This window comes from Vicia villosa, linkage group LG1, assembly GCF_029867415.1.
Source record: "Vicia villosa cultivar HV-30 ecotype Madison, WI linkage group LG1, Vvil1.0, whole genome shotgun sequence".
NCBI classification, from domain to species: Eukaryota; Viridiplantae; Streptophyta; class Magnoliopsida; order Fabales; family Fabaceae; genus Vicia; species Vicia villosa.
In genome coordinates this window covers 74679584-74751672 of record NC_081180.1, presented here as the reverse complement: position 1 = coordinate 74751672, position 72089 = coordinate 74679584, and the positions used below count along the sequence as shown (strand labels likewise).

Here is a 72089-nt window from a genome sequence, read left to right as displayed (position 1 = left end):
GTTTATTTTATTATATATATTATTATTTATTTTAATAATTTAAAATATTAAATATGTGGTTTAATGTTTTGATATTTTGATTTGTATTTATTGTTTAAAATATTTGAAATGTATGTATGAACTTTTTTAAAATTGTTTAATTTTAATATTTATAATGTAATGTGATTTTGAAAAAAATAAGCATTTCTATTTAAAAAATTGATTTCACTAAATGGATGGTGGAGGACGGGGCTACTCGAACCCAAATCGAACCCATTTAAGTCGGGTTTGGATTTTAATTTTCCATCCCCGTTTGAGTTTAGGGTGGGGGGACGAAGATTGTTTGAAAATTCGAATTTAAATTTGGGGAGGTAATAATCGTCTCCGACCTACCCTGTTGTCATGTCTATCTACATAGACTATATTCATTGACTAAGACTAATAGTGTACGACGAAAAGGACAAATTAAAGTAATTTTTCTTTCCACTTTGTATTATGGGCGCACCTCTAAAAATCCAAAATGCCTTTGAATAAATTCGAAAGAGATACATCTCAGGACGCATCAAATACTATTTTTTTACCTAAATTAAATTCGAAAATAATTCAAAAATATATACAAATACACCATTTGTTCTAATATTAACTATGCATTTTAATTGTGTTCTATTTAATAAACATTTTAATTACAATTATTTATGAGATATTATTTATGATTAATAGTAAATAAATAAATATTTAATTGTATAACTAAAAAAATACAATTTTAAATAAAATAATACAAAATATATATCAATATAAATTTATGATATAAAATCATACAATTAATACGATAGTCAAGTTTAATAATTGTAATAAAATAACAATAATATTAATAATAATAATAATTATTATTATTATTATTATTATTATTATTATTATTATTATTATTATTATTATTATTATTATTATTGTTATTATTATAATAGTGAAATACAATTTACTTTTAAATTTCTATTATTAAAGAAAAATAAATATTTAAGTGTTCATAATATTTTAATATAAGAAAAATATATTTTTTAAAGTAATGTTTTTTATCATAAATTATATGCTCACGGGACATAGGTTGAAAACATATAATTTAAGAAAAATGCTAAATATCACGAATATAATTATCACGAATATTCGTGAATGACTTATCGTATACTTGTTACTTGCATAAGTAATTTTCTCTAGCTTTTTCATTGTAACCGCATCAATATTTCAATGAGATGGAACTTAGTGCTTTGAAAATCAAACTTTAATCTAAAGAGTTTCTCACGCTTTTAAATTAGAGAGTACAATTGTATGTCTGACAATGGTGATTTAAAAGGTGTTTTTTTATATGAAGTTTTTTTTATTGATTACTGGAATTTGGAATTATGAGGTTTTTTTTTTTGATGTGGAAAATAATAAATGGTCTTTAACTAGCATATAAAGATGATTATTTTAGCTATTTTTAAATATCAGCTTAAGAAGAAAAATAAGTGTTCGTTATAATCGCGAGGCTTTGGTTTCGTGACATATAGCACCTCTCATAATTTAAACATATAATTTGTAATTGTAACATATTTATTGTTTCACTCAAACAAAAATATATTTACTATTTTGATAGTGAATTTTAAAAACATTAAACTTTATATTTTATTTTATTTTATTAAGACTAGATTTTTTTTACAAATTAACAAAAAAATAAAACTATAATTTTTACTTAAAACTTTTTTTAGTTTTTATTGTTAATTTAATAAATATTTGTTAAATTTAATTAAAAATATATTCAATTCAAAAGATATTATAATATTATAATGTAACTAAAGTGAAATATTATTAATAAAAATAACTTCAATTATTGTTGACTTTGGTAAATATTTGTTAAATTTAATTAAAAATATATTCAATTCAAAAGATATTATAATGTAATTAAAGTGAAACATTATTAGTAAAAATAATTTAAATTGTGAAACTAACCATTAATGTAAGTTTCTGATATGAAATTAAATAATAAATAACAAAAGATATTTGTTAAGTTTAATTAGAACAAATCGTATTTTCAAAAATGTACATCCGAATTAATTTTGGATTTATTCAGACATTGTCATTTTTAAAAGTTGAAATTGCTCATGTGTGCAGGCAGACATGAAAACAAGGGAAACCGTAGAAAGCTCCAACCGAAATTTTCTAACGGGAAACTAGCTTGTGCATTCACTTTAAGATCACGAAACATAATGCACCAAACTTCCTAGAGAAGGATTACATCAAAAAAAACAAAATGTAACAAACTTGCTGGATGAAACAAGGTCTCGTCTCCTCCATCACCATTAAAGAAAACTACAAATAACCAGAAACACACCATTCTATACAGAGACAATAGTTCAACTAAGGGTCAATGTGGTTTTATTCCCCATGATTACTTCCCACAACCGACTGACCTTCATGTCATGGCTAGCATGACCGATAAAATTAGCTTTTTGGAGTCCCATCAGATTTCTACAGCCAAAAAAATAGAGGAAAATGTTAAATTGATGATGAAGCTACACACAAATAACCAAAGAGACCAAAATAAAGCTTAATCGTCATTATAACAATAATAATAATAATAATATGTACTAAAAACATACATTATTTAGCAAGAAAAAATCAGAATCATAAATCAACATTTTAAGAGTAAAGACTTTGGATGCAGTCCTTGAAGGGTATATTATTTCATTAAACATGGAATTGAATTGAAAGTAAACTCATGGAGATTAATGTAAGAGCTAAACTCACTCTGGAAATATTTTAGTTGTTTATGGCGTAAAAGAGGTATTAGACTGCCAGCCTCGCATTCTCTAGAGTCCATAGCTTATTGACGCCGAGTCTAACATCCCGTCCTCTTTCCTTTCATTACCGTCCCCTCCCTATTCCCCCACTTTGTCATGTGTTTCCCTCCGAACTCTCAAACAAATTCTTAGGGCACTAATGTAGTCAAGAAAAACACTTTTTGGAAATAACATCTAATGCAATAATAATTTCAAAAGAAGATTACGTAACATTTTTTGGAAGAGTAGGAATTGAACTTTCTACCCAAAGTATACAACACTCACACACTGCACACCAACCACTAGCACTAGATAGACCCCAATGGTTTGTAGAAGATTCCTGAACTAAAAAAACAAAACCCAAGGATAACAACTTGGAGTTTGAAGCCAAAATAAAGGTAGAGGGACAGATATAGCTTATATCATATTACAGCGTGAAAAGGATATTCAGGAACACCCTTAGTGATTTGCCCAATTTTTTGAGGACAAATCAGTAGCCTTGTGAATTGATAACTTTCTAAAAAAAATCTAAAAAAATGTGTTCTATTTTGCATCCCTTTCGAGTTTCAATCTATTATTAAAGGATAATTTAACTCCTTAGAAATTAGGAATTGGGATAGGTTATGAGTTTCACCGGAAGCAAATTGCACCTATAGAAGAGTGTGTTCCTAGCTAGTTAATGTCTAACCAACGAATCCAACTCAGTGAAACACAACTATGGATTCCAGAATCACGAAGACGTGCAAAAAGAAGTATGCCTCATTAAGCGTTAAGCAAAAATATGTTTAAGTTCAATCCTTAGCAAAAGATTAAAAATTTCAGCTAGGAACACACCAAATTAAAAACTAAATTAAAATCTGCACTAAACACAAACTAACATATCAAAAAATACACAAAATCTCTTATAACAATAATCACACAAAATCAAAACTCCATAAACCTAGTTTTAATCCGATATAATATGCAAAAACGAATATCAAACTCAATAACCTAAAAACAAAATTATATACCTTGTTATCAGCAGTCTCTTTGGCTCTCTCTGCCTTAGCCTTCTCAGCCGCTTGCTTCTGTTTCTCCAACCTCTCCCTCTCCCATTTCTGCACAAATAGATAAACGATTCAACCGTTTCAAATCTGAAATCGAAAAAATCACCGATCGATTCAAAAAATACGAAGAAAAAGGGAAAAAGAAGTACCTGGATGTAGACGTTTTCTTTGGCCTGTTCTTCCTCGCTGAGAACCTTACCTTTGTTGCTGAAGAAACGAGTGAAAGCTCCACGAGATGTTGAGTCCATTGAACGAGTCACGATTCCTCGACTCAGTGCCGATTTCATTGCCATTGAAGAAAATGATCCACAGACACAGCGAAAACGGTGGTTGTATTAATTAATTCAACTTGGCCCTAGAAGTTTCGCGATTTAATATTTATAGTCGTACAAAACCGGGTCCATTTTTGTCTAAAAATATAACATCGACCGGTTACTCAATCGGGCGGGACCCGATCTAAGATAATAAAGCTCGTCAAATTTGGTATTTTAGGATGATATATATTAAATCATTTTAATAAACTAACAGTATAACTTATTGAATTGGTTTATAAACTTACCAGTAGAACACTCGTGCGTCCGCACGGGTAAATCAAATCTTAAGATGAATAATTTATTACAAACGTAAAATAAGTAAAACTTCGAATGAGGAATGTTAATTAAGATTCACAAAACATAATACAGATGAAATGAATCTATATATAGCATTTAACTTGGTAATGCAATAGTAATTGATATCTTAGGTTAAAAAATATTGTGGTGAGAGTGACTCATAAAAATAGTAAGTTTTAGTGACAAATTTCACAGAAAATATGTACAAATAAACTTTAGAAAGATATGAATAATTGTTTTTCTATAATATATTTAAAAATATCAATTTATTAATGGATTTAAAATTTAAAAAAAAAATCTAAATCTAAAACTATTAATTGTGAATAGATTGAATGGATTAATGAATAGATTGGATGATGATTTTATAGATGTAACATAAAAAAAAGAGTGAAGACCCATTTTGGTCCCTCACAAATATTACATGAGTCAAATTAGTCCTTCACAATAAAATAGACTTGATTTAATCCCTTATAAAATTTAACCGGATCATATAAGTCCTTCTGTTAATATTTTTTTCAAATAGGTTTTTTCCTAGTTTTAAACCGTGACTGGATTGCCACGTTGGATTTTATTTTATTTTCATTTTTAAAAATTTTTATTTTTAATTTCATTTTTAAATAATTATAAATTAATAATATAAAAAAGCCAAAATTGTTTCTTATAAGAAATTGAACTCAGGCCCATGTGGTTAATCATGAAAAAACCATTGTACTTACAGACTTTATCTTTCGTGTAGGACGAACTTCTAGCTGAACCGATGAAAAAAACTTCAATGCACTTCCAGCACTTGTCACTTATGGATTTCCATAGTAGACACCAATCTTCAAAGGTAAATAGAAAAACAAACCATATAAACTAAATCAAGATATTTGTTTAATAGTGATATATATATTATTGAATCTCATTTGCTTCATTCTAATGTCACTCTATGAATTTAAATGAAAATTTTGGTTAGAATGAAATGCAAAGAAAATCAGATCTTTACTTGAACTTCGGCTTGGGGAGTGAGAGCTGAGACGGAGTCAACACGAATGGGATTTATAGCACCAGATCTACAGATAAGATATGTGAAACCAGACAAAAATGTTAACATCCATTGCAATCAGAAGAAGGAAAATGGAAGAAGAGGGTAGTGATGAACTTACGGAGAAATACTGATATACCTACAAACAGGAAGACAAAGAAAGCGCTGGAAGGCTTTTTCGACAGAGACGTTTACCCCGTCGAAATTACCGTTGCTATCACCACTCATTTTCTCAAAAAAACACCTCTCAATTAAATCCATTTTCAATTTCATTCATGCTTTATGATTTGCGTTTGAGAAGCAGTGATAGAGGGAGGAATTGATAAAAAAGGAAAATGAGAAGAAAATGAATGAGGAAGCAGACAGAGATTGAGGGAGACGATAAAAGAGAAAGAAAATGAGGGGGAATGAGAGGTGTTAGGGATTGTGGGGTTTAGAGAGAGATGAGGGAAACCCGGGAGAGATAATGAGATAGTGTTGAAAATGACACAAATGTGGAAAGAGGGTGGATAGAGGAGAATGAGAGGGAAAAGGGAATTTGAAAAAATTGAATGCCACTTGTATAAAAGGACTCTTTTCATTGGTTAGAATTAATTCAATTAGTAAATTACGATAAGGGGCAATTCATAGTGTTAATTAAAATGCAAGGAAGGGTAATTTAGGCGGTTTGGTGGCATCTTCTATTCTTAGTTAGGTAGTTGATTGGTTGAAATTAGATGTAAGAAAAAAGATTAAAAAATGATTAAGAATCACTTCTTTCAGTTTTTTAAAATAATTTTTATAATATTATATATTTTTGTTTAAAAAACATTAAAAAAATTCATGAAATTTTAATATAAATAATTATTCTTAAAATATTATTTTATATATTCCATTATTTTATTGTAAAAAGTTTTAAATATTGAAATTTCAAAAATTCAATTAATTTTGAAGATATTTTAAATCGTTTTTCAAAAAAACTATTTTTAAAATACAGAAAAAATTATGATTTTAATTATATTTTGATATTTAATAATGTATATTTTTGTTAAAGGATGTCAAAACTAATCATTTAAATTTAAAATAATGAGTTTAAAAAAACTTTTAATATTTTGAAAAACATTTTCTTAAAAAATTATTTTTGAAAATAAAATAAAAATTAATTTTTTCAAAAATATTAAATATTTCTGTTTAAAAAACATTAAAAAAAATTCCTGAAAATTTAACATAAATAATTATTCTTAAAATTTTATTTTACATGTCCAATATTTTATTGAAAAAAGTTTTAAATATCGAAATTTCAAAAATTCAATTAATTTTGAAGATATTTCAAATAGTTTTTCAAAAAAAAATATTTTTGAAATACAAGTTTTTGAAAAAATTATGATTTCAATTATATTTTGATATTTAACAATGTATATTTTTGTTATAGGATGTCAAAATTAGTCTTTTAAATTTGAAAAAACGAATTCAAAAAAACTTGGAATATTTTGAAAAACATTTTCAGAAAAATTATTTTTGAAAATAAAAAATATATTTTTTAAAGCTAAAACAAACATACTCTTAATCTTAGGAGTAGACACCTCAATATAATCAGTAGGGGTATAATCAAATTGGTTTGGATCGGTTTTTAGTCAAAAAAAAGTATGAACCGATGATATTTCTATCTGTTTGGTTTGGTTCGCGTTTTAACATTTTTCAGAAATGAAATCGAACCAAATTAACCGGTTTGTTTCGCTTTGGTTTGGTTCGGTTGATCAATTTATAATGTTTTTTTCAAACATTGTATTCATCAGTCTGCATTATCATATTTTTTCGATGTATTTTATGTTATTATTTTTTAAATAATACATTTCATGTAATTGATTTCATGCTCTATTTTTTGAAATAAATTACAAGTTGCTCTTAATACATTCAAAACAGTTAGATGATTTCCATTGCATCATGAAATAAGCTCACTACCAAATATAAAAGTTAATACTTTGAAAAGAGATTTGAAAGTTTAACAAATAGAACATACCAAAACACATCAATTAACATGTTTCACACTTCAAATACAAATCAAAACTATTTTGTAACAAGACTAGAAGAAATTTTGTTGAAGAAGAATAAAAAAAAGGTAAAAAAAAAAAATAACGAAGAGAAATTAAACACGAATAAGGTGATCATAAAATATCAAAATGACGATAGTGAGAGAAACAATGGTGGTGGCAACGAGAGCAACACTTCAGTGAAAGTAAGTTCTTGTGATTTATGGTTTCTACTTTCTATGTTTTGGAGTTTGGTTCTAGATGTGTGTTTTGGTAAAAAGAAGAAAGTGTAATTTAAAATATCAGTGGTTTTTTCGGATATGCATATCCGAAAAAACCCTTCATATACAATTTTTCCACCTTTACTATTTCATTCTTTTTCTTCCACTCGAAAACCAAAACCCTCTCAAAAACCTCAACCATTTTCAATCAATTTTGCGTCTCCAAACCAAGTTTCAAGTGGTCGATCATAGCAAAAAGAGCATAAAAAGCTACAATTTGAGGGAAAGTTTTCTTATTTCATCTCTTATTTGCTTGCATTGGTGCTGATTTAGTGTAGAAGAAATCTTCATAACTTCGGATATGCACTTCCAAAATCCTCCAAATTTATTTCAGATGTGCATATCCGAAAACATGTATTACAACAAAAAACAGTTTTGATAGAATATATGTTTTACGCACATGTTAGGTATGGTGCACCCCGACAACATTGCTAGAGATACTGTAGAAGTTCTAGAGGAGGTCAATCATTTGTTAGGTATTGGTGTTGTGATAGCTAGGTCCGACAATGACACTAGTAGAACTCAATCATTTGTTGTGATGAAATACGAGAGGGGCGAGAAATATGTTCCAAAAATTCGGAACTTAAAACATAATGACACAGGATCGAGAAAATGTTGTGTCCGTATAAGTTGCACGTTTCTTGTAGGATTGATGGTTTGTGGCATTTTAGTGTCGTTGCGAGTATCTCGCACAACACACAATTTGCTGAGCTGATTCCGACACTGAACTCTCTCTTACAATATCCAGAAAATCAAAAGGTGGTCAAACTTCAGTATCGTTCACCTTCACTTGACGCTATAGGAAAAGTAAAGTTCATCCCATTTGAGCTCAACAACGACGACGATTTAGAGGTTATGTGGACAACTTTTCAACAATATTCTTCAAAGAGTCTGATCGAGTTGATGTGAAACTTCAAAGTCAGGGAGAAGATGTTATCAAAATGTTGTGCCATTCTCAACTAACCGTTTATAACAATATGTAATGTTAAATTTCTACTGAACTATTTATGTAATTTCAATTATTTATGATAAATTTATGCTTTGTTGTTTTCAGATATGCACATCCGAATTCACCTTTTTATAAAAATATGTGACTTCGGAGATGCATATGCGAAGACACCTTTTTCCAAAATAAGGGTGATTTCGGATATGCATATACGAACACACCTTTTTTTCTAAAAAAATGTGACTTCGGAGAAGCATATCCGAAATATAGAGGTATTTTGGGATTTTCACAAGGGGTCCGTGAGAAGGCATATGGGTGCACAGAGAATTTCCTTAAACAAATGGGTGAAAATGAAATTCAATATGTGAATCAATAGCGAGATCAAATAGAAAAATTTTCATGGTAGCACATTTATTAAACTTGTACAATATGAATTAGGTTCGATGAAAGGAGAATGTGAAGGTATATTTGGCTTTCAATAAATGACTGAGATTGTGAATAATGGATCTTGAAAGCTTGGCGAAAATCCCACAAATGCATAAACCTTGTACAAGCATTTATTAGGTTGTCTAATGTATCTTACAACTACACGCCTAGATATGATGTACGTAATGTGTCTGATTTCACATTGCATGGCTAATCCAATGGAGGAACACATGTAGGTTGCTAAAAGAGCTTTGAGGTATTCAAGAGATACTCTGGATTTTGGCTTGTTCTATAGAAGAAGTATTGCCTTGAAGCTTTTGGCATATACTGACAGTGATTATGTAAGAGATGTAGATGACAGAAAGAATACTTCAGGGTATATTTATGCATGGTCGCTTTCCAACCAACGACTTATTCATATTGCTAACTGTCTAGGCTTTAGTGTTGGTCTGGCCCCGTTCACCTACTTAGGTGCTCCCATTTTTCGTGGGAAGTCTAACCTCTGCACTTTCAAGGGATTGCGAATAAAATTCGAACAAATTTGTCAGCTTGGAAAGCCATCTTGTTGTTTATTGCTGGAAGATTGGTCCTTGTTAAACTAGTGGTCCATGGTATGATTTTACACACTATGATGATTTATTCTTGGCATGTTTCGCTTTCGAAGAAATCGATAATGGGCAAGAGACTTTATTTAGAGCAGAGAGATTGATAGAAGAAAGCTTGCTACAGTTGCTTGGGGGAAATGTTGTCGTCCTTACAAAGAGGGAGGCACGGAGTTAAGATCTCAGATTACTTTAAATGAGGCTTCGAATTGTAAACAATGTTGGGAATTGTTTAATTCAAATGATCAATAGGCCTGTTTACTCATAGCGAGAGTCTTGCGGGAAAATTAACACATTTCGTATCATATTTTCTCTTCTCTATAGAGTAGTATGAAAGCCTCTTTTGCAGAAGTTAAAAGCAATTCTAGTTGGCTTATCGGTAACAGGGGCAAAATTAATTTTTGGACCGACAATTGGAATGGTTCTGGTGTGATTGACTTTCTTAACACAACAAATAGAAATCTTTCTTTCTTCAAGGATAAAGCTTCAACATATATTCAAAAAATTTAGTGGAACCTCCCTAGGGAAATTCAAGACGTGTTTCCAAATCTTTCTCATCTTCTTTCTACCATTTATCTCTCGGTTGAGGATAAAGTAGACTTATTTGTTTGGAATTCGATCGATGATGGTATTCTAACCTTGAAGACGACGTACGATTTCAAACATCAAAACTCTCACATTCTTCGATGGGGTAAACTTATTTGGAATGCATGTATTCCATCCTCTAATTCCTTGTTGTTCTAGAGGCTCCTTCATAAAAAGATTCTGACGGACGCCAACTTGGCTATTAGAGGTATTCATTTTCCTTCCATTTGCATTCTCTGTGGTAATCATAGTGAAATTTGGGAGCATTTGTTCTCCTATTGTACTTTTGCTGCCAGGTTATGGAACTCCATTTATTTGATCATGTCTCACAATTTTCTCTCCATTGCTGACTTCTGGATAATCTACAACAAGGTCTCCTTAGCTCAATGCAAGCTAGTGGTGCTGACTGCCATAATCAATATTGTTAATGTTGTTTGGAAAGCTCGTAACCGTAACAGATTTGATGATTAGAAAACCATTTGGACTTCATCCCTTAACGCGGTCATTATTGAGGTGGCTTATACAGGTAATTCTACTCTTAAAGTCGGTTCGAATTCGATGTTGAATTTCAAAATTCTGAAGAGCTTAAATGTTGTTCATCCTCCAAAAGCCTTTACTGTCAAGGAATTCCTCTAGCACCCTCAAGTTCTCCATTGTATAAAGTGTAATACGGATGGGCGTCGAAAGGAGTGCCTAACCTTGCGGCTTGTGGTGGTATCTACAAATATCATAATGGTAATCATCTAGGCAGTTTTTCCAAATTTCTTGGTCCAGGTAATGCCTTTATGGCATAATTATTTGGTGCCATTTTTGCTATCGAGATTAGGAAGCAAGAGAACTGGGTTATTTTGTGGCTTGAATCTGATTCGATGTTGGTGGTCTTAACGTTCACCAAGCCTTACATAGTTCTTTGGGCTCTCCGAATCATATGGGCGAATGCTCTACATTATTCTAGATCCATCAATTTTTTGATCACTCATATTTTTAAGGAAGACAATAGACTTGCTAACATAGGATTACATGTACAAGATTTTACTTGGTGGGAGATTGTTCGTAGGAATTAGGAGGTTGTTCATAGGAAATTTCTCATGGAGTTACTAGAAACTCCATTGGTCTCTTACTATAGAATTTTTCATGAAGGGGTTTTTGATTCGGTCTCCCCTTATTTCTCTCTATGTAACCTCATTTTTTTTATCAATATATTTTTTGTGGTGGACTTAGGTCCACCTTCTTATTAAAAAAACAAAAAAAAAAATGGCTGTAAAAATATAGTTTAAAATCCATATGAAAATTAATCTCATGTTTTAATTTAATTTTCAGACAAACTAATCACACATACTTTTTTTTCTGTGAAGAAAAATAATTTAGTAACCTGCGTAAAATGCACGTTGCTCGCAAGAAAGTGAAAAAGGAGAAAGCTCCTCGCTCTATTTAGGGTTTCAATTCCCAAATTCAAACCCTCTCAACACCAACCGATTCAAATCGATTCAGAATCCCAATTCCAAAACTTCTCAAAAACCGTTCTCTAGAAAATATTCAAAACCATAGCTAGAACCAAAAATGGTGACGGCAAATCAAGAAATGGTTGTTTACTGCTTCGACACCCTCGTTGCTCACTACAATGGTGACCAACCTCCTCCTCCTTCCTTCGAGGACGGTCAACAGTAATTTCTTTCTCTTCAGATAATTTCTTCGCTTTTTTTACTTTTTAATTAATTACCAATATTTATTGCATGTTTGCTCTTAATTTGTGAATTTTCCTTTTTTAATTTGTTTAAACTTTGCGATGTTGATGAAAAAATAATTCCTTTTCAATTTTCCCCTTTGTGTGTGAATCTAATTCCCGAGTTCTCTGCATGTTTATGTAATAGAGGGAATAAGTTTTGAAAGTAGTTGTCATGAAACTAAATTCTTGATGAAAACTGGAGAGTACTGACCTAAACATATATGTGAGCTTTGTAGCACCGAAACCTTTGAAAAAAGGTGTGTCAGGATCGGTGTCTGAAACCGACACTAACACTAGTAATTACATTTACTTTATTCATTTTTTCAAATAGTTACCTACGGCGACATGTCGGTGTCGTGTTTCCGGTGTCCGTGATTCATAGTATGTGAGAACCCCATAATATGGGTAGTACTTAATATTGCTCTGGTTTGTCAAAATTTGAGGTATATAGCCATTCTTCTGTTCATGGTTTTAAATTGCGGACGCGGTTGCGGGTGTTATGATTGCGGGCATTGCGGTTGCTGCGATGCTTGCAGCTTGAATTTTTATTGAGAAGTGTTTGAAATACAATGTATACGTTTTTCATTGTAAATTGAGTCTCGGGGTTTTGAAATTTTGGGTTTTGATGAAAATTATAGAAAAACATGGATGAAATTGTGTGATGTGGTTTCTAATGCACCGGGAGGCATGATCTTAAATCGCACCACAATTACGGTCCGATGCGGTTGCGGAGGCTACCGCATCCGCAATACTGCGGCCTCAACTGCGGTTGCGGTGTGCAATTTAAAACCGTGGTTCTATTTTCAGTGTGCCTGTACATCATGGCTTTTTTTCACTATCTTTGTTTCTATCTTCCTTGTGTATTTCTATATTTCCAGCAGAATGTTTTATGACTGTTAATTGGAGTGTTTTGAAAATCAAGAGTCTACTTGGTGTGTATCACTGTATTTGATAGATCTGCTGACATCAATTGTGAAAGTGACACACACTTAAGGCTACATATTGGATTTTTTTTATAGAATTATAAGTTTAACAGATCCAGCCATCAATTTGTTTTATATTATCTTGATGATCAAGTATGTTAAATGCTGGATGAATAAATTGTTTTTGAATCATATGAAACTTTGCAGCTTTGATCTACATAATGAGAACTTTAAATTTAAATTTTGTTTTGTTTCAGCCCTTTGTTCGTTACATGGAAGAAAGTGGTAAATGGTGGAGAGCCTCGTCTTCGTGGATGCATTGGTTCTCTAGAAGCACGTGGTTTGGTCAAAGGCTTCAGAGATTATGCGCTAACTAGGTGTGTTGGTTTGTTAGTAATTGAAGGACAATTCATTAGAAAAGTACCTTTTTGTAGTGAAATTAATGAACATGGTTAGGATAAGAATTTGGGTATTATTGGGTATCCAAGTCCCACACGAGTATTATGAGATGAACAATGGATTATTTAAGTGGCCTGATTCTTCTCCCTTGTTAGAAAGTTTTTAAGGAAGATTTTTCTAAGTGCTTGGATACTTTGGCATAAGTTAGCACTTAGCATCAGAGTTTAGTTTTCGGTGGCTAGGAAAGGGCTACCTACATATGGACTGACCCTTAAGGCTGAGTTAATTGTCGTTGAGTGTAGCAGCTGGGACGTCGGCTCCTTGGGAAGTGCTAGGATAGGGACTTAGGTATTATGGGGTGACCAAGTCCCACATCAATAGTATGAAATGTTTAATGAATCATGTAAGTGGCTCAATTCTTCTCCCCTGATGGCCAGATTTTAAGGAAAGGTTCCCCAAGGGCTTGTATACTTAACGAGTTCAATCTTCAAACTGCGAGATTACATATAATTTACCGTGAATACATGCATATACCTTTTTATCTTATATGAAATGGAACTTTGAGCATAAAGGTTCATTGTAGTTGTGAATTTCATCTTCCTTTTTCTTTTGGAAAATTTCCATGCAAGCGTAATTCAACTTTCAGATTCCTATGATCTTTGAGTGGCCTCAAATATGTAAATGTATCACTTATTTTGCAGCGCACTTAGGGACCGCAGGTTTCCACCTATAGAGGCTAGGGAGCTTCCTCTTCTGGAGTGCACTGTCTCTATTCTTACTAACTATGAAACTGCTAATGATTACCTTGATTGGGAGGTATGTACTAATTTATTTGATCTGGTTGTTGGACAGAAAATGAAGGCAAAAATGTTATTTAACCTATAGCAGACTGCTACTTTCCTGTTCAACTTAGCTACATAATCAATTATTTTCGTCTCTATCTTTTGCTACCCATCTCCCTAAATATCTAACCTCTTTGAGTAAAACATGAGAATTAAAAAAGTTTGTTGTGAATCTTGTGATATTTAATTTGATCATTCATGAGAGAATTAGTTAATGTTTTCATAGAGTATTTATTAAGTATTGCAGAAAAAGTTACGACATAATAATGGGTAGGTTGGCAAAAAAATATGTGTAGGTCTTGTGAAAGGGACAAAAAAAAACTCTTAAGAGGGTTCTATATTCAGGGACGTAGGTAGCGGTAATATTTTGGAGGATGGGGCAAATGACTGTTATGGTGGCCAAACATTAACGATTCAACAAGTGTAGCAAAACACAACAGCAATCGTATATTCTTCATTTTCACAAGACTCTTGCTCTCCCAATTACCTTGAGATCACATGTAGTTTGCTTTGCTCTATTCTGCCGTTTTTTTTTGCTTTTTTGTTTTTTTCTTTCATAACTTTAAAATACCATGAGGCACCTTGTGCTGCAGTTGGAGCTGTGATGTGACCAGGAGGTTACAAGTTTGAGTTGTGGAAACAGCCTCTTACAAGTGTAAAGTAAGGTTGCTCTGCAATAGATCCACAATGGACCTGACACTTATTTTTACCCCAAGCACCAGACTGTCTTTTTCAAAATTAAAATATAAACTCTTTCATTTTTACTTTTGATCTACATAGCCAACTCCTTTTGATTAAAAATCATAACTTATTTTATTTTCTTGTCTGTATAAAAAGCCTAAAGCTAACGGCTCAATGCAATTAGCCTTTTAGATTTGGAGATTATAGTTCTTATTTCAAATTGCAGAATATTGAAAAGATTGTTGCATCATTTTTCAAGAATTTTTTATCACGAAGTTGACAGAGCATAAGCAGAATTGAAGTATCACTTGTTTTCATTATTCATTTCTTTTTAATCTAACCTCCGTCTTATAAAACAAGTAGAATTTAAGTGTCATTATCATGTGCCTGATTCACTAATTTTTATTATTGAAGTTTATATTTCTTGCCAACTCCATCATTACTCATGTCATTTTAGTTAATCCAGATGAAAATATTGCCTTTAATAAAATAAAACTCACCCTCCGGACGGAACATAGTTTAACTTAACAATTGGACGGGGAAGTTAAGGCTAGATGCCTAGATCTAATATCAATCACATGGCACTACTAACTTTTTGAGTTATTTTTCTAAGTCTGTTTTGGAGAATTTGATTTGTATATTGCTTTTGAGAATAATCTTACTTCAAACTTTGAGATGGGGGTTAGAAGGTCCGTAATTAAGAAAGTGGACAGCGAGAATGCGCTTTGTTTTGATGGATTTTATTCTGGCTTTGGTTTAGATTCTTTACACTATATTGTCTTTTGCACATTCAGATTCTGCTAGTTTCTGTCTTGCAGGTAGGCAAACATGGTATAATTATTGAATTTTCTGACCCTGACTATAACACCAGGCGAAGTGCTACATACCTGCCTGAAGTGGCTGCCCATGAAGGTAACTTATGTTTGCCATTGGGCATTTTTCAACAGTTGGGACGTGAAGCTAGTAACTTGGTTGCACTTCGCATTCACAAAGTTGTCGTGCATATTTCGTTTTAATTTTAACAGAAAGTTCATTATGAAAAAAGAGGTAACATACATGTGTGCTTATCCATGTTTGGTTGCGTTTCAGGTTGGACTGTAATAGAGGCCATTGATTCTTTGATACGTAAAGCAGGTTGCAACAGTAGAATCACGGAGTCACTCAGGAAGAGCATACATCTAACCAGATACCAAAGCACCTTATTTACTATGCACTTTGGTGAATATGTTTCCTATGTGAAACAGACAAGAGGTGAAGCTCCATCCATTGTTGGAGTAAAGTTGCCTAGCTAGTTATTTTTCCAGACAGTTTTTAATGCTTGCATAGGTTTGATTGTAAAAGAAGGAATACAGTTTCCAAAAGAAAAAAAACTGCAAATTTGTTTTTCTTAACTAAACCACTGTTACTAATGCCAGCTCTTTACTTTCTTCAAATTCATTTGATTTTGAAGAAATTGATTATACATACTGAACTCTGATTCTGTGAACATACTTGCTGTATCAATCAATTCAGTAGCTTGGGAAAGCTGCAATGTTGTTGGACTGTTTGATGTCTGTCTCGTTGAAATTTGGAATATTAGAGATGTCAATAACTGGAAATGAATTCATGATTAGATCTTCATTGAAAATGATTTTTATGGAATATCTAATGATTCATGGGAACAAAAACTGTCCTTTTTCACTTCAATTATTCTCTGGAATATCTGAAGATTATTGTTTCATTTTAATATGTTCCTTTTTTGATAGCAAGGTCCTATGTGTTGTTCATTTTGGTGGTTAGACAAATATTACTAGAGTAGAATACAATATCCCCATCCACCTATTTGTGAATATGTGTTATTATTTTTTGGGTTAATATCTATTTTGCCCCCTGTCATATGAGGTGTATTTGAAAACCCCCTTGCCAAAAATAAAGTTGTAATTATTACCTTAACAAATTTTAAAAGTTTCAATTTGTACCTTTAGCCAGCCACATCATCCAAAATGCTGATTTGGCAGTTTTTTTTTTAAAATTTTTAATGAGTTATTATTCCACCTCATTTAATCAACATAGGTATTGATCTTATTACCCTTACCTCTTACACTTCATCTCTTGCGCGTTCTCTCTTGTCACTCTCAGTTTCGTTTTCTCTCTCAAACTTGTCTTCTTCTTCAATCGATTTGTGTTTCTCGACGGGGGTTTATGAAGCAGATGACGAAAGTTGTTGCTACGAATTTGCTGCATTCGAATGTTGAAGATCTTCGTCGTTGGTAGAAGATTATGGCGATTGTGAGGCCGAATCTTGCGGTAGTGTTACAGGTTGAATGTTGTTCAACGGTGGTAAGGTTGCTTCGGTTTGGTTGTTTGAGTTGCAGAGTTGTTGTTTTAGATCTGAAAAGAAGTGAAGCTGAGTGTGGTGTTTCACGGTATTTGCAGATGATGATGATTTGGATGGAAGAAAGAAATTCGGCTTTAGCTGTTATTGATGATTGATGTTGAAGGAAGCTGAAATGCAGAAGATTGTAGAGTGGATCGAACCATGATGCTTCTGCAATTTATTGAAGTTGTGTTGGTTTGATGAAGATTTGGAGATGAATCAAGTTGCAGAGCTCCAGAAATGTAGAAGTTGATGAACATAGTAAAATGGTGAGTGTTGATTATGATATATAAAGGTTTTGGGATCTAAGATTTTGAGATTTTTTTTTGCAGGTACCAAAATTATTGAGTGAAGGTTATGTGTATGATTATGGTGAGCTGTGTCGGTTCGTTGAAGATGGCGGCGGTGTTTGCTATGTGCTTTGATGAGGCAGGTGTGTGAAAGGTTTGTTGAGGGAGGTTTGAGTGTTGTGTAAAGATGAGGGTGATTTCTGGGCAGAGGGAAACGTGAAGATTAAAGAGGTTTTAGAGTTTTTGAGGTGGTTGAAGGTTTTATCTGCGAGTTCAAAATTGCTTGTTGTTGAATGAGTTTGAAGGTGATGAGGGGTTTCAATTGCTTCTCTAATAAGAAGAAGGTGAGGTGAAGCTGTGTTGGTGTAGTAACGTTTTTTGTCTGCAGAGTTTTGATGCAGATTGTTTGTGAAAACAGAGAGAAAGAGATATTTGGTGTGGCAGGGACAAAAATCTGTGTTTTAATGGTGTAAGAGGTAAGGGTAATAAGGTCAATACCTATGTTGATTAAATGAGGTGGAATAACAACTCATTAAAAATTTTAAAAAAAATCTGCCAAATCAGCATTTTGGATGATGTGGTTGACTAAAGGTACAAATTGAAACTTTTAAAATTTGTTAAGGTAATAATTACAACTTTTTTTTGCAGTAGGTTTTTCAAATACACCCCATATGGCAGGGGACAAAATAGGTATTAACCCTTATTTTTTTAAATAAGGAGGGTCGAATTATCCAAAAATCTTCCTTGAGGAGGTGGATTCAGACGAATCCGCTAGCAAACTGTCATACTCCTCCCGTGGGCAATACTCATAACTAACTAATTCAGGGTTAAGATTGACTCCTAGTTTAGCAAATCCATCCACACACTTATTCACTTCCTGACATGTGTACTGCTCCATTAGTATTGAGAGTGATCCTGTTCTCATCATGTGGATTTCCACCGGATCTGAGTTGAAATTCGCTCCATTAGTATTAAGAGTGATTTTGTCCTCATCATGTGGATTTCCACCGCATCTGAGTTGAAATTCGCTGATGCATTGTAACCCTATTCTAAATAGTTGTGCTTATATTATATTGTAGCACCTACATTAGAATCACTTCAGCAAGATTATGCTGCATAATGTTGTCTATCGTGTACATCCGTTGATTTCTCCATTGCCAAAATGCATGATAAGTTGTTGCCCTAATTGATTGTCAATTGTCTTGATTCCCCGTGTTACTTAAGTTCTTGGTCGTGTTATTGTGTAACCAGTCCTGCAAATTTTATTTACAAAAATCCCTCAAATTGTTATTGTGAACCAATCTCCTCCAAGCACATTTAATCATTCTAGAGGCTCTTAAAACATGAAAAGTAGTTTCCTCTAGGTCTGTGAATTCGATACAGTGAGGATCACAAATTCTTCTCCGATGGAGCAATTTCTAAGTCTTGATTCCATTTTGATGCACCATCCAAATAAATACTTATTCTTCTTGGAACTTTAATTCTCTAAATAAGGCTCCATCTGTCATCATCACTTGTGTTAATGCATCAACTCAGTTTGTTGAAAGTCGATGAAATTGTGAATTCTCCGTTATTGGATCCAGCCCAAGTGCAAGTATCTTCTCCATATCGAATTTTGGAGGAAGAATTGCAACAAATCTGTCAAGATTATCTTGCTCAAACAGACCCCTATGAAGGCTCCCATTCCAATCTTCTCTTGATGCTATGATACCTGCAACAGTTACATTATATTAATCAATCATATCAGCTAGCATGAAATCTTTAAGGACAATTCCAGGCGTAAACCAACAATCATGCCACACCCTAATTTTTGTCCCATTCCCCACTGTCTGAAATGTCGTATTCTCAAAAAAATTCTAGTCTTTGACTATATTCTTCCAAAGGCTCGAGTCATATGGTTTTTCTTCTACCTCACATGTTACAAAATTATCTCTATCATATTTTCCTCTAATGACTCTGCACCACCTAGACTCATCTCTACTCCTCACCTTCCAACCAACCTTAGCAATACAAGCCTTATTCATAGTTGTAAGTTTCCTCAGACCTAGTCTTCCATGCTTCTTTGGCTTTGTCATATCTTCCCATCTCACTGTGTGTAAATGCTTCTCACCATCAATATCTTCCTAAATAAAGTTCCTCTGAGTTTTATGAATCTCCTTCAAACATGTTTTGGGATCATGTTAGTTATAATAGAGTAAGTTGGAATTGCCTCCAATACTGATTTAGCTAATGTTATTCTCCCTGTTAGAGACAGTTGCTTACTTTTCCAATTCATCAACTTAGCTTGAACCTGGTTAATGAGGAATTGGTAGTTCTTTACCTTAGGACATCTTCCCGTAATAGGAATCCTAAGGTAAGTCCCTAATTCTTTTGTCTCTTTCATTCCTAAAATCTGCATAATCTTTCTCCTAAGAAGTTTATCAGCGTTTGATGAAAACAAGATGCTAGATTTATCATAGCTAACTTTTTGTCCTAAAATCGCACAAAAATTATGAAGAACCTCCATAATACTTCTGATACATGTTTTTGAGGATCTACCAAATAACAAAAGGTCATTTGCAAGCATGAAATGAGAAATCATAGGCATTTTTTCCAACCTTAATACCCTTCCATCTATCTCCTTCTACTCGGTCACTAATCATGTGGGACAACTTGTCCATACATAACACAAACAAATAGGGGGAGATAGGGTCACCCTGTCTAAGACCCTTTTTAGATTCAAAATAATCTCATTTCTTACCATTCCAAACTACACTCATCTTGATAGAAGAAATATACTCCATAATAATATGTCTAATATTATCAGGAAAACCTATCTTCTCCAGCACATAATTGACAAAGTTATAGTTCATCATGTCATAAACTTTAGCTATGTCAACTTTGATAGCAAAACAACTTTTCTTACCCTTCATTTTATTTATGCTATTAATCATGTCCTGAGCCACTACAATATTTTCATGAATACTCCCAGATGATATAAAACCTATTTAAAAAGGGGATACAATACTATTCGTCTCCATCTTCAATCTATTAACTATAATTTTACTAATGACTTTGTATAAAGAACTACAAAGTGAAATAAACCTAAAATGACTTACTATACGAGGAGACTGAAATTTAAGAATCAAACATAAACTAGTATGGTTAACCTCATACATTGCCTTTTTAATCTATCATCTTTTAAGGCCTCATTAAGTTGCTGATAAAGTCTTCCTTATAGTTTGGAGAATCTCAATCTAGTATGCCTTCAATTATTTGTCTAAACATTTGTTGTAAATAGGTTCTGGTATCCTTAAACATTTTTTCAATCATCACATGATCATCTATCCACTCCCCATAAATATCCGTAATCATGTTAATAACTTTCCTTCTTCTTTGCACGACCTTAACATGGTAGAACCGAGTATTCCTATCATCATCTGCTAGCCACTTGAATTTTGATCTTTGTTACCACGCTAATTCTTCCTGATGCAAGGTCTTAGTTAGTTCATTCTGAATTTTGATTTCCAAATTATTCATCTCACAATGCCCTCTACCACTTTGCATCACTCTTTGAATACCACTCAATCTTCTCATGAGTTGATTTTTCTTTCCATAGATACTCCTTACCGTATGCATATTCCAATCAGTCGTATTATCTTTAACTCTGTTAAGATTTGGCACAAGTTGCTACTATCAACCCAAGCACTTTTGAACATTTCCTCGTATTTATCTTCTAAAACTCAAGCACATTCAAATCTGAATGTCTTGTCAAATTCATTTCTAGTGTTATCCTTTAAAGACACTAGAATAGGATGATGATCCGAAAATTCAACATGCCTTAGAACTTTAACATGCACATTCGAGAATTGAATTCTCCAATCTTCGTTACATAAATAAAGCTCTGTCAAGTTTTTCACACACCCTCCCTCTTCTATGAAGCAAGGGACCTCTCCATGTGTACTTGTGTCCCGTTGTCGCAACTTCTATCAAGTTACTAGTATTAATTCTTTCTTTGAATAATCTACACTTTTGAGTTGTGCTTTATTGAATGATACCTGTTAAAGTATCTATTTTTTTTTTTTAAATGTTAAAAAAGTAATTTGTACACTTTTACAGTTTTAAAGAATTAAATTTCACAATTTTTTAAAAATACTTATAAATTCAATTTAGTGACATGTTAACTCCCATTATTATCAAAAAAAAAAAAAAAGTTTGAAGTCCATTAAGTAGTAATTGTAAGTAATAATAACAGTGTCCCTCACTGCCTTGTGTTTTAACTCTACTCTTCATACTTACATTGACTTGGATTTTAGGATATTTATTGTAGTACCTACGGTTCTATCACTTTCCTATGTATGTGGCAGTTGTTGTTCTTGGATTTTAGTTTTTTTTTTTTTTTTTTGTCCTTAAACATGCTTTTGCAAACAATTAACACAAAAAAATAATTAAGCAAATAGAACTCTACATATATCTACTTTAATGATAGGAAAAAAAAAATTTCAGAGCTAATACCTTCATTTAGACGCTAAACACTTGCATTAGATCTACTCATTTACAAAAAAACCTTGTTACTATTGTAATTATTATTTAAGCTTCATGTATAGAATTTAAGGGAAAAATAATTTACACTGCCGTCGAATGAAAAATTATTTTAGAGTATATACACTATATTATCTTATTATTTTGTAGAAGAGTCATATTTGAATCTACTATATACCTATTATTATTCAATTGACCAATCTACCTAATTTACCCTTTCATCTAAAAAAAAATTACACTACAAAAAGGACAATTTCGTAACCTATTAATTAAACCACATTTTCATTACAAACTATCCATAAAGCCTTTGATAAATAATACAATATTTCACCTTTTCCGCTTCTCTACTGCCACGTGTTCTCATTTCATTGTCTGATTTATTTAAAATCATTTTAATTTCCAGCTTTCTTTTTCTTCCTTGTGTCAACCTTCCCTCTGTTTTTATTTTTAAATCAATTAAAAAGAGATGTGATTATATACATTTATATTAATTATGTTGAAATATATTTTTAGCTCTTACTTTTAAAATAATAAAGTTTTGATCATCTATTCAAATTATACAGGATTTAACTATTTGTATTCTCTATTTTCACTTTTCTTAATTTTTGAATCTTTTCATTTTTCTTCTCAATTTTATAGAGAGCATCAATATTTCATAATTTTTTTTATATATGAGATCTAAAATGTTATTAAATTTATTAATCATATTTAAATTTATTTTCAATTATTTATATATAATATTTAAATAATTTTTCCTTTATTTTACGAATGTAATTGAAATACTTCCTGAAATAACACAAGACACTACCAGTTGGATTCAAGTAAAAAAGCATACATATATATTACTTTAAAATAAGAACAGTATGATTTTCAAGCACTACTAGAGTTTAATTTTCAAGCACTACAAGTGTATAAAGTTTTACTGTGTTAGCATATCACTATCAATTATGTGTGTGCCCATAGAAGTGGTTATAATAAAATTCAAATGTTTCTAATGATAGAAGTGCTTTTAGAATTGTATTTTATCTCATTGAATATTAGTTTATAATCATTCACACAACTAACTTTTTATGTTACGGTCACCATCAAATTATTACCTTTATTTAAAGACAAAATTACTATTTTCAAATACAATTAAATCTATATGATTATCGTTCAACTTACAATTAAGTAAATAATTTTATATTTTTCATTTATATTTTAAATTTTGCACTTACATTTCTTATAATATTATGAAGTAAATATTCTATCAAAATTTATATTTTTTTCATGTCTAATTAATTTACATAATAAATAAATATTCTATCAAAGTTTATATTTTTTTCATGTCTAATTAATTTACATAATAATTAATAAAATTGTTCATAATGACATTTAACATTGACTTTCATATCATTCAAAATATACTACATCAAATAAACATGTACCCATGTGACAACACGAGTCTCTTACTAGTTGAATTGAAAATGACATATTATTGTAGATATTTTAATTCATTGTGATTTTTTAGATATTTTAATTCAATGTGAATGATCTAAAGATCTACCTGTAGAATATTTGAAGAGTTTGATATGAACTTAGAGAAGACACATTTTCAAGTCCAAGAGTAGGTACAAAAGGTACCACAAAAATCAGTACGAGTTTAATGTGTCATTATAACTTCCATCAACATTATAATACATGAGAAGTTGTGGGAATTCCACTCGATGAAATAGTTATTTGTTTGCTATGTTTGAGTTTTACTGTTCACCATGAACTGGGCAGCCAATGAAAGTTGATACAAGGGAATAGTTTCACGGGATATACACATGGAGTTACAACTTCTCAAAGCCCACCAAATTCTTGCAATAAAGAATTTATGACAGTATCATTAATCTCATTTTTTATCCAAACATTTTTATCCCAAGTCACGAAAAATTCTGGACAAATAAAACCAAAGTACAAATAAAGATTTCTAGGATTTCTACAATCACTAACACAATGAAGGAAAGATTCATCTTGTAGGACAAATCTAGAACACAGAGGCGATGCGACCATGTTGCGATCACAAGCAAGGCAAGCCAGGAATAATTTTCAGATCCAATGCCAGATTTGAGTTTCCGTGTTAGGGTCATGTAAATCTTCTTTGTTGCGAAGTATTTAAGAGTAACTACTCTTAGTAGTGTAAGTGTCACTTATATGATCAGACCAAATAAAAATATCTTCTATATTAGGGTTGAAGGTGATATTTTTGATGATGAGTTCAGTGATGATATGATAAAGTAATGGATATGCACATAGTCAACAAGAGCAACCAAGAGGCCAAGAAAAGTCCAATGGCTATACTAGAAGGAATATGAGCTTGGCCCATGCCTCCAATTATATCTATCTTTTAGCATATATTTTGCTCTAACAATAGAATTCCAAGTGGAGGTACTTGTAGTGGCAGAAAAAGGGAGTAAACGGGAACCAGACAAATACTTATGAGATAGGAGACACCCAAGGTTTATTCGTATTTTGAAGCATATTCCAAACCTACTTACGTAGGAGGTTCATTTTGACATTTCTAGTTGATCGAACTTTAGGCCACCAAACTTTCTCGAACATGCAATTTTTTTTACAATCGACCAAATGAATACCTGTGGTGGAATTGCCCTTCCAAATAAAATTTCAAGTCACACGATCAATCGTGTCACAATTTTCTTGAGGAATCCAAGTGTTTTGCATGTAGTAAAAAGGGATTGAGGTGAGAAACATGTATACTATCGGTCATCTTTTTGCTCCTCCAACAATGTCACAAAATTAACGAGCAAGAGTCAAAATGTGATAAAGTAAGGCACAAGAAAATCTCACCCTTCGAATTTCATTTCACGTCTTCCCAAAACACTCATAATCAATAAGAAGGTGATAAACATTTTCCTAATTACCATACCCCTACACAACAACGATTTGTATTTTCCATGATATAAATTATTGTGCAAATTATCTAACCAATTTCAACTTTTGTATAAAAACAATATAAAGCTATTTATTCTTTATAGATTTCTTTAAATTATACTAATAAATTCGCAAATTCAACACTTCTAAAAAAAATTATTAATCCATTTTTTTTCTTCTTATGAGTTTTCTCTTATATTCATTTTTTGAGTGATATTAATTCAGATAATAAAAAAAATCTAATTTTCAAGTTCAAAGATAGGATTATTTATAAAAAAAAATTAAGGATTAAAATTTTAAATTAAAATAATATATATATATATATATATATATATATATATATATATATATATATATATATATATATATATATATATATATATATATATATATATATATATATATATATATATATATATATATAGAGAGAGAGAGAGAGAATGCCTTCTTTATATGAGAATGTGAGAATGAATCTGAACCATTGAATTTTAAAATAAATGATATAGATTATGTGTGAAGATTTTTTTCTCTCTCCTCCATCATTAAAATAAAAGATTGAAGAGACATAAAAAAAAGATTCACAGATAATCTCCACCATTTATTTTAAAATTCAATGGTTCAGATTCATTCTCACATTCTCATATAAAGAAGACATTCTTATATGATATGCCATATATATATATATATATATATATATATATATATATATATATATATATATATATATATATATATATATATATATATATATATATATACATATATATATATATATATATATACATATATATATATATATATATATATATATACATATATATATATATATATATACATATATATATATATATATATATATATATATATATATATATATATATATATATATATATATATAACACAGTAAATGCATATCTCTTTTTTCTCTTAGACATAATAAAAATATAAAATTGAATATTTTTAAATTTCAAACTGTCTAGTTTTAATTTTTAAATCTTTTTATAGTAAGTAACTATACTTAAAAATCAGTTTGGGTTTATTGGTTACTTAAGTGTTAATTAATCAATAATTTCACAAACCTTTTCTACCACGTACCTTCACGTAACTGATCAAACTGAAAAACGCTATCGTTATTAATACCATCTTCTTCTTCTTCTTCTTCTTCTTCTTCTTCTTCGATCAAATTCATCTTTCGCAACGAATCAACCCTCCGATTCTCGATCTCGTTCCACTTCAGGTTCTTCATTCTTCTTCTTCTCTTTCCTTAATTTCACTTTAACAATCCAATTTAACCTAATTCGTAAACCTCATTTGTTTTAGGTTTAGTTTCTGACTTCAATTAGGGTTCTTGATTGTTATAATTTGACTTTTTTGGTGGAATTTTCTGATTGATTTTGTTATTTGCAGCTTGATTAGGTTGTTGTGGTGATTGTATTGTATCTTCTGGCTGTGTAGTTTTTTTGTGGAAATTGGAGATGAGTCAAAGGGGTTTGATTTATAGCTTTGTTGCCAAAGGAACTGTTGTTTTAGCAGAGCATACTCAGTATACAGGGAATTTCAGTACCATTGCTGTTCAGTGTTTGAACAAGCTTCCTTCAAATAGCACCAAATACACGTATTCATGTGATGGTCACACCTTTAACTTCCTCTTAGACAATGGATTCGGTTAGTATTTACTCTTTTTATGTATTATTTTCTGTTTTGGCTGTTACATAATTACATGGGGTAATGTTTGTATGATGTGCAGTTTTCCTTGTTGTTGCTGATGAATCGATGGGAAGGACTGTTCCTTTTGTGTTTCTGGAACGGGTGAAGGATGATTTTAAAAAGCGTTATGGCTCTAGTATCACGAATGGAAGTGACCATCCACTTGCTGATGATGATGACGATGATTTGTTTGAAGATAGGTTTAGCATTGCGTATAATCTTGACAGAGAATTTGGGTTGGTTTATGCTTGATCCCTTTGTAAGTTTTTGTTCACTTTTTAGTCGTTTGTTTTTATAGTATTTTGATGTTTTGCACAGGCCAAGTCTTAAAGGGCATATGCAGTATTGTTTGACACATCCCGAAGAAATGAGTAAACTGTCAAAATTGAAGGCTCAAATAACTGAGGTCAAGGGAGTAATGATGGATAACATTGAGAAGGTATGTGATTACTAAACCTAATCTCACACACACACACACACTTTTGGTTTACTTGGTGTAAATACTAAATAGTTCGTCTCTGGTCCTACTGTACTGTTCTCTTTCCTGTTTAGGCCTGTAAATCATATTCATATATAAGGGAGGATGATATTAGTATTGCTGTTCTATTTCATACTTGTGGAATTTAATTTTGCTTCATTATGATGGTGCTTGTAAATAAAGTATTTAGACCTGTATGGCCTTTCTGAAGATTTTATTTTTGATAGGCAATGACATCATTCGATCCCTGTAATCTATTCCACCTAGGCTATGTTTGGATGAAAAAACTTAATTAAGCACTTATAGCATAAATGCTTACATATTAGCTATTCCTATAACAAAAGATAAAATATAGTCAAGGGATTTTCTTATAAGCTTTTAGTTGTTTTCATAAGCTATCCTAAATAGTTTATGAAAATAAGTTGAATTAGCTCAGGGACAATGTCATAAGCTGTTTCTATTAGCTCTTCCATTCTTATGCTGGTTGGTAGAATCGAATTAGTTGATCCAAACAGACACCCAGTGTGAAAAATACTTTGATGTTTGTTGTGTTTTTCTTACCTGGTGGGACTCATGAAGCGACAACAGCATGAGAGCTCGACTTGGATACTATACTTTTTTATTCTGCCCAAAGGGTTATGTGTATAACACCCACTGGTCACTACCATTATATTTTAGCATCTTTCTGTTGTCAAAAGTCAAAACCTTTGAAAATGACACATCTGACATTCACCAAGCGAGGTAAACAGTTATTCAATTGACAAGTAACCACCCAACCATGTGAAATATTTAGCCTCTAACTTAGTCCATTTAAATATTGATTAAGGTGCTACCTTATGTTTTTTTTCTTCATGTTCTTTTCTTCCCTTCTTTTCATGGTGTTTTGCTACTGGCTACTGGCTATTGTTAAGGTTTTAATATCCCCTATATTCACATAGCTTTGCTAGCCTTACTGTGTTCTTTTCTTGTTTGATCTTTTTTAAAAACTCTTCCTCCCAACACACATGCACACAGCGCACATTTACAATTGTGTTGGGTCACATGCTTCTGAATTAACAGCCTAACAGATTTCTTTAGGTCAATTGATGTGGCAATGGCATTGCTTCACTTTTTATTGCTGATTTTCATTTTCTTGCTATTTACAATGATTTTTTAATCTCAGCGAATAAACAATTGAGTATATTAAGATGGCAGTAAGCATTCTTCACTTCTTGTTCAATGTCGTAGAGATAAGAATATTAGGGCTGATGAGTGCACATACAACACTACATAGGATTAAGAATGAATGCATAACCCTGGATAAGGGTAAAGATGGCAGTATACCTGTAAATGATTTGGGTATGTGTGAGTATGTACAGAACCCTGGGTAAGGGTAATAGTTTAGATTGAGGGTATTCTAACAGTTAGAAGTAATGAGAAGCCAAGAAAATTTATAGGCAAAAGTGCCGAACCACTATGAATGTTAGGTTTTCTGCACACATTTGTAAAAGACATGGAACCTTTGTTAATTGGAGCCAATTAATTTTGAAAATTTTCTAGTGATGAAAACTATGAATAATACTAGTACTCTTTAGAGTTATGGTTGGGTCTAACTCAACCTTACAAAACCGGCTTGTAAGGTGATGATTGATCTCACTTATAAACACACCACATACCATATCTCTAGGCAATGTAGGACTATATTCACCCCTTCAAACCCAACATAGTGTAGGTATTGGAGGCTGCAATGAAGGCAAGCCAAATGCCGCAATTTAGGTGGACTAGGGCAGACTGCAATGAAGGCGGAATTTCCAACAAATACTTCATTACATGCATCATATATTATACTGATCTAGCTAGTAAAATTTACATGGCTAATACAAGAAATGTTGCTTTCATCTCATCTTTTGATTGAGGCATACTTAGTAGTATTTAGATCCTATCATCTAACTGGATCAACACAAATTTTGTTATGTAGGAAAGAAACAAGCCATGATGAAAGTCCTCTGGCTAGGTTTGAAATTGTTTTTACCTTTGTAACAGGGCCTTCTCATATTTAACAAGATAAATTCCGGAACCATATTAAGTGCAAATGTCCCTTTTAGGCCATGGCTTTATAAGATGAGTTTAATTTGTAGACTACACTGTTAGTGTAAAAAGTTTTACATTGTCAATAAATCACAATCACTGGTATATATGACTTTAGAAGTAGTTATGATAATGTGTTTAATGATCAGGCGATTATGATTGATTGTGTAAAAAAAACTTTTACACTGATGGTGTACCTGAAAAAAAATTCCTTATAAGGTTTTGCTTGGGTTTGATGCTTTGATTTCATAGCTTGTATTTCAAAGTTTGCAATTCAATAATTTTCCTTTTGATTACCCATAAAATATAACAGCGTATAAGAATAAGTTTAGTAATTGTGACAATTACACAAACAGATAGGACGCTTACTCCCTTAGTAAGAAGGCTGGGTTAAATTGGGATACAGAAGAGGGTCCGAGTCCAGTTGGATACTTAAATTGGGATATACTTTATTTTTATGCTGGATGGTTATCAAGGCAATGTTTGCTGCCTTGTAATGAATAAAATCAAATGTATATACGATTTATATATCAGTTTCATCAAATTGGGATTCAGAATAAGCCATTTAAACTTTTTTTACAATTTTCTTCTTTCTAAACTCTATGTTTCTGAACACTCTAAAAATATCATTTTGCACTCACTGTTTTAAAGGTTTTGGATCGTGGAGAGAAGATTGAACTTCTGGTGGATAAAACTGAAAACTTGCAGTTCCAGGTATTAATTATCATCCAAATCCAAACATGTCTGAACTCTGAAACAATCTCCTAATGTAATTTCATTTATTTTGCATTAAAATTTAGGCTGACAGCTTCCAGAGGCAGGGCAGGCAGTTGAGAAGGAAGATGTGGCTACAGAATCTCCAAATGAAGCTGATGGTTGGAGGAGGAATCTTTATCTTAGTTATAATATTATGGGTTATTGCTTGTGGGGGTTTCAAATGTTGATTGGGTTATAAGAAATTGAATTCTGTACTTGGCACATAAGGGATGTAGAGAAAGATATATTCCACCTGTACATTGAATTTGATGCATGAAATTTATGGTTCTTATTGACTGTAATTAAGATTGTTTATGGTTCTAAAACTAAGGTCACAATCTAGCCACAACATTTTCCCAGATTACCTTTGACTTCTATTCTTTTTTGTTTCTAGTTCTCCTTTTGAATTTATATCTAGTTAGTCAATCCACATAACTTTGATTGCTCTGTTATCTTTAGTGTCAATTGTTTTTGTATTCTAGACGAGAGTACTGGTCAAACTTCTCGGGCTTTCTTGTGTTTTGTCAGATAAACAAACATGTTTGTTCTATCTTGCCAAGTCAAGTTTTTTGTCAGGGAAATTCTTCATTTGATCTTGTTCATTCCTATGTGTGGGATCTAAGTTGTGTTAATTCTATTTTGAGGTATAGGTACTGTTACTTTTATTGATGATTTTTAAAGAGTTTTTTTTTCTTCTATCAATAATTTTTTGACGTTCTATGGTATGGTTTCTCAATCACTTATATACAGCCTATATTCTCTTAGCCTTAACAGATTTACTAGTAGATATATACATACTCTTAGCCTCACCAAAATTATAAACAGTTCACTCAATCTAACTTACGACGTAAGAAAGATACAAGATAATTGTGATTTGTTTAGAATCTGCAATTTCATTTGCAAATATCAATATTTTGTAATTCTTTCAATTTCATACATCAATTCAATCAACTAAGTTATTTTTCACGTTTTATCTTTAGTTTATTGTTTATGCATTTCCTAAAAACATCCCCATACACTTAATTTACATTTTTTAGCATAGTTAAAGAATTCATGATCAATGAACATAATTTTTTTCTCCATACATTTGCTTAGAGACAAATAAATTATTGTTGAAGATTATCAATTATATCATATTTTTGACTAATTTTCAATTTTCAACAACGAAAATTACTTTTTATTTTAATTATTTTTTTACTTAAATCAAACAATAGTGGACATATGTCTCAAAAATAATTTTCTATATTTAACTTTCTACTGTCATACTGTTAATTTAAAACTAAAATAACGTGTATATAAAAAGAGATTTGGAAAAAAATTTAATTTTCATATCCTCCTTCTCTTTTCTTCTCGCTGACGCTAACTCATCTCTCTCTCTCTCTGATCTTCTTTCCACTCCTCTGCGATTCAGATCAGATCCCCTTTCCAAATCTTAGATCCTGCATTCGTAAGCTCTCTTTGTCTCTCTCTTTTTCTGATTCTTAGCAATGCAATCTCGTAACTAACAGCGCGATTGATTTTTGGCAGATTCAATTCAACACTAGAACACGCATTCTCCTCATTTCAATCATTAATTGAACAAAATGGTAACTCACCGTTGGTTTGATATTTCAGGAACCATTTCACATTCATTGTTCATTTTATCCCTCTTGATTTCAGTATTTATTGTTTATTCATGTCTTGTATTCATATTTATGTAATAATTTTGATACTGTAGTAAGTAGCTACTCCAATTTTGTTATGTGTATGTATAGAGTTATAATTCATGATCTGGTGGAAATGTCCTAACTTATATGCTGCCTATGAATCACGGACATTGGACAAGACACTGACACTTACACGCTGACACCACTGGTAATAATTTAAAAGAAATGAATCAATTGAATGTAATCACAACTGTCGGTATTGTGTTGCTGTCGGTATCCGACATGGACACGGACACTGACACATCTATTTTCAGAGGTGTCGTGGTGCTTCAGAGTATGCTGCCCTGTTTTAAAATTGAAATCTTGTGTTAGATAAACTTTATCTTCATAAGGTTCTAGCTTGATTTTTCTTCAAGATTACTGATGATTTTGTTTCATTAGGTGCAAGCTTATGTTGTTAATGTTTGATTTTCTTTTACCTCGAATTTAGTTATGTGATTTCAGTGTTATCAAATATACGCCATGGCGGTACTATGGCGGATATATATGACAGTTTTTGGGTTCACTGCAATGGTAAATATCGGCCGATATTGCTAGTTTTTCCACCATAGAATGGAGGGATTTTGGCTATCCGCCATCGAACATTGTGTAATTTTTAATGTTTGATTTCATCCTGAATACATTGCTGGTCAGTTTGATTAGGGTGGGGCAGGGTTTGTACAAGGGCCATAAGCTCGTGTTGTTTAGTACACTAGGAAAACAAGCATTCTTGGATTAGGAAAAATATAAGTTTCCTATATGCTCCTGATTTTCTCTTTGTACCACCATTAGTTGTTTTTTTCTTCAATTGTTTTTTGTTTTACAGGTTGTTCTTGCTGCATCCATTGTCGGTAAATCTGGTAAAGGTGAGTTCCTTTCAGCCCATGACTCACCTGTGGTTTTTATACTTAATTTTAGAACAATTAACACCGGTAGTTTATGTCTAACTCACTTTCTATTCAGGATAACTTTTTTCTTTTAGTTTATAAAAAACATCTTAGTCCTGAATTGATGTTTTATTTGATGTTGCCTAAATACTTATGGATTCAACACCCATACCCATATGCCAATAAACCTTTTGCTTTTTGTTTACAGTGCTAGTTTCTAGACAGTTTGTGGATATGTCTCGTATAAGAATTGAGGGACTTCTAGCAGCATTTCCCAAGTTAATCGGCACCGGGAAACAACACACATATTTTGAGACTGAGAACGTGCGCTATGTTTACCAGCCAATAGAAGCTCTATACCTGCTTCTTGTAACAAACAAACAGAGCAACATACTGGAAGATTTGGATACTCTGAGACTTCTCTCCAAACTTGTACTTTTTCTCTAATCCAGTTATTTTCAATTGATTGGTATTCTAATCTTGTTAGGAGCATAATTAGTTTTGTCATTAACTTGGTATGACTTGCTGACCTGAATCTAGAATTTTTGTGCCATGTCTTCTCAATTTTCTGTCATATTAGTGTTTTCATGGGATTTTGATGGTACAGTTATGAGATGCATAAGTTCCACTTCTTCATCTAAACATGGTGTTTAGTACATTGAATGTCATAGGTAGGTTTAGGATTGATGAAATGGATTTTTTGTGGGAGGTGTATCACTTTTTTTAATCAGTTGTAAAGCCCTTGGATCAAATTATTTCTTAGATTCATCACTTAATATTGATAGGTCCCTGAATATTCTTATTCCCTTGATGAAGAGGGCATCTGCAAACATGCCTTCGAGCTGATTTTTGCGTTTGATGAAGTCATCTCTCTTGGGCACAAGGAGAATGTGACCGTTGCACAAGTTAAACAATACTGTGAGATGGAAAGTCAGGAAGAGAAGCTGCACAAGCTGGTTATGCAGAGCAAGATCAATGAAACTAAGGATGTTATGAAGCGAAAAGCAAGTGAGATTGATAAAAGCAAGGTATGATTGCAGGGACTACTATTTATTATTACTCCCTCCGTCCCAAATCTATTTGAAAAATAAATTTGTCCCAATTCAGTATACTACTTTACAATGCATCACTCTCAAGTCAGTATATTCAATTGAGTTGGTTATTTTAGGACGGAGAGAGTAATTTCTTATGTTTTAGCTTTTAAGACTGGGATTGCTCATGATTTTATTGAACATAATATATTATTGTTCAGATTGAAAAGAATAGAGGTGATAAAGGAGGCTTTGGTCCGTTAACCTCAATTGGATCTGGAAGAATTGAAAATAGCTCCAATGATTTTAGCATATCTAGCACTGGATCTGGCTTTGGAAGCGGTACTGGTTTTGGATTGACTACTGATGTTGATCCCTTTTCTACCAAGCCAAAAGGTTGGTTTTCATAGATTCTCCCAAATTATTCTAGAATGCTTTTAAATGTAACGATTTAGAATGGCATTGAAGCCTACAGTATCCAGGCAGTGCTTTATTTTATATCCAAATTAACATGTATCTGAAATCTGAATAGAGTAAGCTTTTCATTTATGTACTCTCCTATTCACTCCCTTAGGCCGTCCAACTGCATCTGCCACTGCTCCGTCAAAGGGTCTTGGTATGAAGCTTGGTAAATCTCAAAAGACAAATCAGTTTTTGGAATCACTGAAAGCAGAAGGTGAGGTCATTGTTGAAGATGTTCAGCCAAGACTTAGCCAGACTCGAACAGCTGCCCCGCCGCTTACAGATCCTGTCACTTTAACTGTTGAGGAGAAACTAAATGTGACACTGAAACGAGATGGCGGAGTTAGTAATTTTGATGTTCAAGGCACATTGTCTCTCCAAATTCTTAACCAAGATGATGGATATATTCAAGTTCAGGTATGGCATAATCACTATCTCCTAAGCTTTATGTCTTGTGACTGCTGGTTTGCATAACCAAGAATTTATTTTGAATCGTAAATTAGTTACCTACATGCAAAAGTTTTAATTCATTTAATTGCATCATCATTTATAAAAAAGTTCATGTGAAACGAATTCATTTGCTGATTTAGGTGCTGTCTATAGAGTATTACATTCTTCTCACGCTTTACGCGAGATTTAGTTTGCACTGATATGTTGGATAAATAGTTATGTATTTTTCTTATTGGTAATGTTTAAAAATCAGTCTGTTTGCAAAGCTGCCAGGTTTAAATAAGTCAATTATAAAGTTTTGGCTAGAATTTTTGAAGCATCGATGTTATGCTCAAGATGAACTGTTTTTGTATGCTTTAGCCACTCTGTCAATCTCCTTGCTTACATTTGAGAAAAAAGGTCATGTGAAACAAATTCTTTCACTCCGGTGTAGATGTAATCTATATAAGTATGTACACACTCTTCTCATGCTTATCGTGAGGTTTAGTTTGCACTGATATGTTTGATAAATAATTATCTATTTTCTTGTTGATAATGTTTAAAATTCAGTCTGTGTGCAGATGCTAGGTTTAAATAAGTCAATTATAAAGTTTTAGCTAGATTATTTTAGGCATCCGTGTTATGCTCAAGATGAGCTGTTTTTTGTGTGCTTTAGCCATTCAATCAATCTTCTCGCACACATGATGGTACTGGCATGTATTTTCAATCGAGAAAGGCGTGTTCTTTAATTAATGAATGTATGAATGACAGTATTCAATTATTGGAGCAGCGAAGAGATTTTCCTCCTTCTGGCAATTCAAGAGACCAGTCTCCCCAGACTCTTTTGTTCCTTCCTTTTATTAACTTCCCTAGCTAACCTAGCCTAACTACAGCTAAGGCAGTTAAAGCTATCGTTAGTTCAGTTAGTAACTGAAAGTGGCTCCCTACTATCCTTGTTACTTCTCCTACTGTACACGCATCTAACAGGTGGTATATTAGCACAACCATTAGGTCATGTAGTTGCGGATTCTTCTACATTTTGTACTGAAAAAGAATGGGCCTGGAAGGGAGAACAACTACGACAATCAAGCCTTATTCTTATTTGGACTAGGTGAGGGTTCTGAATGAGAAGTAAAGGAAAAGGGCCGATATGGTAAGGTTGCTCAAGTAGGCCTAAGAAAAGAAATTGAAGAGGAGGATAATGAGATTTGAAATAATTGTAAATTTGTAAGGTGATTACAGTGATAGTTCTTTTGTCAATCACAGAGCATTCTGGTGCTTTTCATATATGATTTATTTTAGGATTTTTTACTGAAACAATCATTTCGGTTCCCAATTTGGTATTACTTTTTACCCATGAATAAAAGATTAAGAGTTGTTTGTACATGGAAATACAATTTTCAATGTACAAAAGGATATATTTTTCTGTCCGATCAATTTTTTTTTCTCTCTCTACATTTTTCAGTCGTTTTGTACATTACCTAAGTCTTGCTTCTCTAGATGTTTGCTCCTTAAATCTTTCATTCTGAAGTGTTCCTGTTCTCCCTCCTCCTCAATACCCTTTTTGAATGCATATATCACTTTGGAAGACAACTGAAGTATTGTTACTTTCATACTGTGGCTTGTTTTTGCAGGTCCTAACTGGTGATAATCAAGCCATCTCTTTCAAGACACACCCTAATATGAATAAAGAGCTATTTGCCAATGAACATATTTTAGGTCCAAAGGATCCCAACAGGCCTTTCCCCACTGGTCAAGCCAGTGATGCTGCAGGTGTTGGACTTTTAAAGTGGAGAATGCAAAGCACCGATGAGTCAATGGTGCCACTAACAAGTGAGTTAATATATATCATTAACTGAGGTCAACTACTATGTTTTCATGCAATAAGGATTGACAGTGTTCTATATGTTTCTAATGCAGTCAATTGTTGGCCCTCTTCTTCTGGAAATGAAACTTACGTCAGCATTGAATATGAGGCTTCATCAATGTTTGATCTACGGAATGTTGTGGTTTCAGTACCTCTCCCACCTCTTCGAGAAGCACCATCTGTTAGTCAGATTGATGGAGAATGGAGGTGTGTAATTTGTTGTTTTTCTTCCTTTGAACAGATGTTAGGAAGAACCATCATTTTTACTTGTATTCATCGCTCTAAATCATTTTATTTCTCACTTTACATTCTTGCACGCTCAATAATTTCCTAATAAAACTGGATTTGCAGGTATGACTCTAGGAACTCCATTTTGGAGTGGTCTGTCCTTCTGATTGATAATTCAAATCGCAGGTATGCTAAATTAGGAATGATTTTTTAAGATATAACTTATGCTATATTACTAGCCTTACATTTTTTTCGATTTGTTTTGTTTGATCTTAATACATTTGGCAGTGGGTCAATGGAGTTCGTTGTTCCACAAGCTGATTCATCAGCATTCTTTCCCATTTCAGTTCGTTTTATGGCAACCGATACATTTAGTGACCTGAAGGTTCGGATGTTTTATATTTGGTATTCAAGTTTTATCAGGGGCAATGGATGTAAAGTAATTTGGAACGATGGTCAAAATGGTTTGGTTAAATTTTTTCTTTTTCTTCTCTTTGCAGGTTACGAATATCATACCGGTTAAGGGTGGTAATCCTCCCAAATACGCACAGAGAACTCAGTTGATAACAGAAAACTACCAAGTTGTGTGAGTGGTTACATCTTGGCTTTGAACTTCTATGGCAGTTTTGCTTTTATATCTGCGTCTCTTTCATAAATAGGAAATACTTCTATTTTTAAAGAGTAAATGTAAAATTCTATTTTTATTATTATATTATTCAAATATCACATTCAATAAAAAGATATTAAATCTAATATGTAAAAGTATAAGCTCTTCTCCTAATCCTTTATTTTTGGAAACGAACTAAAATTGTATAAGAGAAATTTTGCTTTCTTTGCTGCATATTCAAATAATTGAACTTGGCAACTTAAGTTCTGCTGATTTGAATGGTTACGTTATTACATAATAAATAAACATAATGGATTCTTTAAGTTATTTAAATTTAATCTTTTTGATAAAGTTCAACACTTAGTCAAACGTTGGACGTTGGCACCATTCTTAAAGGAGGTTCAAATTGTGGTTCATTACACTTTCTAAGAAAACTTTGAGATGAACGAAGGCTTTAGTGTAGGTTTGAAATGAACTTTGAGACTCTTTTCGAGTTTAGAGGAGATGAGCTTGGAAGACTTTGGGTAAAACAGAGGAAGAGATACGAAGGAAAGGATAGTTAAAGGATTTTTTTTTAATAATACAAATAACGAAAATTCAATCCAGATTGTTTCTTATGGTATTTTCAAGATTAAGATATAGTAATGATAAAATTTTATTTATTATATTTTATGGAGTTACTCATTATCATTGAATAACAACCTATTTTTTTTTTAATTTATTATGGAAGTTGTTCGGAAAGTATCATCTGAAACCTTATAACTGGATTGTAATTTTTGATGTTGTGTAAGAAGATTCTCAGCCTGGTGTTTTACACGATGATTTGGGAAAGAAAACAAGAGTTTATGTTACGTGATTATATGTTTAAATAAGTTCTTGCAAAATTTTCCAAATTATGTTTTAGGATAATATTTGAGAGGCCTAATTCTAGTTTTGATAGAAAACATATATACGACAAAATGGGAAAGTAGCCTGCATAAAGACCTTATCCGGAAGTTGAAATGTGATGATGTTGGAATAAGGAAATATGGACGCGATTTTAAGTTGCATGGTACCACATGACAAAAAAATATTTGGACATTTAATATGATTTACGATGTACATAACCACAAATTGGATCGCAAGTTCGTCGATCATCCGATTGCCACTCGTTTAGATTTTGAAGTGAAGAAAATTGTTGAGATGACGATGAACATGGTTCTTCCTAAAAAATATACTTGCAACTATGAAAGGGAAAAGGCGCGAAAGTGTCTTAGATATTAAGCATGTTCATAATGTTCGACACAAACAAGAAGGAAAATGCAATAGTTGTTGAAACTCTTAGATGAGCATTAATATGTTTCTAGGTATATAGTGTGTGAAGATGGAAAGTTTGTTCGAGAAGTGCTAGGAACATTCTCTATTCTACACTCACTCTTTTATTTGGTGAAACACATGTGAGTCCCTTTGGGAATGAGTCTCACATAAAGTGGTAGAACCCACATGTGTTTCACCCAATAAAAGAGTGAGTGTTAAAGAGGGTGTTGAATAGAGTGTTCCTAGCATTCTTCTTGTTCGAAATATATTTTAGACGTATTATGAATTCATGAAGTTGTTTAACACATTTCTCACAGTATTGATAATTGATTCAACGTATAAGACCAAGAAGCAGTGTTTAAAAACCGAACCGGACATCAAACCGGTGAGGGTATTGGGTCACTGGTTTATTGGTCGAACCACTGAGCCACTGGTCGAACCACATGACTAAATCGGGTTAAACTAGATAACTCGGTTGCATAGACCAGTCGTTATAACAAAATTATATAGGTATAAAATCTGTCGAACCGGATGATTGAGTCTCTACAAAATATAACTAGCACTTAAATTTTTTAAAAATATCATATTATAAATAAATTCACAAGTTCATAATTTTAATTCAAATTTTACACATAAGTATCACATACAATAAAATAGTACATAATTATAAAATATAATTGCAAACAAAAGTTTAATCGCAACATAATCTAATTGAATAATTTATAACAAAATAATTCAATTGTCTAGTAAATTTAATTTCAAAAAAGATAAATTGTTTCAATGTCGGGATCTCCTTCTTCAATATCAAAATTATCGGTAACAAAATCAACCGCATCTGCAACAATTTTTTTATTTTTTATTTTCATTTTATTTATTTTATTTTTTATTTTAATTTTTCATTAAAATAATCAAAACGACGTTGTTTTAATTTTTTTAAACAAAAAATTATTATAAAAATTAAAAAATGCATTTAAACCGCCGGTCCACAAAAACCGTCGATTTTAGCGGTTTACATCGGTTTTGATCGGTTCACACCGGTTCAATGATATTTCCGATCCAACTATTGAATCAGACCGGTTCCCGATTCGACCAGCCGGTCTGGTTTTTAAAACATGCTAAGAAGTGCATACTACCTCTTCTTAAAATTGTTGATGTTACTTTTACAGATATGACATATTCAGTTGGCTTTGTGATAGCCGCAAATATACTACTATATCAAAGTATTAAAAAAAGTTATCGTTCTTAGAGACCAATGATCAAGTACCATTTTCTGTCATGTCTATGTGTGTCTAAGGCTTTGTAGTAAAACTATTTTGATTACGCGAAAAACACAATATCTTTCTTCTTTAATATTAAAACAAAATTCCAAGACCATGATTCTTGTCTCCTGCTTTTACTCATACAAATTGTCATATCAATTATAATGATAATTTTGTAAAAAATACCAAAACTAATGGTAACGCACACTTTTGCCGGCACGTCATCGGACCTTAAGACCCATAAAATATCTACTTTCACAATATTAATTTTAAGTTCAAAAATATTTTATAAAGTAAAAGTAATCTCTCAATCAATTCTGAGTTGCTTTCACAAGTCTCTCAAAATCATTCGTTCTAATTTTTAAGTCAAATACATGTGCTTTTGCTTTCATAGCGAACCTTATTCTTTAAAAAACAGAAATTGTGAAACAATTATATCGTTCTCGTTACAATTAATATTCAAGCAATTTGCATAAGGTTCATCGGTATGATGATCCTCATGTCTCAGAGAAATCTACTCAAACATAGTTATTGGTAAAGCGGCATAAACATACATAGCATACATTGTAAAAAAAAAAGAAAGAATAGAACCTGAAATAAAGTAAATACCGCAAAGAAAAATAGAGTTGGTGCAATAAACAATAAACTTGAAACTTGCATAAAACTTGAGCAAAGTTTTAGAGTAATTTGGTACAACAATAATGCTTGGATCCTCTACAAATCAGTTACAATGTAAATATATAGCTATTTTCACCATCCAATGGCAGTTGATAGCTCTAGAAATCATGCTGAACACAAGAAATTATCTAGAGAAAATGTTGCAATTGCCTGAATGTGGGGCTGTCTGGGCGTCGTCCTTGATGACTGCCAGCCCGTCATGATGTGTAGTTTCATATTTTGGATCCATGACGGGCGTCATGTAGGGTGACATCCTGCCCGTCATGGCTTCCTCAGAGCTGACTTCTCGTTTCTTCTAAGACCATGACGGCCGTCATGAGTGATGGCGGTCTGTACGTCATGGTTGCTAATAGCTTGACTCTCTTGTGTTTTTTTTATTCTGTTTCTTTCTGTATTCAACTCATGATGTCTTTTATCCGTAACTCAATGAAAATATTTCATGTTTGCACTAAATACGAATAAAAACATACAAAAACACCGAAATAAAAATAGATAAAAACGGTAAACACGGTCGTGATGACTTTTTTTTTTTTTGAATGCGAAAAATAGGATAATGTTACTTCAACTCTAGGAATACTCTAGGAATGTGTCCCAAAAATATTAGACTTGAAATTTTTAGTGGCAAAAATATTTCCTACATCATATATTTTATTGTGTCGGTATCTCATGACAAAAAAATGTGAGATGTAAAATTAAGGGAATGTTGAGAAAAAAAAATCAAGGATGAAGTCGGGAAAATGTAATTGTATATTGTACTCCATAGACTAGCAGCTGCCACATAGCTTACATTCAATGGTATCAAATTTTTATGGTACTTCCCAAATATCCAATCAATATACACGATAGGAGGCACAACTAACGTGGAGTCCCTAAAGATACCAAGCAAATATCCACATTGCCTCAAAACTCGCTCACGTAAATGTGAGTACATAAGTCCAGACCTACAAGCTAGTATTCCAGAGTACCAACAAATCTTCTTTAAAGATTTTGTTTGATAGGACTCACAGTTTGGTGCAAAACAAATATATTTTACGAGAATGCAGTCAATAGCGTGTATGTATAGCTCAGTCGACAAAAGCATGTTGTGATAAACGATCATGTATATACCTCGATTGTTCACTAGTCATGTTTCTATAACCACACAAGATAAGAAACATCATCAAAACCAACCGAATCATTAACATAAACATTTCATATTAACATCCGAATATACGAACACAAACTTAATTGACAAATTTAGGGAGAACAACTTCATGTAAATTAAAGTATTAACATGACATCAATTTACACATACAATCCAAAAGTGAAAATCAAACACTTAAATTAATCAAATACCATCAATAACATGGCTTAAACAAACAACATTAGAAGAGGATAAACTAAAATAATAAATTGATTAATGAAAATATTTATGGTGTTTGTTATTTTCGGTAATTAGAATCCAAATGGAGTCTCTAGATAATAATTGTTGGACGTTGTCGAACAAGAAGACAACATGCAACCATTAACCCCAATTCAAGTATAATCCAAAACAACAACAAATCATAACCCTTAACAAGAAGGAATGCAGAGGGGATAATGTAATTTAAATAAATGCTGAAAAATAAATAAGTCGAGACTAACTTGAAGTAATGCGAAAAAATGAGGAAATCAAAGTCATCAAAATGTTGCAACAACTTGACAATTGTAGATATGGGAGATTTTCAGTGAGTAGTATTCCAGATAGTAGTTTTTTGAAATGTCATTGAATGGAAAAGAATTTATTTTCATGTTATATTAAGAAAACTTCCGGATATTAATGTCTAGATGACTGGATGGTGTGCCCAAATATTAATGTCCACATCGGCTATTTTATGATTAAATCCATATAGACATTACATCGGTGCATGAAATGCATTTAAATTTTACTATCTAAACGAGATGAAATCAGATATTTTAAATTTCAGTATTTGGAAAAAACACTAAGGGTTATTCCCTTTTTCTTATTACCATAAACATCAAGCTACATTCAATACTTATCACGTTATTGTCACCATTTCATCTTAATAGTATTACTCTTACTGAAACATCTTGATGTTCAACCTTCTCTCATTGGTCTTTCTAAAGCCCTCTCATAAGCTTGACACTGTTAGATTTGCTGCGGGTCTAGATTTTATAAAAATATTATGAGAACATAACTTAGCTCTTGACCTTGAGTATGTTATCATTTTGCTATACTAAGAGTACCAGGAATACTTTAATTTCAAAGATTTTGATGATGATGAAAAAGATACAATTTTTCCATCACCCATATTGGCAAAAATTTCAGTTCAGAGCAGAAAAATAAATATGGAGATGCAGGGGATCGAACCCTGTACCTCCCGCATGCAAAGCGGGCGCTCTACCATTTGAGCTACATCCCCATTTGAAATAACGCAAAAATAATAGTTACTTGATGAATTAGGTAGAGCATGGTATCTGAACTTTTGTTAATAACATTGCATTTAATCTGCATAATTTTGTAGCCAACAATTTGATTAATTTTTTCCTGCATAATTCACAGCTCCTACTTCTCCTTATTGATGAAAGGTAACAATGAGTATCATTACATTATTTACTTTATTGTGTGAAGTTTAGGGAACCACCAAACTTGTTGAGGTTAGAATTGAAAGAAGAAACAACTATAACAATGACAAAGACAGTTCCAGCTAGGATTGAAGAATCAATAAGGTTGCTCATGGTGAGCACAAAGGAGGATTGGTCTGTGGCTGTGCTTGTGGGAATTATGGCTAGGTTGTTGGCACTCTCTTATGTTGGAACTTGCATGAACTTCCTTGCATTTATTTATACAGGCACATGCTTGAATAATGAATTAATTTGAATTGTTATATTTTTCTTCTTTAGTAATTGTATATTAAATTGTATTTTATTTTATTATATAGGTATATTGGATGGTATAACAGTTCTTGTAACATAAATAAAAAAGGAGAAGATAAAGAGATGCATAGAGTGGTTGAGGGAGAAATATAAGAGATGTGCAGGAAAGTTTTGGTTTGTGCAGGAAAGTTTTGTGGATTATGCAGGAAGTTTTGTTTGGTAAATAAAGAATGTAGGAAAAACTAACCAAAGGAAAAGTGTAAAAACTAACCAAAGGAAAAGTGTAAATGACCACTCAATAGTTTGGAGGGTATGGGTTATAACCCCACTAGACATTATAATTAATTAATTTTTAAAATTTTATATAAAAAATTCAAAATAATTTAATTGGACAATATTAATTTATGTTATTTTAAATAATATTATTGAATATATTTTTAAAAAATAAAACTTAATTATAAATTTTTTAAAAATTTAAGTTAATAACACAAATTTTAATTTAGTCAATGTAGCAATGACATATCATCACTATCAACCAATGCTATGTCATTAAAAATTGGCCTCAATTTAAAAAGAATTAAAATTCTAGAAAAAAAACTTGAAAAAAAAAAGACTAAAAACTCAAATTTTAAAATGGAAGGATTAAAACTAAAGGAAAAAAATAGGAGATCAAAGTTGGAATTAAACATAAATTCAAATAGAATTTTTTTGAAAGGGTGTTGGATGGAGGAATTATTTTTTCTTCTATAAGTTAAAAAAAACTATAAAACCTTTTGAAAAAAATAAATTAAATATGGTTGAAATATATAATAGGATCATCTATCGTGTTATTCTTTTCATTATAAAATTCCATATAGAGAGACTTTAACACAAACATAACACTTAATTTTAAAAATAACCAATCACAATTTTTGTATCAATTAAAAATGAAAATAAAATATTTTCTCTTCTTCATTATCAACACCACTTGAATCCAATTAAAAAAAATTAAATAAATTTAAAATTTTCTCTTTTTATTAGTTGTTTCTAAGAATAAGAATTTAAATTCGTTTCTATGCAAGTTTTTCTCCCATTGAAACATACCCTAAATTCAAATTGTGTTTTGTTGAAAATGCAAGAGATGTAAACTAAACATAAAAACATTATTTTAGCGAATACTCCACATTACATACACGTTAGTTAACTACATGCACTTAAATAGTTGATACTTGACTTGCATGTCTTCTGATTTATATAAACCTATAACACTTTTCACAACAACAATGGGGAGATAGGATATGCATCCTTCCACATAAGACACTTGACATGATAGTAAATACAAGTATCATACTTTGCTCCAAATCTTCAGAAGTAGAACCCAAAGTATAAATTCATGTAAACAAACCCTGCAACTATGAGTAAAGCCTATTGATGAAAGACACGCTGCTGGCTGGATAAACTGTAAACAAAACTGTCATAGAAACTCAAATGTCAAGAGAAAATCAATCATACAACTTGGTAGTTTTCCGTTATCAACTGAGTTCTCTGAGCAAACTTGGGAGGATTACCACCCTTAAGTGGTATGATATTTGTAACCTGCAAAGACAAGGAAAAATAAAGAATCAACAATCAAGTTAATAATATAGCAGCTGATGATAGATGGCGAATGAGTTGAAAGAAAAGAATTTCTATTTAGAAATGAAAAAAACTTAACAGCCATACAAACATCTTTGGGTTGATAAATGTGTCAGTTTCAAATTTTAACCATGCCATTTTGACGCATTGGTCGAAATTACACTACATCCACTGCCCCTAATAAAATTGAATACCAAAAAGATAAAAACAAACCTTCAGGTCACTAAATGTCTCAATTGCCGCAAAACGAACTGAAATGGGAAAGAATGCTGATGAATCCGCTTGTGGAACAACAAACTCCATTGACCCACTGCCAAATATATTAAGATCAGACAAAACAAATTGAAAAAAATTCAAAGATAGTAATATAGCTTAAAATTAAATCTTAAAAAGTCACTCCAAACTTAGCATACCTGCGATTTGAATTATCAATCAGAAGGACAGACCACTCCAAAATAGAATTCCTAGAGTCATACCTGCAAAGCCAAATTTATTAGGGAATTATCGCATGCACAAGAATGTAAGGAGTAAAATAAAATGATTTAGAACTATAAATGTAAGTAAAAATATGAAAGACAACAATTGGCGAATTTGGGAGGAGAGGGGTAATGGGAGAAAGCAAAATTAGTTCCATCAAATAATCTAATGCATGAAAATCTGATCAGTGGTTTAAAGTTCGCTAATATTTATCATGTTCAACAGATTCTACTAACCACGGCAATTTACAACTGACTTCAACCAAAAATACAAATCATTGTTGTCCCTAACAATTGCTCAAAGGAAGATAAAACAACAAATTACTCACCTCCATTCTCCATCAATCTGACTAACAGATGGTGCCTCTCGAAGAGCTGGAAGAGGTACCGAAACCACAACGTTTCGCAGATCAAACATTGATGAAGCCTCATATTCAATGCTGACATAAGTTTCATTTCCAGAAGAAGAGGGCCAACAGTTGACTGCATTAGAAATATATAGAACACTGTCAATTCTTATTGCATGAAAATAAAGGAGTTGACCACATCAATGATATATATTAACTCACTTGTCAGTGGCACCATTGACTCATCGGTGCTTTGCATTCTCCACTTTAAAAGACCAACACCTGCAGCATCACTAGCTTGACCAGTGGGGAAAGGCCTATTGGGATCCTTTAGACCTAGTATATAGTCATGGGCAAATAGCTCTTTATTCATGTTAGGGTGTGTCTTGAAAGAGATGGCCTGATTATCACCAGTTTGGACCTGCAAAAACAAGGTGCGTTATGCAAGTACCAATACTTTAGTTGTCTTGTCTTCTAAAGCGATATGCATACAAAAACAGTCTTGAGGAGGGGGAGAATGGAAGCATTTATTAATGAAAGATGAAAGATGCATACTGGAAAATGTAGGTACTGTACAAAACAACTGAAAAATCTAGAGAGAAGAAATAAAATTGATTGAACAGAAACATATCATTTTGTATATTGAAAATTCTATTTGCACGTAAACAACTCATTATTCTTTCCTCGTCCTAGGGAACCAAAATGACTGTTTCAGTAAGACTCTAAAATACATCACATATCAAAAGCATCAGAATGTTGAGATTGACCAAGAATAATCAGCTCACACGTATTTTAAATCCCATTATCTTCCTTTTTTAGACCTAATTGAACCAAAATCATATAAACTTTTCCCTTTATTTCTCTCTTTCAGGATACTGATCCTTGCCTAGGCCTGCCTACGAGATTAAGTCTTGGTTGCCGTAGTTGTTCTCTCATTCAGGCCTATTCTTTTTCTATCCAAAATATAGGAGAATATGGTAATACACAACAATATAACCTAACTGTTGTGCCACAATATCCCCCTGTTAAATGGGTGTACAGTAGGAGAAATAGCAAGGGTTGTAGGGAGCCACGATCAGTAACTAACTGAACTAATGATAGCTTTAACTGTATATAGGCTAGGTTTGGTGAGTTAATAAAAGGAGGGAACGGAGCAGTCCTGGAAGACAGATTGTGTAACTGAAAGTGACAGGGAGAGTACTTGGGCAGTTGGGCCTCTTGAATTGTCAAAAGGAGGAAAATCTCTAGGCTGCTCCAGCAACTGAATGCTGTTATTCTTTTATTCTTTAATTAAAGATAAGCTTTTCTCTATTGAAAATATGTACCAGCCCCACATGTGTAAGAAGATTGATTGAGTGGCTAAAGCATACCAAAAAAACAGCTCATATTGCGCTTAACATCTATGCCTGAAATATTTAACTACAACTTTGCAATTGACCTATTTTAACATGCCAACTTGCATACAGACTGGTTTTTAAACATTAACATTAAGAAACAAAAATAACTGTTTGTCTAACATATCGGTACAAACTAAACCTCACATAAACCATGAGAGAAGTGTATATACACTATAGACAACAACTTAGGTGGGAAAAGAATTTTGTTTCACATGAACTGTTTTATCAAATGAAGATGAGACTAAATGAAACAACTATAACTTTTGCATGTCAATAACTCATTTTGTTATTAAAAATAAATTCCTGGTTATGAAAACCAGCAACCACAGGACACAAAGCTTTAGAAAGATAGTAAGTATACAATACCTGAACTTGAATATGTCCATCTTCTTGGTTAAGAATTTGTAGAGACAATGTGCCTTGAACATCAAAACTACCAACTCCGCCATCTCGTTTCAGAGTCACATTTAGTTTCTCCTCAACAGTTAAAGTAACAGGATCGGTAAGTGGTGGGGCAGTTGTCCGAGACTGGCTAAGTCTTGGCTGAACATCTTCAAGAATGACCTCACCTTCTGCTTTCAATGATTCCAAAAACTGATTTGTCTTTTGAGATTTACCAAGTTTCATACCAAGACCCTTTGGTGGAGCAGTGGCAGATGCAGTTGGACGACCTAAGGAAGAGAATAGGAGAGTACATCAATGAAAAGATAACTCTTAATTCCGAAACATGTTAATTTGGGCATAGAATAAAGCACAGCCTTGGAGACTGCATGATCCATTGCCATTCTAAGTAGCTACATTTACAAACATTCTAGATGAATTTGTGAGAATCTATGAAATCGAACCTTTAGGTTTGGTAGAAAAGGAATCAACATCAGCACTCAACCCAAAACCAGTTCCAGTGCTAGATATGCTCAAATCACTGAAGCTATTTTCAATTCTTCCAGAACCCATTATTGTTATCGGACCAAATCCTCCTTTATCACCTCTATTCTTTTCAATCTGCGCAATAAATGTATTAAGCTCAATTTAACTATGAGCAATCCTAGACTCAACTCAAAAGTGAAAACATAAAAAAGTTTTTAAATAGTAGTCCCCCAATCATACCTTGCTTTTATCAATCTCATTGGCTTTCCGCTTCATCACATCCTTAGTTTCATTGATCTTACTCTGCATAACCAGCTTGTGCAGCTTCTCTTCGTGACTTTCCATCTCACAGTATTGCTTAACTTGTGCAACAGTCACATTTTCCTTGTGCCCAAGAGAGATGACTTCATCAAACGCAAAAATCAGCTCAAAGGCATGTCTGCAGATACCCTCTTCGTCAAGGGAATAAGAATATTCAGGGACCTGGAAATATTAAACAATGAACTGAATATAAGAAAGCATTTTGACAAAAGTTTAATCCAAGGGCTTTAAAATTGATTCAAAAAGGTGAAATACCTCCCACAAAAAATAATTTCATCAATTCTAACCTTCCTATAGAAATCAATGTACTAAACGCCTATAAAACTCAACGTACTAAGTAGCATGTTTAAATGAAGATGTGGGGTGTATGCAACTCATAAGTGTACCATTAAAACCCCTTGAAAACACCAACATGGCGGAGAATTGAGAAGACAGGGAACAAATTTTTAAATCAGGTTAGCAAGTCATACCAAGTTAATGATAAAACCAATAATGCTCCTAATAAGATGAAAAGACCAACCAATTGAAAATAAATGGATTTGAGAACACAAGAAGTCAAATTTGAAGCATCAGAGAAAGAATACAAGTTTGGAGAGAAGCCTCAGAGTATCCAAATCTTCCAGTATGTTGCTCTGTTTGTTTGTTACAAGTAGCAGGTATAGAGCTTCTATTGGTTGGTAAACATAGCGCACGTTCTCCGTCTCAATATATGTGTGTTGTTTCCCAGTGCCAATCAACTTGGGAAATGCTGCTAGAAGTCCCTCAATTCTTATACGAGACATTTCAACAAACTGTCTAGAAACTAGCACTGTAAACAAAAAGAAAAAGGTTTAGTGGCACATGGTATGGGAGTTGAATCCGTAGTTATTTAGGCACCATCAAAGCGAAAATTGTTATCCTGAATGTCAAAGCAAAAAAAATTAATTTCCCACTAATAAGATGCAATATTAAGAATTAGACACACAAAAAAGATGGAATAATTGAAATATTAAATGGATTTCATAACTCAATGGTCTATGTTGTTGACATAAAAGTGATGAGCAGATAAATTATACATATAAAAAAAAGTCACAACAAAAGATACAAGAACCTCATTTGTTATAGTCGTGAAGCATGTGTTATAGCTTCAAATCTCAAATAATATAAATAAAGATGAGCATATCTCTAGCCTAAAGTTAACTATGATAGAAAGTTGCCTTTCGAGAGAAATATATTTAATATGTTTCTTTCCCCCTTTAGTGAAATTTCGGCTTACTTAAGCGCAATACAATGACCACAACTGAAAAATGATCTAGACACAAATTATAGATGCTAATTATTCTTAAATTAAGGATAAAAAACCGCTGGTGAATGTGAATGGGGAGCTGTAAGCAACTCACCTTTACCAGACTTGCCGACAATGGATGCAGCAAGAACGACCTGTAAAACAAATGAAACAAAAAACAATTGAAAAGAGAGAAAAAACTCATGGTACAAAAGAGAAAATCAGGAACAGATAGGAATCTTTTATTTCTCTAAAGCCAATAGAAGTTTCTTTCTCTAATTTACTAAAGCTGTGTTCGCGATTGGGGTTTGGGATGGAAAACTTGGAGGGCTAAGTCTATATTTTGATATATACTTGATCATTTTAAAAAATTGAAAGAGCAACACGATAAATGATAATATTGTGCTTCAATCCCAATTAAAAGTAAGTCCTCCAATCTAGTCTCCTCTAAATCGCAAACAAATCTTACTACGGAAGAAAAAAAATCATAGAAGAGTTACCATTTTGTTGGATGAATAATTGAAATGAGGGAAATGCTTGTTCTAGAGTTGAGTTGAATCTGCAAAAAAGGAATCGCTGTTAGTTGGGAAGCATGGGATAGCTAAACAAGGTATGCAATGCAGCGATTGAACTGGTAAGTAGCAGAGAGAGTGCGCTTACCAGAGAGATGGAACTGGTAAGAGAGGGATGGATTAGCGTCGCCGAGAAGAAGATCCGAAACGAATCAGATCAAAGCCGTGGGTTAATCTGACTTGGGTCCTGTGTGTTTAGGTGGGCCCCATTAGCTTTATTCATTGTCATATTGTATGAATTTATCAGTATTATTAGTTTGTACGTTTACGGTTTATCATTAATTGAATATATAAAATTATTTTATATTGAGTGTATTTTAATTAAATTCTATTTGATTTGTTTGTTTGTTTTTGGCTTTATACCACCGGTTTAGTCTGGTTCGGGGGCGAGTTCTGGCATCAAGTGGTTTTATCCTCCTCTCGATCGTAGTTGCGGGGGATCGAACCGTGGTTCTATTTGATTTGTTTTCAAGAATGAATTTGAACTCATTTGTTTATATAATTTAACAAAATAAATCATTTTTTTAAATAAAAAGTCCACTTTTAAAAAATAAATTATTCTTTTGTTATAACATTTTAAATAAATTAGGGTTAAATATGTTTGTGATTCTTTTAAATTTTTTTAATTTATTTCTAGTCTTTTAAAATATTTTATTCAAAAAATGATTTTTTTTAAATTTTCATTCACACTTTTGGTGCCTAAAATTAAAACTGTCACTAAAATTATCTTAATTTTATCGCTAATTTTGTCGCTAAGTTGTAAAAATCGTCTCTAAGTTGTAGGAGGGACCAAAAGTATAGATGAAAAATTTTAGAAGGACAATTCCTTGAAAAAATATTTTGAGAGACTAAAAACGAAATTTGAAATATTTAGGAGGACCACAAACATATTTAACCAAATAAATTAACATCTAAAAAATTCTTTAAAAATGATATATAAGTTATAGTGATCAAATTGAAGCAAACTTCAAGATTCTGAAATCTTTGTTTAGATGAAACGATAAAACAATATGGATTTATTAAAAACGAATATGAGTCTTGAGCCTACAAGAAGGTTAGTAGGAGCAGTGATCGTCTTTCTGATAGTATATGTAGATAACATATTATTCATTGGTGACAATGGTCATACTTTGCAGCAAGTGAAAACTTGACTAGAGGAATACTTTTCTATAAAGAATTTGGGTGAAGCAACCTATATATTAGGAATATGACCCTATAGAGATATATCACAAAAATTGTTTAGCCTAAGACAAAGTACATACATAAACAAAGTGATGAGACGCTTTAATGTGCATGATTTCAAGAAAGGATTCAAACTTATGCAACATGGCTTGTGTCTATCAAAAACAGAATCCCGCTCAACTAAAGAAAAAAGGGATTGCATGAACAAGATTTCATCTGCATATGGAACATGATATATCATGTATGCCATGTTATGTAATCAACCAGATGTCTCGTGTGCTTTAAGTGCAACAAGTAGCTGTCAGTCTGATCCATTGCATTTTGTGGGAGGGGAGAACCTGACATTCAACCCTGAAGTTATAGTTATTGGGAGAACACGAAGGATGTCAAGTACTCTAGAATGTCCAACTTCTTCTTTGGGTATCTCGCCTCTCGTCTTTCTAACTCATCGACTCACATACCGTAAGCAACATGAAATCAACATAGGGGCCGCAAACAAAAACATGAGGATTTTCAAGGATAAGGATGACATCTAAAAGCATCGAGATGTGGCATCGTCTACTTCTTCATTTGCTCCCATGCCAAAAGGAGGTTCAACACCCTAAATGCTTTATGATAAAATGTGCCACATATAAAACTTCATGATAAAAGAGTTTTGTTATATCCGTCTTAAGCTTGCCGACCTTAAACGCAACCAAAACCAAAAGAGAAGTGAGGAGGACTATGAGGAAGAAAGTGACTAGAGTGTATTTTTATGTGTCTTTCTATGATATTTGCTTATGTTTTATGCTTTTTTTTCATGCTAGTCTTATGTTAATATTTTATCTCAAACTTTAAGTTATTTTGATTATGGCTTGTAATGTTAAGACAAGTTTGATTATGTTTTAAGTTATATTTGCCTTTGATTAAGTAGGGTTGTTTCATTTTTTAATAGGCATATCTATCTCTAGTACTTTTCCAGTCTTTTTGATAATGACAAAGGGGAGAAGAATTTGTTATATGTATGGCTATGTCTATTAACATATGCAAGAACAAAAGTCTCTTGAATCCACTATTGGTCAATACAGGGAGATGAAATTTTGTCACTTACAACACATGCTAACACAAAAATCTCAATAATGCATAATGTCAAGACAAATGTTTTAACATTTGGAAATAGACTTGACATATCAGACTTGTTACTGCAGAATGATAAACAACATAAAGAATTGTTAACCCAGTTCAGTGTCACAATACTTAATCTGGAGGCTACCAAGCCAGGAAGGAGATCCACTATTAGTAGTATCAATTCAAAGCTAAACAATCCCAGTTTACAACTTCTCACTTAATCACTACCCAATGCAACTTCTACCTAGAAATCAACATCTAGATATGAGAAATCACCGTATCACTTCCTAAATCACCTCATTGATATTTAGCCGTCTCAATCCTAATGACTGTATCAAGAATAACCCAGTTTAGAAGATTATACTTACAATACAAAACTCAAACTCTTTTGCTTAAAAGCTTCAAGAGTGAGAACAATAACTTGACAAAAAGTCAAGTAACAATCAGTCTACCACATAGTATCAAAAGATACATGGTGACTTACAAACTACACAAGAGACTCTCAAACCTATAACTCAAGACTTCCCCTAATTTTACAATTGTGAAAAACTTAATTACATTAGGTCTAGGTCTTCTCTTTAAATACACCTCTACAATTCTTGGGTTTCGAAATTTGCATCCAGATATTTCTTGATCCACAAACTAAGTGATGCACCCACTGTGCAGATAAATCTCTTTAAATCTTGAAACAAAAATACTAAGTTTCCTAAATTGTCTTATCATCCATTTTTGACAACTTGTATACATCTGGAGATATAAAACTTGTTCCAAATTAAATCTTCTTGACCTGCAAAAAACACTGAGATATATCCAAAAGAAATATCATAGAATCAAATCAAATCTGTCAAAATTTAAAACAACCTGTACTGATGTTGTGGTAAAGAATGTCATAACACCTTTCAGAACATCCTTCTTTAATGAACCTGACAACATGTTAGAACATCTTTCATAACATCTCTGTTGTAAACCATGTTTTAGCAAAATTGTGTCAATCCTAAAACCATGGTATTAATGGGAAGATATCAAAGGTATGGTGAGTATTTGATCAAGCATCGACTTTAAGAACTTCGAGAAAATCAAGAGCATTGGCTGTCATCATAAAAAGGGGGAGATTGTGAAAACATGCTTCCAATATTGTTTTGTATTTTGATGAAGACAAAAGGATCAAGCTTATAAGTATTATCGAAGAAGGGAAAAGTTCATTAACTTTCAAGGAATCTCTTGTGACAACACTGGGAATTCAAGCAATCTTCAAGAGACAATGGACATTAATATATTGATCATGAGCATAAGGTACAAGTTACAAATTTACTTAGTATAATACCTTAATAGCTCAGAATAAAATTTCATTTTTTACGACTAAGTGTCCTAACATGTTTAAAAAAGAATTGGTTTGAAACTATGTAGTTACAAAGTTGATTTGGGCATTTTCTAGTAGTTGTAACCAGTTATCCAAAACTTGTAACCGATTACAGACACAAAAACTTTAATATTTTTCGAAAATGCTACAGCTCTAACCAATTACAACCATACAAATTTTGAAAATTTGTTTACCAGCTACAACTGTAACCGATTAAGTAAATGTGGTAACTAGGGGTGGCAAAATGGGCGGTGCCCCGCGCACTCACAAAAAAATGGCGGGTAGGATTTGGATTATGGGTCTGTTTCCCACCAAAGCCCGCCCCACAAAACTTACCGCCCCCTAAGCTCGCCCCACCAAAGCCCGTCGCCCACCTAAGCTCGCCCCGCCAAAGCCCGTCGCCCTCTAAAGTCCGCCTCACCTATTCGTTAAGCTCGTCTCGCCTTAAGTCTGCCTTTTTTGGTTAATTATAGTAATTTAAATTTTTGATGGTTTTATTTCATACATTTATTTGTAAATATATGCAATATTTTTTAAGGTAAAATTTGTTTAAAAAATGCTTTATAAAAAATAAGTGAAAAATTTAATTGAAAGGTAAAAGAAGATTATTAATCTATTTAAAAAATGAAAAAAATAAATGAAAAAATAGGCGGACAAGTCCGCCAACCGGCCACCTTGGCGGGGCGGACATGATTTTTATGCCCATTTTACTTGGTGGGCCTGCCCGCCCCACTCACTTTTTAGCGGAGCGGACGGGCGGCCCGCTTTGCCACCCCAAATGGTAAACTGGTTACAACTGAACTAATAGCACTTTTTCAGTATTTCTTTCATTCGAATGTTTTCCAAACTTTGTCTATTAATCATGACAACGTTTCACAGATTTATACTTATTCCAAAAGGTGCATTTCATATATAAATAATCATAGTTTATGAATTTCAAAACTTATCTCTTTTTAAACATTTCAAGTTCAAATCTTTCTCAATTTTCATCCAAGTGTCTTGAGCCAAAAAATTTATGAAACTTTTGCATAACTTTTACAGCAACATTAAAGTTTCATCCTTAAAAGTTCTGAGCATTTAATTATTATTAATTGTGAATTATTTACTTGGAAGGAAAGATCAATTCTCATAATTGATACAACTTACAAGTACAAAATCTTCTTCATTATTCAAATTTTGTTCTTGTTCACTTAATACAAGTGATCATTGTATTCAAGTGAGAGTGATGTGCTTTCTTTTGCATGTTGTAAAATCAAAAGGTGATGTGTTTTTGATATTGTGTTAGATAGTTAAGAGAGTTAAGTTGATCGATTGTAACTTATCTGAAATAGTGAAATCTTTCACGGAACGTGAGGGACTGTAATACCCTTATTTAAAAAGTGGAAACATGATATATCTTGGTATTTTTTACTCTCTGCATTTATTTTTCAACAATTTAACATTTACATCAGTTCTAAAAAAAAATAAGAACATCATTTCTAACTATCATAATCGAGAAAAATTCAATAATACTAATCACTACCATCATTTTGAAACGTCCCTCCACTTCCCCATATCCTCCTCTCTTTATCTTAATCTTAATCTTAATCTTAATCTTAATATATATAAATAGAAGGTTGTCATGATGGCAACCCTAGCCACATGTCAACCTGATAGCAAATCTAAGAGCAAACCCTGATTCTAATTTTACCAATATGACCCTACACCCTAATTTTAATTTTACTAATTTAACCCTACATTAAGAATAAATATAATAACAACAATAAAACCAATTAAAATAATAATTAATTCAACATTAATAATTATTAATAATAACAATAATAATATTATTTATATTATTTCTACATTATTATAATAATAATAATAATAAAATATTAAGCTACAATATTAATATAATAATAAAATGAGAATAATAATATAAAATAATAATAATAGAATATTAAACTATAATATTAATCATAATAATAATAAAATGAGAATAATAATATAATATTCAACTACCACTATTAAAAATAATATCATCTATATAAGTAATTTAGAATAATTTTAAAAAATCATGTTTTCTCCTTTATTTTATATATATATATATATATATATATATATATATATATATATATATATATATATATATATTATATTATATTTTATAATAATAATAATAGAATATTAAGCTAAAATATTAATATAATAATAAAATGATAATAATAATATAAAATAATAATAATAATAATAATAATAATAATAATAATAATGATAGAATATTAAGCTACAATAATAATAATAATAATAATAATAATAAAATGAAAATAATAATATAATATCAACTACCACTATTAAAAATAATATCATCTATATAAGTAATTTAGAATAATTTAAAAAAAATCATTTTTTCTCCTTTATTTTATGTATACAATATTATATTTGTCTAAACTTTTGTATACCCAAAAATATTAGTAAATATTATGAATTAATTTTCTTAATAACGGCCTTTATGTATTTAAGAGAATTAATTGGTTTTAAATTAAATTTATTTGAATATAAACTTTTATATACCCAAAACATTAAGCGTTATGAAATTAATTTTTTAAATAAATTGTCTTTGTATATTTATGTCCAACCTATCTTTTTCTATTCATTCCATAAGAATTTTTTTCTTAAATCCTTTACCGTAAAAATATTGCTTTGATAAGAAAAAATAAATTTTGAAGCGGTAGAGTAGTGGTAAGTGTTTGAAGCAACTTATCTTGAAATTCATCAGTATCGTTGGTCTTGGGTCATTGTCAAAGAGTCATTAGGAGTCATTGTTTCAACCATGTATATGTCTTCGCTATCAATGTTACAATGTATCAGTCTACCATGTTTTTAGACTATCAATGTTGGTTCAATTGGCAACAACTCTTTTCATCATCACCGTCTCACTGGGTGTTTGTCATTCTCATGTGATGTGTGATGTTGCTCTTTGATTCTACTATGTAGGGAAATTTTAATCCTATTCATCATCATCGTCTCACTTTTGTCGCCGCCATTCTCATGAGATGCTATTTTTTTTAATCAATTCCATTATATAGAAAGAATTTTGAAGTTTTGTTCGTGGGAATAATTTAAACCCCATTCACCGTTTTTCTCATGTGATGATGCTCTTAAAATTGAGATTAATGATGTCTTTTTTTTATACATTCTTTTTCTTTCACTATAATTTTTTAAACTAAAAAAAAATCTTTTCGCCAACATTTTTCAAATGCATTGTGTACTAATCAAATAATACATTATTTTATATAAATATATTTTTTATATTTTTTTTTAAAATATTTTAATGTTCGCGCATCGCACGGGTCAAATCTAGTCAACCACTAAATCAATTTTACCATCCCCACTGACTCTCAAATATTGGTATAAAAATAGTTCAAGTGATATGTAAGTGCCTCATCCTATACTAATATTAACATCGTTCATCTTACCACTTTTGTTGCATTACCATATTCTCAAGACAATGTTTAGTTCCATTAAAAATAATACTCATTTCTTTCTATTATTTTATTTAATTACTAAGATCTCTTTTATCAAAATTTCCTTTACTACCATTTATTTAATATTTTACAAAACATTATTTTGACTCAATCAACCTTACCCGCATTTTTAACTTAACAACCCATTTGTTTTGTTTTTAATTCATATTCTTTGCTCTTTTATTTATTTTATTATTTTAGAAAATTTTCTTAACCCATATTTGTTAAAGATAACTACCCATTTCATTTCAATTATTTAATTATTCTTTTTATTTTATTTTTAATTTCTATTTTTCTCTTTTAATTATTTTTTTTTTGTTTTTAATTTTCCTTTAACCCATGTTTTATGAACATAAGTACCCACCTTTTTTTAAAATAACTACCCATTTAATTTCAATTATTTAACTATGGAAAAAAGGAATATGTACTGACAGTTGTAAAATAATTTTACACTGTCAACCAATGACGATCATGAATCAGGACTAGTAAGACTGAAAATTTAAAAAAACATGTATGACATGACAGAACGTTATATTCTAATTGGAAGACAGTGTAAAACTTTTTTATACTGTCAATGCATAACCATTAAACTCTTTAACTATTCCATTTATTTTATTTTTAATCCATATTTTTTTCTCTTTTATTTATTTTCTTTATTTTTATTTTCCTTTAACCCATGTTTTTTAAAGATAACTATCCATTTAATTATTTATTATTATTTTTCTATTTTACATGAATATTTATTTATTATTTATTAAATATTATTTTAACTTCTTTTATTTATTTCATTATTTTAAATTTTTTAAACATAACTACCCATTTCATTTCAATTATTTAATTTTTTCTTTTATTTTATTTTTAATTCCTCTTTTTTCTCTTTTAATTTTTTTTTAATTTTCCTTTAATCCATGTTTTCTAAACATAACAACCCAAATTTTTTAAAAATAACAACCCATTTAATTACAACTATTTAACCATTCCATTTATTTTATTTTCAATTTATATTTTTTCTCTTTTATTTATTTTCTTTGTTTTTTTTTCCTTTTAACCATATTTATTAAAGATACTATCCATTTAATTATTCATTATTATTTTTTCCATTTTATAGAATATTTATTTATTATTTATTAAATTGTTTTAACTCAATCAATTTTTTATTTTATTTAATCTAATTTTTAAGTTACCAATTCATTTCTTTTATTTTTAATTCATATTTTTTTGCTATTTTATTCCTTTTATTTATTTTTAATTTTCTTTAACCCATATTTTCAAGTTAACCATCCAATTATTTTATTTTATTTATTTTTATTTTATTTATAATTATTATTTATATTTTTTATGGACATGTGATTGAAAAGAATAATAATGGATGTTGACTTAAAAGAAGAAAAAAAACTCAAAATCATTGATTTAACTCTTCAAGATCTTCAATACATTTTTCTAAAACTCATGTAATTTTGTAAATCTACCTTAACAAAACATCAACATTATAAACTTAACAAAACACCAACATTATACATAAAAGTTTTTACCAATTTTATTGAAGTAAATATTGGTTCTAAAAATAATATATATATATATATATATATATATATATATATATATATATATATATATATATATATATATATATATATATATATATATATATATATATATATATATTAATTAATGAATATATTATATATATACTAAAATAATAATACCAATAAAAAATCAATTTTTCCATGGGAAGCTCTCGGGGAAGGGGGAGACCGCCGAAGAAGGTAACTCGAACGCCGGAGACGAATTAGGGGAAAGATGCAACAACGCCGGTGACGGATGCGACGAAGTCTCAAACGGAACGTGTGATCGAAGACAAGGATGCAAATGTGGAGAAATCTGAAAACCCTAAAATTGAGGAGAAGAAAGATGTAACGATGGGGAACGAAGGGAAGAACAAGCTCTGGGTAGATGTTATCAGTGGGAATCGACACTCTACCAATGGTATGCAACTCCAATTTGTGGCTCCCAATGTTATTGATGGCAAAATTAAAGTTGCGATTGAGGAAAAGGACATCGAATCAGAGATTAGGTTTTGGGAAAATTCGCTGATAATGTACGTGATTGGAGCAAACCTGAGTATGAATGCAGTGAAGAACTACATGATCAGGACTTGGAACTTTATCGCACTCCCAGAAATGTACTACAATGAGGAGGGTTTCTTCATCCTCAAGTTCAGGAATGGTGATGATAGAGATGTTGTGATGATGAAAGGACCATACACAATACACAACATGCCTATGGTTCTTGTGGAGTGGAGACATGATTTTTCCATGGCAAAAGATATGCTGAGAACGATACCGATATGGATAAAGCTTCCGAGTCTACCACTGCCTCTATGGGGAATGAATAGTCTTGGGAAGATTGGAAGTGCTGTGGGAAATCCTTTGTTCACTGATGAATGTACTGCAGGGAAACTTCGGGTAAGCTATGCTCGAATCTTTGTAGAGGTTGATGTAACTCAAAAACTTGTTGAAGAAGTAACCATTAAGGACCATGAAGGGAATGTGAGGCAGCAGAAAGTTGAATATGAGTGGCGACTGTAACACCCTTCTAAACCCCGCGGAAATTATAATAAAGATCAGAGTAATTATACAACAAGGATGTTACAATTAATAAAATAAATAGAATTCCACGTCGGGTGTCATGCTTTATTAGAATTAAACCAAATATCAAACATGTGTCTTACACAGCGGAAATTCATTTTAACAACGTTAAGAAACATATCCAAACAAATCAACAATACATAATCCATAACCAAGAATGGCAACAACGTATATCGAGTAACTCTAAGACTATCGACCCCCAGTGTTACAAGATCAGAGCATGACCGACACGACTCCACATAACCGGATAAACTCTACGAGTCATCCTCACCGATCGCTTAGGCCGCTACTTCAATCTGAAATCATCAAAATAAGGGTGAGACTACATCATAATTAAATAGCATTATAAATCATCAGATATAGAATTTCATAAGCAATTATCCACCCTACTTAGCATATTCAGATTAATCAATTCATACCAATCACAAGCACAAATCAATAGTATGCACCAATAACCCAACACAATCATAACACCGGATTTCATCCTGACATGTCACAATTTATACAAAGACCATGCAGACTCTTATGCATGTGGTACCAAAATTCGTGAATCACATTCACAGGACTTCTCTCTTTGATACTGCCCTTTAGTCGCTCACACCCCACATGGGCACACGACTACTGCCTCATCGCTCACACCCCACATGGGCACACGATGACTGCCTGCTAATCTCCGCACAATGGGAATCAGCCTTCCAATGCAAATGATTTATGAATGAATGCACACATGTCACATACTTATATCATCATCAATCCGATGCTTAACATCGCTTTATCACATCTTACCAATAACGTCACAACAAGTATGTACATGTATCATGCATCATTCAAAACAAATCAATCATCATCATTCATCAAAACACATGATAACAACATTTACCATGAATAACATCCATCTGCATCATCATTCATCAAAACACATGATAACCATATTTATCACGAACAACATCCATTTGCATAACAAGCAGAAGCAACCACATTATAACAACACACATCATTGCACATATTCAATTATACAAACAACAATTCATTGCACCTCATCAACTATGCAAAACAAGAATAAACTACATTTGAAGAAAACGATGCTTTTCAAAATAAAATCAAGTTATTGTTGTTTTCTTTATTTCATATGGTAGAGCATTCAATTTAAGGAACAACGTCCAAAACGGCGTATAAAACGGAGTTACGGTCTGAAAATTAGAAGCTTTTAAAGTTAGAACAGTTTTCAAAACGTGCTGCTGGAATTTGTACTGGAACCCGGTTCGTCCCACATGGGAACCGGTTCCTGGACCCAAAAATGCCATTTTTAACGTTCTAACATAGTGGAACCCGGTTCCTCCCACGTGGGAACCGGTTCCCACGAACCCAGTAGCTGAAAAACATGATTTTTAAGACTTTTATGCATCCCAAACACATACCAACTCATACCATTACGAAATTGATCATCGATAACATCAAAATACTCCAAATACATGATTCTAATGCACAAACAACATACCACAACACCATGTAACAATACTACATCATCAATTGCAGTCAATTCATCAAATCATACATGTCAGTGTTGGTATTTCACAAAACCTAACATCCCAAATAGAGATTCTAATCCCTTAATTCAATCCTATCATCATCAAAATCATAATACTACATAATTAGAGTAATCACCCCTTACCTGGAATTAGGTTCTTGATTCTCCTTGAGCTTTGGGGTTTTCCTCCTCCTTGCCCCTCTTCCTCTTTGGTTCCTCTTTACGTTCCTCAACTCTTCTCTTCCACTTCTCATTTTTCACGTTCTGACACTTTTTCCTTATTTCCCTTATTTTATGAAAACATAAAATAGTTAGTAATGGGCTTACTCACTTAGCACCCCCATACTACTATCCTCACCATCCGACCCAGTGGCCCTTAATCCATAATTCTACAATAATTCAACCAAATACCAAAATAATTCTAATTAATAGTTTAATTTCCAATTAAATTAAAATTAGAAAATATGGGGTGTTACAACTCTCCCCACTAAAAGAGTTTTCATCCTCGAAAACATACTTCTAGTGAAAAGTTCTAGATAGGAGTCCTTCGTCTAACTCTCTAGTTCCTAAGTAACATTCCCATCAGTCGATCATCAAAATCCATCTGATATTACCAACAGAAACATGTTTCGTACATTCAAATCCCAGCTCTTACGTCACATTTGACCATTCAAAAGTATACCACTCGCTATATCTCTAAAAGGTTAACAACGATCGAACATTGAGGTACAACCCATACAATACGCCCAATCACTGAATAATATAATTACACAACCATGGTATGACCACCCTGATCAACACTGTAGTAAAGCATTCCATCTACCGAACGTACCAACCTTAGACACACCTTTCCATATGAGCGATGAAATAATACTTACACTCTTCACCAACTGCTTCCTTCAAGAAACTCGATAATAACATTCCTATACCATTGAATTTCAACTATCTGACTCCTCTCAAGTCATTCCAGCAATTATCCAACACGTTACATTCCGCTTTTTCTGCATTATTTGATTACTCATTACAATCATCATTACTAATTAGATTTCTCAGTTTTATCCAATTCCGACTCTCTTTACTCATTCGTTCAAGAATCCTTCTTTATCATACATGGTACTAATCTACTACTTAGTGATACCTACTCACACTCAAAACAAAGTCCTGATTTACTTCCTCTATTTAAACATTCTAACCATCAGAGCGAGTACACGCAAGTAATTATAATCACACTCATCAGCCTTAATATACCATTGCTTACAAAATAGCTCAAACCGAGTCTCGCTCTTCTGTAATAATTAAATCAACTCCGTTCTTCATAGAGTATAATTCCTCATTATATCTGGAAATCTACAATAATACCTTACAACAGTACAAAATTATTATAGCGTCATATAGTATACACTCATCGCCTTAACTTCGTTGAATACATACTCGTTAACTAAGTACATCCACCATAACATACTCATCATCTCGGCAATTATTCAAAAGAGTTCTAATTCTCTAGCACGACATCCTTGCATCCACTAGATTCTAAATCTATCATACAGATTAATTCATGTTCTCTACGTAGGCTCCCAACATATTAATTCCTCACTGCCCACGAGTAGTACTCGCACACTACTCCGCATCACACTTTCGCTGCGCAACTCTGATTACCCGTCTTAAATCACCGTCCAATATGTTGCACTCTTTCATATTCACTTCTTCATAAGTTCACACAACATGGTGAGTGATTATTCTCACGGCTTAGTATCCATCATATCCTAAACCATTAAGGTAACAAACAAGCTCACCCTATCTATATGATTCCGTCTACTATCAACAAGAGATTAAGGGTGATCAAGTCCTCAATTTGTCAATAGATAGCCGACAATCATATTTAAGCATAAACCGTCGTTACTACATAATAGTGTCCTTTTCCGAGTTTGCACTCAAACTCATTAACATCGTCATAGTCCAATAGTTCACTCTGAGTCGTTACAACTCGCACACTTCCTTCTCAGTGGATCTTGTCAGTGAGATACCAACATCCAAACATTCTACATAATCTGCCTCATGGTCACTTAGCATCACACACCTGTTAAGTACTTCCAACTTCATAATCACTAATATACTCGTACCTTTCTATTTATCTCGTTCTGAATCAAAATCCTCATCTAGCAAAAGACCGCGATAACATTCATAACTCGTGGTTTCACTCTAAATCCCATGACATCTTTTGCGTCCAAGTATCATTCCACTCGGAATCTCAACAATTCTTCCTCACACCAATAGGTGTAAGAAATCCTCTACAATTCTTCTTTTATACATGTTGTTGCTTTGGCATCATAAATACGACTTCAACTGTACTAAAACTTATTTCACCTTTTCTACTAATTCACTCCTCGCTAAAATCCATCGGTACTCAAATCATCTTTATTACCGAACATCTCATCAACTTATTCCTCAACAACATATTCTACTCAATTTTGTTTCAAACAATCACGGTAGTAGGCATTCCTATTCAACAAGTTTTGCGCTTCCTTAACCGACTTCAGAATATCTCCTCATAGGATCAAAAGTTATGGGTTTTTAAAGTAAAAACAATTTTCCAAAAACACACAGTAGAACCCGGTTCTTCCCACACAGGAACCGGTTCCTGGCTGCTTCCCATAACTCGTCTCTGATTTTTACTATGGGGAACCGAGTTGTCCCTATCTGGGAACCGGTTCCCAGCAACCCAGAATTCCCACGCCTTTGTTTTTATAATGGAAACACATTTCAAACAAGTTTTAAACATCAAATAACAACATATATCATGGTTATTAAGTCAGCTTCGCAATGCCCCAAACGGCACTTAAATCAGACACTCGGATCTCAAGATATGAATTTTCCAATCGTTGTCCGAAATTGCAACACTGACGCCATGCAGCTAGGGGTGGCAAAACGGGCCGCCCGCCCCGCTCGCCGCCCGCCCCGCCTTATGCCCGCCAAAAAAAGAGCGGGGCGGGCATGCCCGCCAAGTAAAATGGGCATCAAAACCATGCCCGCCCCGCCAAAATGGCGGGTTGGCGGGCGGAGGGCTTACCCGCCTATTTTTATTTATATTTTTGAATAAATTAATATGCTTTTTTTACCTTTTAATTAAACTTTTCATTTATTTTTTAAAACAATTTTTTATAAACGTAATTTTTTAACAAATTTACTCCAAAAAATATTACATATATTTATAAATAAATGTATAAAATAAACCATCAAGAATTGCAATTATTAGAATTAACTAAAAAAAGAGTGAGTTTTGGAGGAGGAGCGGGTTTTGGCGAGCGGCGGGCTTTGGCGGGGCGGGTATGGCGGGCGGCGGGTTTTGGCGGGGCGGGCTTTGACGAGCGGCGAGCCTAAAATCCCAACCCAACCCGCCAACTTTTGGCGGGTGCGCGGGCAGCCCGGCGGGCCCTGGCCCGTTTTGCCACCCCTACATGCAGCGACACCTTAGATGATATTTCCAAAACTCCTCAAATGGTACACTTAATTCCTAAAATTGCTTCTCAACAAACCTTTTAATTATTCCTTCAATCCGTTCAACTCTGACATTGACATCCCGTGTCGTACCAACAAACAAGTCTAGTTCTAAGAGCACGCGTAACCGCTACTTCACCTCTTTCCAACATCATCCTGTCACAATTAAATATGTTACAGCTGCTGCAACTATTTTTATAACAAAATTCATCTCTTTAGCTTTCCGACGCTTCAAACGAAACTCAAATCGGATGTCCAGAACTTCAGGTATGATTTTTCGAAGTTCTGCAGCTATTCAGCAATTTTCCTGCGTTTTGCTTACGAAAATTTCACTCCAAAACTCATTCTCTTTGACTCGATCACATTCCAAACAGTTCCTTATCATATCTCTTCACTTCCAAACATCCTTATAACTTGAGCAACACATCCCATCGCTGAAGTGCGATTTCTGAAACATTACGACAGCAATCCTCTTTGCAAACTTGCAGCTGAGCCTCTTCCGAGACGCACGGCTACTCAACTGACAACTTCGCAGCCCATCAGCAGAGTTGATACATTACAACTTCTTAATTTCCCTCTCCTACAAATAATCATCAATTACCCCTAATCATTTTCCTTCCAGATGTTCCAACTTAACTACCAGTCAAGTCCTAATTTCAAGTCACCTTCAATTCAGAAAACAACAAACTCCAACAACGCTTGCACTATTGCCAACAACAGCCTACTGAATCAATCGTCTTACAATTGAAATATAACCGAGAAGCGAAGCTTCTCCCCCACTTGTTTCAAACCAACTTCCGCAACAAACAACCAAGTACCGACAGTGATTCACTCACATGTCGCGTACCAAGGGATAATACGCCGACAATATTCAACTATCGTGCAACTCAACTGACTCAACAATTGGCTGGACGGACCGACCTGCTCTGATACCACTATTGTAACACCCTTCTAAACCCCGCGGAAATTATAATAAAGATCGGAGTAATTATACAACAAGGATGTTACAATTAATAAAATAAATAGAATTCCACGTCGGGTGTCATGCTTTATTAGAATTAAACCAAATATCAAACATGTGTCTTACACAGCGGAAATTCATTTTAACAACGTTAAGAAACATATCCAAACAAATCAACAATACATAATCCATAACCAAGAATGGCAACAACGTATATCGAGTAACTCTAAGACTATCGACCCCCAGTGTTACAAGATCAGAGCATGACCGACACGACTCCACATAACCGGATAAACTCTACGAGTCATCCTCACCGATCGCTTAGGCCGCTACTTCAATCTGAAATCATCAAAGTAAGGGTGAGACTACATCATAATTAAATAGCATTATAAATCATCAGATATAGAATTTCATAAGCAATTATCCACCCTACTTAGCATATTCAGATTAATCAATTCATACCAATCACAAGCACAAATCAATAGTATGCACCAATAACCCAACACAATCATAACACCGGATTTCATCCTGACATGTCACAATTTATACAAAGACCATGCAGACTCTTATGCATGTGGTACCAAAATTCGTGAATCACATTCACAGGACTTCTCTCTTTGATACTGCCCTTTAGTCGCTTACACCCCACATGGGCACACGACTACTGCCTCATCGCTCACACCTCACATGGGCACACGATGACTGCCTGCTAATCTCCGCACAATGGGAATCAGCCTTCCAATGCAAATGATTTATGAATGAATGCACACATGTCACATACTTATATCATCATCAATCCGATGCTTAACATCGCTTTATCACATCTTACCAATAACGTCACAACAAGTATGTATATGTATCATGCATCATTCAAAACAAATCAATCATCATCATTCATCAAAACACATGATAACAACATTTACCATGAATAATATCCATCTGCATCATCATTCATCAAAACACATGATAACCATATTTATCACGAACAATATCCATTTGCATAACAAGCAGAAGCAACCACATTATAACAACACACATCATTGCACATATTCAATTATACAAACAACAATTCATTGCACCTCATCAACTATGCAAAACAAGAATAAACTACATTTGAAGAAAACGATGCTTTTCAAAATAAAATCAAGTTATTGTTGTTTTCTTTATTTCATATGGTAGAGCATTCAATTTAAGGAACAACGTCCAAAACGGCGTATAAAACGGAGTTACGGTCTGAAAATTAGAAGCTTTTAAAGTTAGAACAGTTTTCAAAACGTGCTGCTGGAATTTGTACTGGAACCCGGTTCGTCCCACATGGGAACCGGTTCCTGGACCCAAAAATGCCATTTTTAACGTTCTAACACAGTGGAACCCGGTTCCTCCCACATGGGAACCGGTTCCCACGAACCCAGTAGCTGAAAAACATGATTTTTAAGACTTTTATGCATCCCAAACACATACCAACTCATACCATTACGAAATTGATCATCGATAACATCAAAATACTCCAAATACATGATTCTAATGCACAAACAACATACCACAACACCATGTAACAATACTACATCATCAATTGCAGTCAATTCATCAAATCATACATGTCAGTGTTGGTATTTCACAAAACCTAACATCCCAAATAGAGATTCTAATCCCTTAATTCAATCCTATCATCATCAAAATCATAATACTACATAATTAGAGTAATCACCCCTTACCTGGAATTAGGTTCTTGATTCTCCTTGAGCTTTGGGGTTTTCCTCCTCCTTGCCCCTCTTCCTCTCTGGTTCCTCTTTACGTTCCTCAACTCTTCTCTTCCACTTCTCATTTTTCACGTTCTGACACTTTTTCCTTATTTCCCTTATTTTATGAAAACATAAAATAGTTAGTAATGGGCTTACTCACTTAGCACCCCCATACTACTATCCTCACCATCCGACCCAATGGCCCTTAATCCATAATTCTACAATAATTCAACCAAATACCAAAATAATTCTAATTAATAGTTTAATTTCCAATTAAATTAAAATTAGAAAATATGGGGTGTTACAGCGACCTCAATATTGTGAAAGATGTCAAAAGGTGGGGCATGTGTGTTCCAATGAAAAGAAACCTCCTATGAAAACATGGCAACCAAAACCTGCAAAAAGTGTGGTGACTGCTGCAGAAAATCACATTGAAGAAGGGGCAGAGAAGCAGCCAAAGGAAGCTGTCATAAGTGAAAATGCGAAGCTAGATGATGATGACAAGACAGAGTGGACTGCAGTGATGAGAAAAAGAGATGAAGGAACAAAAAAGAAAGGAAATGCTAGCTCAGGTACAAACTTATACTGCACTAATGGGTTTGAGACTTTAGGTGTTTTGAATGACCCTAAAGATACACCTAAGGGTGTAACATGATGATATCATGGAATGTTAGGGGGCTTAATAAGGGGGCCAGAAATAGAGAGATTAGCTCTCGTCTCTCTAGGCTTAGCCCTGACATTGCAATTCTTGTAGAAACTAGAGTGAAAAAGGACCAGTGTGAAAAAATTAGGAGGATTATGGGGAATAATTGGATGTACCTAGATAACTACAATGATCATTATAATGGAAGAATCTGGATTATGTGGAACAAGAATATGGTTGAGATTAAAAGATGCTATAGTTCTGACCTGATATCCATTGTGGAGTATACGACATGGAGGGGAAATTCAAACAATGGCTCACTGCTATATATGCTTCAAATAACCTGGATAGTAGAAGAAAATTGTGGACAGAGCTGGAAAATATTGAATCTAAGCAGAAAGGACCATGGTGTATCATGGGGGATTTCAACAATGTTCTCAGCATATCTGACAGGATTGGTGGAAAACCTGTAAAGGAAGGGGAGTACATTGATTTAAGACACATGATGCTTAGGTGTGACCTGCACGATATGGACAAAATAGGTGACAAGTATACTTGGTGTAATAAGCATATAACTGGGACAATCCACTCATGTATTGATAGAGCTATAGCAAATAAAGATTGGTTTCAGCAGAATGGTACTAGACTACTAGTGAACTTCATGTGCTTGAGCCTGGAATCTCAGATCATGCCATGTTATGTATAAAGTCTGAATGCCAGCAGAGGAATCAGAAGCTTATGTTTAAATTCATTAATAAGGTGGTTAAGGTGAATGACTATCAGGATCAGGTTGCAAGTAACTGGAACAAGGCTAGCAGAGGGAATTCTACTTATACCCTATGGAATAAGATGAGAAGACTGCAATATGTGATCAGAAATCTGAGCAAACCATTTAGTGGTATTAAAGTTCAGATCGACAGTGCTAGAAATGAGCTTAAAGAGATCCAGCAGAAAATTGCAAATGACAATTTGAATGAGAATTTGATAAAAAAGGAGAAATATCATAATGAGAAGCTGTTGGATCTGCTTACAACTGAGGAACATATCATGAGGCAGGGGGCAAAGGTTAGTTGGATTAGGCTTGGAGATGGCAACAATGCCTATTTCCATGCTTCTGTCAAAAGCAAACAGGCCAAGATGCAAATCCACAAGTTATGTAAAGAAGATGGGACTATTGCCACTAGTTATGAAGATATAACCCAGGAGGTGCTTCATTTTTATGGTAGATTGATGGGGAAAGCTCAGAATAGGTTGGAGGCTGTGGACATCAGGGCTATGAGAAGGGGAAATCAACTATCGTGCACCCAAAGACAGAAGTTGATTACTCAAGTAACTGTGGCTGAGATTGAAGAGGCTTTGCATAGTATTGGAGACCTAAAAGCTCCAGGGGTGGATGGTTACAATGCAAAATTTTTCAAGGCCTCTTGGGGTATTGTAAAAGATGATGTTGTGCAGGTAGTGAGGGATTTCTTTGAGAAGGGCAAGCTTGACAAGAGATGGAACAAGACCCTGGTTACCTTAATCCCTAAACATGCTGAGGCCAAGAGTATAAAGGAATATCAACCTATTTCATGCTGTACCACAGTGTACAAAATAATAGCTAAAGTGATGGCCAAGAGAATGAGTGTTGTACTCCCAAGTATAATTAGCAGAAGTCAGGCAGCATTTGTACCTGGGCATGACATCCATGACCATATCCTTTTGGCATATGAATTGGTAAAGGGGTACACTCGAAAAGGTGGTATACCTAGGTGTATGGTGCAAATGGATGTCCAAAAAGCTTATGACTCAGTGGAGTGGACAGCTTTGAGGACAATCCTGGCTGAAGTTGGTTTCCCTCGAAAATTCATCAATTGGATAATGCATGCTGTAACTACAGTGAGTTATCAGTTTAATGTGAATGGTAGGGTGACTAAGAGTATGCAGGCTGCTAAGGGTCTTAGACAAGGAGACCCAATATCACCTTTACTTTTTGTTGTGGTGATGGAGTATTTACATAGGAAGTTGGCAGAACTCCAAACTACTCCTAACTTTAAGTTTCGTAGCAATTGTGAAAAGGTGGGGATCATTGATGTGAGCTTTGCTGATGACCTGCTCTTGTTCTCGAGAGGAGATAGTATGTCTGTAAAGCTGATGATGGATAAGTTTTAAGAATTCTCAAAATCAACAGGACTGATTGTTAATCCAGCAAAATGCAAATTATTTTATGGTGGAATGGATAGCAACCAGGAACTGACTCTGGCAGAGATTACTGGATTTGCAGTGGGAAAGCTTCCGGTTAGATACTTGGGAATTCCTCTTGAGAGTAAAAAGCTGTCCCAAAATCAATGTATTCATCTGGTTGATAAGATTGCAGGCAGAATTACTCACTGGTAAGCTCACATGCTTAACTATTCAGGGAGGCTGCAATTGATTAATAGTGTGGTGTTCAGCACTATGAATTACTGGTTGCAATGTCTGCCGATCCCTAAAGGTGTGACGAAGAGAGTTGAGGCCATATGTAGGAATTTTCTTTGGACTGGAAAGGAGGAAAAGACCAGAAAGGCTCCTATTGCATGGAGCAAAATATGTGAACCAAAGAACCAAGGAAGCCTAAATGTGTATGACTTAGGTAGATGGAATAAAGTGTGTCTGTTGAAGCTGCTGTGGAATCTATGTAGGAAGACAGACAGCATGTGGGTGTGTTGGGTTCTTAGTTATTACATAAAAAATGAGCAAGTCATGGAAGTACCTATCCGCACGACCTGTTCATGGATCCTGAAGGCTATCCTCAAGCAGAGGAGTGAGATAGGGAACTTACAGAGCTGAAATGAGGCAATCAGTGCTGGCATGTTTGGTAAAAGGAAAACATACTACAGGCTGATTAGTAATAACCAGAAGGTACCGTGGAGAAGAATAATGTTTGATAATGAAGCAAGGCCTAGAGCGATGTTCATCACATGTATGGCGTGTCATAGGCGGTTGGCTACCAAGGACAGATTAAGGAAATTCGGTATTGTGGACAATGATACATGTGTGATATGTGAGGGCAATGAAAGTTTACAACACCTGATGTTCATGTGCAGGGAAATGAGAAATACTTGGAAGCAAGTCCTTCAATGGATTAATGTTGACCATGAGCCACAAGGCTGGGATCAAGAGTTGGAGTGGATGATTCATAGTTGTAAAAATAAGAGCTGGCGTACGAGATTGTTGAAGACTGCTTTCTCTGAAATAGTGTATGGCTGCTGGCGATATAGAAATGAGAAAGTCTTCAATCCGGAGGCCAATAATATGAATATATACAACAAACTGTATAGTGAGGTAGTCGATAGTATAATACATAGAATATGGAGGAACCCAAAGTATAGAGAAAAGATTGCACCTTATATTCTTTGATTGTGAGTATGGGTGATAGTTTTGTTCCTAAGTTTTTCTAATGTCTTTTGCTGGACCCTAGGGGTCGCGTTGTATATAACTGTTTTTTGGAGATATATATATAATTTTTTATTCTTTCCAAAAAAAAAAAAGAGAATATATTATATTAAAATTTATTTAAAAATATAATTAATTATTATATATAATTATTGATTTTCCATGCAACGCACGGGTCTAAATACTAGTATATATATATATATATATATATATATATATATATATATATATATATATATATATATATATATATATATATATATATATATATATATATATATATATATATATATATATATATATATATATATATATATTGTGCTAGTAATTTTTTTCCAGATATTTTGTAATAAATTATTTGTATAGTGTATTGTGT

At 32.8% G+C, this 72089-nt stretch overlaps 5 protein-coding genes and 1 non-coding gene across 6 annotated transcripts; 3 read left to right on the top strand and 3 right to left on the bottom strand.

The window, feature by feature from the left end:
- Positions 1 to 2168: 2168 nt before the first annotated feature.
- Positions 2169 to 4193, bottom strand: LOC131609760 (uncharacterized protein At2g27730, mitochondrial). Its single transcript, XM_058881555.1, has 3 exons — positions 3988 to 4193; positions 3803 to 3889; positions 2169 to 2481 (listed from the first exon to the last, which is right to left on the bottom strand). Exons 1-3 carry the CDS (start codon positions 4129 to 4131, stop codon positions 2455 to 2457), a joined length of 258 nt encoding a protein of 85 aa, XP_058737538.1. The 5' UTR covers positions 4132 to 4193; the 3' UTR covers positions 2169 to 2454.
- A 7462-nt stretch (positions 4194 to 11655) lies between these two features.
- Positions 11656 to 16435, top strand: LOC131642399 (uncharacterized protein At2g38710). Its single transcript, XM_058912651.1, has 5 exons — positions 11656 to 11986; positions 13229 to 13348; positions 14072 to 14186; positions 15712 to 15805; positions 15983 to 16435. Exons 1-5 carry the CDS (start codon positions 11883 to 11885, stop codon positions 16183 to 16185), a joined length of 636 nt encoding a protein of 211 aa, XP_058768634.1. The 5' UTR covers positions 11656 to 11882; the 3' UTR covers positions 16186 to 16435.
- A 9622-nt stretch (positions 16436 to 26057) lies between these two features.
- On the top strand, positions 26058 to 30348 carry LOC131642392 (vesicle-associated membrane protein 727). The gene is made up of 6 exons (XM_058912647.1): positions 26058 to 26213; positions 26384 to 26641; positions 26724 to 26919; positions 27002 to 27122; positions 29880 to 29942; positions 30029 to 30348. Exons 2-6 carry the CDS (start codon positions 26452 to 26454, stop codon positions 30170 to 30172), a joined length of 714 nt encoding a protein of 237 aa, XP_058768630.1. The 5' UTR covers positions 26058 to 26213; positions 26384 to 26451; the 3' UTR covers positions 30173 to 30348.
- A 948-nt stretch (positions 30349 to 31296) lies between these two features.
- Positions 31297 to 37354, top strand: LOC131642380 (coatomer subunit delta-like). The gene is made up of 12 exons (XM_058912640.1): positions 31297 to 31431; positions 31512 to 31570; positions 32496 to 32535; positions 32765 to 32988; positions 33342 to 33584; positions 33809 to 33983; positions 34162 to 34466; positions 36113 to 36311; positions 36399 to 36552; positions 36697 to 36759; positions 36862 to 36958; positions 37074 to 37354. The coding sequence occupies exons 2-12, from the start codon at positions 31568 to 31570 to the stop codon at positions 37161 to 37163; spliced, it is 1593 nt and encodes a 530-aa protein (XP_058768623.1). The 5' UTR covers positions 31297 to 31431; positions 31512 to 31567; the 3' UTR covers positions 37164 to 37354.
- A 5388-nt stretch (positions 37355 to 42742) lies between these two features.
- Positions 42743 to 42815, bottom strand: TRNAA-UGC (transfer RNA alanine (anticodon UGC)). The gene has a single exon. It is a non-coding gene; the product is annotated as a tRNA-Ala (tRNA).
- Positions 42816 to 44392: 1577 nt separating this feature from the next.
- On the bottom strand, positions 44393 to 50356 carry LOC131642372 (coatomer subunit delta-like). Its single transcript, XM_058912632.1, has 12 exons — positions 50216 to 50356; positions 50056 to 50114; positions 49671 to 49710; positions 48876 to 49099; positions 48211 to 48453; positions 47949 to 48105; positions 47470 to 47774; positions 45929 to 46127; positions 45689 to 45842; positions 45297 to 45359; positions 45097 to 45193; positions 44393 to 44844 (listed from the first exon to the last, which is right to left on the bottom strand). Exons 2-12 carry the CDS (start codon positions 50056 to 50058, stop codon positions 44755 to 44757), a joined length of 1575 nt encoding a protein of 524 aa, XP_058768615.1. The 5' UTR covers positions 50059 to 50114; positions 50216 to 50356; the 3' UTR covers positions 44393 to 44754.
- Positions 50357 to 72089: the final 21733 nt, after the last annotated feature.

Excerpts from the sequence above, each read along its gene's own strand:
- LOC131609760 (XM_058881555.1), bottom strand. The coding sequence starts at position 4,131 with ATGGCAATGAAATCGGCACTGAGTCGAGGAATCGTGACTCGTTCAATG. Across the intron at positions 3,890-3,987 it reads AAGAAAACGTCTACATCCAG|AAATGGGAGAGGGAGAGGTT; the intron begins GTACTTCTTTTT and ends CTATTTGTGCAG. Across the intron at positions 2,482-3,802 it reads AAGAGACTGCTGATAACAAG|AAATCTGATGGGACTCCAAA; the intron begins GTATATAATTTT and ends TTTTGGCTGTAG.
- LOC131642399 (XM_058912651.1), top strand. The coding sequence starts at position 11,883 with ATGGTGACGGCAAATCAAGAAATGGTTGTTTACTGCTTCGACACCCTC. Across the intron at positions 14,187-15,711 it reads ATGATTACCTTGATTGGGAG|GTAGGCAAACATGGTATAAT; the intron begins GTATGTACTAAT and ends TCTGTCTTGCAG. Across the intron at positions 15,806-15,982 it reads TGAAGTGGCTGCCCATGAAG|GTTGGACTGTAATAGAGGCC; the intron begins GTAACTTATGTT and ends GTTGCGTTTCAG.
- LOC131642392 (XM_058912647.1), top strand. The coding sequence starts at position 26,452 with ATGAGTCAAAGGGGTTTGATTTATAGCTTTGTTGCCAAAGGAACTGTT. Across the intron at positions 26,642-26,723 it reads CCTCTTAGACAATGGATTCG|TTTTCCTTGTTGTTGCTGAT; the intron begins GTTAGTATTTAC and ends TATGATGTGCAG. Across the intron at positions 29,943-30,028 it reads CTGAAAACTTGCAGTTCCAG|GCTGACAGCTTCCAGAGGCA; the intron begins GTATTAATTATC and ends ATTAAAATTTAG.
- LOC131642380 (XM_058912640.1), top strand. Across the intron at positions 34,467-36,112 it reads ATGGATATATTCAAGTTCAG|GTCCTAACTGGTGATAATCA; the intron begins GTATGGCATAAT and ends TTGTTTTTGCAG. Across the intron at positions 36,959-37,073 it reads ATACATTTAGTGACCTGAAG|GTTACGAATATCATACCGGT; the intron begins GTTCGGATGTTT and ends TTCTCTTTGCAG.
- LOC131642372 (XM_058912632.1), bottom strand. Across the intron at positions 45,360-45,688 it reads CAGATTGATGGAGAATGGAG|GTATGACTCTAGGAATTCTA; the intron begins GTGAGTAATTTG and ends TTGGCTTTGCAG. Across the intron at positions 45,194-45,296 it reads ATTGATAATTCAAATCGCAG|TGGGTCAATGGAGTTTGTTG; the intron begins GTATGCTAAGTT and ends TATATTTGGCAG.